This window comes from Diceros bicornis, chromosome 15 (genome assembly GCF_020826845.1).
Source record: "Diceros bicornis minor isolate mBicDic1 chromosome 15, mDicBic1.mat.cur, whole genome shotgun sequence".
In the NCBI taxonomy this organism is placed as follows: domain Eukaryota; kingdom Metazoa; phylum Chordata; class Mammalia; order Perissodactyla; family Rhinocerotidae; genus Diceros; species Diceros bicornis.
The window spans coordinates 41,719,213-41,791,301 of NC_080754.1; the positions used below are offsets into that span (position 1 = coordinate 41,719,213).

Sequence of the window (72,089 nt, forward strand, 5' to 3'; positions counted from 1 at the left end):
GTTTTAAAATCAATAAGTTAAATTCAGTGTCTGCTGTTCTCCTGTTAAGTGCCTAAGCTTTGATTGTTACATGCTTTCGATGTGTATTTTTCTCACACATCTGTGTTTCAGTAATATTAAGCATTTGAATTAATGTCCATATTCTTAAAGGTTTTATACATTCCCATACCCGGGCAGGGATTCCACACACTGTTTAATTTCAACACTATCAAATAAAAGCAGTTTAATGTACTATTTGTGCATCAAAGACTGTTTTACTTGGTCAACAGAGGTCTGTTCCTCAGTACACACCAGTCCTCCCCCAAGAATACAAAGGCACAGACACGTTACAGTGAAGAGAGCTTTACAACACACGGAAGGCTAATGGCTTCTGAAACAGGTGATTATCAGAGCCCTGTAGAGCAAGATGAGGGTCTGGCTGGTAATAAATAACCTCGCAATATGAATTATTCTATTTCCACGGCTTTAAGAAAACATGTGTTTCATTTGTTGATCAGAAAAGTCTGGAAAACGCTGTCCTTTAGGAAATAACAATGAGCTACTAAAACTAATCAGTGAGTCAGCACGGAGTTACTGAGTACCTACTAAGGGCCAAAGGCGCAAAAGTGCATCCCGAAATGCTAACCTTGTCACAAATTGTGTGTGTGTGTGTGTGTGTGAGATTTCCTTTTGGGTGACAATAAACAGAAACCCTGTATGCCATGCTCTAGAGTGCTAGATTTTTTTTTCTTTTTTTGTGAGGAAGATCTGCCCTGAGCTAACATCTGCCAATCCTCCTCTTTTCCCGAGGAAGACTGGCCCTGGGCTAACATCCATGCCCATCTGCCTCCACTTTATATGGGACGCTGCCACAGCATGGCCTGACAAGCGGTGCGTCAGTGTGCACCCAGGATCTGAACCGGGGAACCCCGGGCCGCCGCAGCGGAGTGCGAGCACTCAACCGCTTGCACCACCGGGCAGCCCTCTAGAGTGCTAGATTTTTAATTACTAAATTTGCTCATGGATTATTGTTATTTTTGAGGTTAAGGAACAAACCGACGACCTGTAAAACAAGATTGAAGTAGAAACTCGCTGGGAGTCACTATTGCAGAGGGCATAGAGGTAAGACGTGTAGATATTTGAGAAAAATAAAAAATGAAAGATTTTAACAAGATACCAGATCAAGCAGATATTAGATCTGTCCAATTCTTTCATAATCTGTATTTCTCTCATTTTCTTAAAACAAATTGGGTGCTTTCCAAAAGAACACCTAAGAGAAGATAGCCTCTAGCAGAAGTCTCTCATTCTCTGAGTTTGTTTCATGTTGTTAATTATCAAACCTGAGGTATGGCAACAGCAAACCAACAGCTCCTCTGCTAGCTAGACGATGATGAGGACAGAGAGCTCCCCAAGACGCAGGCCATTGGGAACTAGTGAAGTGAGGACAGCTTAGAGGTGTCGGGGCTGAGAGGGGCTGCTAGCTGAACAGGACCCACTCACCATGAAATGTTAATGTGTCAATGAAGGGAAAAAGCCTGAATGAACCACAGAGAAACTGAAGATGACTCAGCTGGTTGGAGATGGAATTTGGGCTCTTTGCCAAAGTAAGGTGTTCAAGGACACACCCCCCACACCTGTGGTGGGGGGCAAAAAGGCTGCCCCCCTGATTTTAGAAAGAGAAAATATTTTGAAGAAAGAATATAAATGGTCTTTTCTTCAGAAATAAACTGTTGTCTTTTTCTTCTTTCCTTCCTTCTATCCAACAAACATTTTCTGCCTTCCTATTTTTTGCCAGGTGCTGGGTTAGGAATGGAGAAGGAAGAGAGGGAGAATGGGCTATAAAGATAAATGAGACACGACGCCTCTTTCAAAGCTCCTATCCTAGAGGAAGGACAGATTTAGGCAACTGTAACGAAGGACAGTGAGAGAAGTGCAAAAGAAGGGAAGACGTAAGCTGTAGTGGTGGCGCAGAGGAAGCGGGCAATTAGCTGGCGGCAACAGTGGCTCAAGGAAGGTTTTCATAGAAGAGGTGGCAATTATGCCGATCTTGAAGAATAATGTTCAGAGAAGGATGGAGGGGAACTTCTGTGGGAGGGAACTTTCTCTTACTCTCTACTATCATCTCTAACTTCCTCTTTTTCAAATCAAGGTTATTTCAGGAAAAGCAAGTAGACAAGACAACCATGACTTGTGTGTATGTGAGGATGGTGACTGTGTGTGTGTTTGTGTGTGTGTGTGTGAGGGGTGTGAGGAGAAAGATTGGGTGGTATGGAGATTTCTCTAGAGTTTATAATACTTTCTCCTCATATATCAAGCTGTTGCCTCCTCCAGGTTAGTATATATTTTTTAAACACATTCTTCTTTTTCACTATTTAAATGATATTTGGGTCCTATTGGGTTGGAAAATGTGATCTTCCAATAGCTTTTATTTTTTGTGTTTGATGGCTTTGTCATTTTGCCAATGATAAACACCTTATTCTAACTTACGGCTTGATGATTCCTGTGGATTGTACTATATTTATCCATGCATCCAATTATTCCTTTAATAATGTATCCTTTCCTTTTCTCATTAAATAAACATTTAAGTACTTACTACTTGACAAATATCCTGCTAGGCATAGTTTATTATTTCCTTGCTTCTAGCTTGGAAATCACACCATTTTTAACATGAAATGTGGAAATTATTTGAAACACATTGACTACAAGATCAGACTTATGCATATAGTTGTATCTTATTCAGTGCTGACCATCAAAATCAATCTTGTTCTTGACTGATGTATTGGTTAGTGGGACCATTTATACTCATCTATTTAGTTCTTAAGATGTTTTCAAAGCAAGACTAGAAGGCAATAGCCTAGTTAAGGTACTTAAACAGGTTTATCTATAAATGGAGAAGAATTTCAGACTGACATGGGTCAAAAGCTTCCTACATACAAAACCAGTCTAGTTTACTAGATATGCAAAATCTAAGTCTCCATGTCTCTCCAGAGGCTAAGAAAGGACAAGTAACTATCATACATGAACATTAACATGAAATTCACTCAGCGGACTCTTTCTTAAGTACTCTGCTAGGCACTAGGGATACAAAAATGATTAAAACATGAGCCTTGCCCTTAAGGAAACTTACTCCCCCAAGAAGTAGATGAGTCAGATAAGTAAATCAATTATTATAATATAGCTGTGATAAGGTATAAAAGTGCAGCATGCTATGAGAGCACAAAGGAGGAGTATCTAAATTAGATTGGGATAGTGGGGTAAGAGGAGAAGATGCGAGAACCAAGTTTTTAGTAACAAGGATTTAATTAGCTGAAGAAAGGGGCCAAGAGAAGGTGATGCATAAAATAGCATGATGAACTTGGAAATGTCTTTTTGCAAACTTGCAAAGTATTGGTTCCAAATTAAAAGAAGGCTGAGGTGGGGTGGTTAAAGTGTCCTTACAAGACCAGGTTTCTCTGAGGTTTTCAGTTCTTTGACTCATTTTCTTTTCTGTAACTGCTTTTCTTTCACCCAAAGTTTCTGGACAGAGCCATATAGAAAGTCTAGTCCATGGACATTTCAGAATTTGAAAGCTGCTGGCCTAGAGCGTACTGATGGGGTATGTCAAATGGGCGTTCATGCTAATGACCGAGGTGAGAGCACAGAGAAACAGTAATGGATGAGATCACAGTCCACTTGTGTGTGCCTCATAAAGTTGTTTACATCTATGGAAATGATTTCTTCCTCTACGCCAATGTTTTCTTTTGTCTGAACTCAGCCTTGAATAGGCAGCTTGTCACAAAGACCTCAAAATGTTTTCTACATGAACAACTTCAAGAATGGGATCAAGACAATTATCAGGAAGACTGATCTGAGGATTAGCTCTAGTGGATCACATGGTAAAGGTGTTTATTAGAAATGTCCACTTCTTCCTACTCATCCTTCTGGAATCCACTTAAATTACTTTTTTTTTTCTAAGAAGCTTTTCCCCACCTTCTATGGTAGGTCATAGTCGTCTGTTATGTGCTTTCTTAGTACCCTGTAATTTTCCTTTGCAGCACTTAATACGACTCCAATTAATTATCGAATTATATAGTTAACGGTTTCACATCAGCCTCTTTAAGTAGAATGTTAGCTTCATGAGGGCAGAAACTGAATTTTATACTCCTATATCCACAATGCCTAGCAGCATTCGTGGTACATAATAGGTGCTCAATAAATATTTTTTGAATGATTCATTTACTCTTTATCCCAATTTCAGTGCAACCCAAATTGAAATGTAGCAGAGCTACTAAGTAAAACTAGATTTGTAGATCCTAGAGCTAATGGGAACTCCTAGAAGTCTCTTGAAACTGACACTGGCTTCTAGGAAAGTTCAAATAATGGGACCAGGTTATCTCTTGTTACTGCTTTTACCTGGCCTCTCTCTATGGCATTTTGGCTCAAAACTAATCCCGCATCTTCCCATTCATCTGTGTCAGGGCATCTTTATTGTTGCAATTTGTTTTCCTCAGGCAAGAGCTTCCTTCATTACTGAGTGCCAAATGTGCTGGTCACTGTGCCAAGCACTAGGGATAAAAACATGAAAAGGCATGGACCTGAGCTCAGTAGGCTGCCATGTGCATGGCAAGATTGGAGCAGCCTTCACCAGGCTCCGGGGAATCGCTGTCTGTAATTATACCACAAGAGCATGCCCTTTTAGCTTCAAGGATTTGATCCCCGTTAAAACGCATATCACCTTGGAAATTGTAACCCTTTTTAGCTGTTATCAACCACTTTTACCTTCATATGAATGAAGGTTCTGAGATCAGATTTTGGCCCAGAGGGTAAAGGGACAGGAAATAAGGCTGTTGGGAGCATGAGGGGAAGAAGGACAAGGAGTGCCAATAAGGTGAGGAAGGGGTACAAATGAAATAGCTAAAGCAAAAGCACCTAGCACGTAGTAGACACAAGGTAATGCTCGATGAGTAAATCAAAGGTAAACTGCTTTCTTCAAATTGGTTGACGGCTGGTCTTACCTTAGGTTGTTTCTTTAGGCAGCTAGCAATTTCTGGTTGAGAAAAAGTTTACAAAATAAGAAACAGATGGCTCCAGCTGTTTGGGATTGATGCCAAATCCCAATTACACTATCACACTCTAGGATTTCAGAGGGAGAACATATAAAATGTATCTTTCCTTTTTCTTTTCTACCACCATGAATTCAAGAGGATTTCCATTTTCAGAACGGTTATAAGAAGGAGTCATACCCTGTTTTCAAAGGTTCCATGTAAGCTTGAGCTTAGATGTATGCTGGGTTCTCTTAGCTATTCCAAACATTTTTTTTTTTAATCAAAGAAACTCTGATAGACTTAAATTGGTCATGAGAACTAGTGATGATGTTTCAAAAGAGGACAAATACCATACTGGTGTCTGAATACTAAGATTCTTTTCTATGTCTGTGAGTATAATGCTTGCTTACACATACTAGCAAAGAACACAATTAGCATACTAATTTGATTCTCTACCTAAAGAATGGAAGATTCTTTTGACACAGACAGCTGTCCATGAATGGCTGGGGTGACCCTTGGTCAGTTTTCCATCTGTCTTAGAGTAAGAAGTCCAGACTTAGGCACACATTAGCTGTATGACCTCAGGCAGCTTTCTTATGTTGCTGTTTCTCAGTATCTTCATCTGTAAAATGGAGGCACATCTAATACCTGCCTCCCAGGTTGTCGTGAGGATTAACTTACCATCTTGCTCACAATAGACATTCCATATTATTTTTTTAACTGTGGTCTGAATCTGTCTATTCTGGGGAAGTTTGTAGTAAGCCTAGGACTCTACTTCTACCTGCCGCCAAAGACAGAGAAGTAGAGGAAAGTTTTACTGAATTAATTTTGAGAGAATTCTGCAGCCACAGAGAAGCCACCACTTCCCTTTTGCCCTTGGCTCACAGAGTTATAAGAATACAAGGACAGATGCACAGAGAGGGGTAGGGAGTGACTGCTGTCTGGGAATGTCTTACACCCATCTCCAGTGTTATTGGCAGCTCTCAGAATAGCAAGTTGACAAATCCAAATAACACCAGTTATAACTGTATGACCAGAATTTCTTAATATCTCCCTATACTGATCTCCCTTTCCTGCCCTTTTCCCTTCCTTAAACCAGTGGTTCTCAACATTGGAATCACCTGTGGAGCTTTAAAAACTACTGGTGCCGGGGTCCCATTCTCAGAGATTCAGATTTGACTTGTCTGGGGTATAGTTTCTGTATCAGACTTTTTAAAAGCTCTCCAGAGAATCATTGCATTTTGAACACTGAAAATTTAAAAAATAATTTTGTTTTCAATGTAAATTCCAAGTTAACATATGCCAATAATACAATTAATAAAAAGACAGAAATTTAATCATGATACATAAAATTAATTTCATGTTGTTAACAATATTTTGGTATCTTAAGCTTATTTAAATCCTAGTTTAACATAAACACACTTTGTCCTGCCCTGCCCCATAAATTGAGGCTGTTGAACAACCTGGTGTGAGGGCACCAGGGTGGAAGGAGCAGAGCAATATGATGTGGTCCTATCATTTGCTGAAAGATTCCTCAGAGCCAGTGTTGGTTCAGAGTGCCCTCTCGGGTCTCGAGTTAGCTCCAGGGATCGAAGGATCTCTTATCATTTAACAGCTCCGCCAGTTTGGCTGCCAATTTCGTTAAATGGATATATTTTCAACCCCAATGTCATGAGACTCTGATGTGTTATGATTAGCTGTGATTGAGATGTGTTACAAGAAATATGAAATAATAATAAAGTTCTGGGGTTTGCAGACAACATATTTAAGAATTAATACTAGCAAACTCAAGGTTATCCTTGTACAGCATTGCTTTCACTCACTTGCACTACCAGTACACTGTCTTGAATGGGAGAACATGGTAGAGTTACAATTACTATGGGGGATTGTCATTTGACATGAGTGTCCCTGTGGAACAAAGGTTTAGGTTTTGCAAAAATCAACCTCCCGAGTCAAAGAAGTTCCTCACTGGGCCTCAAGTTTGCAGCAGTGCATACTAATGGGGGGTGGAGGAGAAAGGCGGACAAAGGGGCCTCTCTGTGTTCCAGTGCCCAGTCTCTTTTTTGGGGACAGAGAAGACCTTGTTTTCTTACATTGGAGAAGGAAGCTTATGTTTACAAGGTCACACCTTAAGCCATCTCTGAACTGAAAATGGAAAAAAACATCTTAAGTAATTCTACCCATCTTTTCTCATCACAAAAATATCAGTTTATAAACATATTAAGCACAAATACAATATGTTTAGGAATAAGAGGGATAAAAGTATTACATATTTGGGGGTTCTCTTGATATTTGGAGTAATTGTGATCTGACCAGTAACTTTAATGTCTTTTGCTGAAGATGAAGGAATAGGGTACTTCATTTAGGCTTTTTATTTGCTGACTGAACTTGCTAGTTGCATAAAAAGAGAAATTACCAGTTAGACAATTTAGACCAACACTTTGATTTTTTTTCCTTTTCAAAGTTCCAGAGCAGAAGGGAAAATGAAGTTTGAAAAAGGGAGAAGGGCTGGAAAGAAATATGGTAAATACTCAGTAAATGGTTGTTGGTAGTTGTCAAGATGGTGATGATAATGTTAATAAATCTCTTCTGAAAATTTTTTCAAAGCAGTGAAGTGCAGAAAGGAACATAATACTTTGCTTTTTAAGAGTACTGAGATATTTTGAATATTATTTATGATTTTTTGTGCTTAGAGTAATTTTTTTCTAGTAAGAAATTTTGAATGCAAAACAAAAGAAGAGAGATTTATGAAGAGCTTAGTATACTCAAATTGAAACCTGGACCTTGTTTTTAATTGTACTACTAATTTTCCTTGTTTATAACAAATTACTTAATTGTTCTATACTTTAGTGCCTCGATTTTCATTTCAATATTTCAACTTATTAGTGAGTAATATACACAGAGTCTTTTGAGTTAAAGGGACAAAGTGTCAAATTTAAGATCCAATTTTGTAATTTTATAGTACAATGGATCAAATTGGGCAAATATCCTTAAAATATATTTTGAGGATTAGATTCCTCATGGTCAAAGGTAAGTGAAGTGAAGGGCCACTTTCAGCTTCAAGTTAAAGTGTGATGGATTCCTATTACTATCTTATTACCGATAATACTATTAGTAACAAAGAGTTTCAGAAAATTCATGGATGAGAGCCAAGAATGAGTTGCTTACCAAGAGAAAATCAGGCATGTTTTAGGGGTACTTCGCTAACCTTTCAAGGCAGACAACTATCCTCACTTCTCACAATACATTCCACAGGGCTGCTTCCTGAGACTGAATTCTGCAAGGGGTAGTCGGACATATGGCATTTGTTGTACTACTCATGTTGAAACTTCATATTTTCCTTCCCCCCGCCCTTGCTCTTTATTTTACACTGCTGTTTGTTTCACATTGCTTTTTATTTTACACTGACCCTAGCCTTTTGGAGATAGCAAATGAAATCTCCGTTTTTCATTCTGAAGATCATTTCTGGCTCTGTGGTCTTAGATCCATCACTTTTTTACTGAGCTTTTCTGTCACTAGAGACAGCTTTGCATTTTAATAAAGTTTCCAATTCTCTAGGGCCCTCTCCCCTGAAACAGCTCCAGCTCCCCAGGGCCACTGAAGAGTTGAGCAGAGAGAGTAGAAGCTTTTGTGGACAGTGATGCCAATGGCAGATAACTCCAGCTGTCATTACAAGATCATCCAGATAAGGGGGACAATCAAGTAGGGCTTACGGTCCACTTGAGTTTTTCTGTTTGTAAAACCAGCCATTTTTCAATTTAAATAATTTAAGGATTCCAGCTTCTCTATACTCTAAGGCTCATTTAGCCTCTTATTAGCTAACTGTTTCTCCAGTTCAAGAGGTGGAAGGGAAGAGTGCAGATTTTTTGTTATTGTTAATTCACAGCAGTGGGTAGTGGTGTGTAAATAAAAAATAAGCCAAACAAATCTGATGAGAAGAGAGAATAGAAATCCCTACAAGTCATCATAATTAATTTTAAAAAGTTAATTAAAAGGAATAAAAAGGGACAAGTGCTGCATGGCCTAGCTAGCTTATTATCAACAGGCAAATGACAGAGAGGAGGATGAATTAGAAAACTGACTCCTAGCTAACTAGAAGAAGAAAATAGACTAACACAGCTCTTAATTTTAACTCGAAAATCCCAGATTCTTTTCTAAGTCCTTTCGTCATAGTATTCTGACAATGATCTTATCTCACATTGTTCCCATTGAAAGAAAGGCTAGGAGGAGCAGGAGGAAATAGGAAAATGAGGTTGCAATATCCCAGGGGATTCAGCTCACAACTGATTTATAGAGAATCACCTGTGACACATCAATGACAGTAAACGCAGCTAACAGACCTAGTTGGAACAAGGTCTTCCTTTATCTCTTAGTTGAGAGCCTCTTTTTGTTCTTTTAACTTTTGCAACCTTTCCTTTTTTCCAAATCTCGGTGACCCACGGCGAGTCACCTACAATATTTATTTTCAAGTGGTATATACAGGAGTTATCCTTCAAGTCACTCACTTCCATATCCATACAAGAAAACGGGACATTAGGGAACTGTCCAATAGAACATGAGGCTTTTCTTGAACCTTTCAAGAACATCTTTTGGCAGGACCACATCTTATATTTTTGTGTAGGTGTTCTAGGGATGGGACAGTTCTGCAGAACCACGCACTGTCTATGCCCATGGGCCTGACTTTTCCCTTGCTTAGGAGACAACTTCTGCTCACATGAAGACACAGATTCTCCAGCATAAAGGGCAGAGCCTGAGAGAGAAGGTTGGATAGCTAATTAGAGAAAATATTTCCTGACAGAGGTAGGACCCGTGGTTACCATCTAGAGTTGAATCTGATTGAGAGATACTCTTGGATTATTAGGAAGACAATGATGACATGCGGATTGTTGACCAAACAAGGTCTTCAGCTGACACTTGAAAGAAACTGTCTTATATAGAAGGTAACAGCAATACCTAAGGGGTTACAAAAGGAGGAGAGACCAGGAAACATTGTCTTTTCTTTCTTCCTTTCTTCCTCCCTCCCCACCCTTCCTTTCTTCCTACCTTCCTTCCTTTCTCCTTTGCTTTCTTTTCTTCCCTTCCTATCTCCCTTTTTCTAAACAATAGCAGCCCATCTTTGGATTACTAGAGAAGTATCATAGATCAAATTGCTGATGCATAAGTAGATCTCAGGAAAATATGGAATATCTCTTTTCAAAGAGCAGCTTGTAAACTTCTGGACTGGTGTTCTGCTTTTTATTTCTTTCCCTCTTCTCTCATTTTAGAATTAGCGAAAACAAAACAAACATAGACAGATAAGCTATGACTGCCAGAAACAGCTAACATTGCTTGTTCTCCCTGTATTTCTTCTTTCTTTTTTAGATGCTAGGACTGTAAGCTCTGTAACGTCAGGGGCCCTGATTGGTTTAGTCATTATCGTATTCCCAGCATTTAGCACTGTGCCTAAATATTTGTTAAATGATTGAATTAATGGGATGTCCATTAATATCATATCCACAAGATGAGGAAAAAGGATTGGTAAACACAGAGCCAGTTAGCATAAATAACATAAACCTCACCTTACAGATCTTTTTAATTTTTATTTTTTTTAATCTGCAAAGGTTCTATTAGAGGAGAATTTCCCAGAATGTGTTCAACAAAACATTATCCCTGAAGAACAAAAATAGATTTTTTTTTTTTTTTTTTTTTTGCCAAAAAGGTAGGGAAAGTCTACGGAAAAATATTTGGGGATACTCTACATTACACAAAGTTCAAAAAGATCTTTACAATATGATTTCTCAGAGATTTTCAAATACACATTTTCACTGTGAATTTCCTAGGGAGGGGTATATCACGCTACATTTCTGAAAATTATTTGACAATGTCACTCTTTTACCTGGCACAGCTTATGGGAATAATATTCCACACAACATGTTTTGGGAAAAGTAGCATCTTAATCTATTTCCTTTAATTCTCTCTCTTTTGGCTTTGGGTCCTAGTTAATTTTTCTGCTGTGAAAGATGCCTCTAAGCACAACAATGTGAATATAGTTAACACTACCCAACTTTACACTTAAAAATATTTAAAGATAGTAAATTTTATGTTATGTATTTTTTAATACTATAAAAATACTCTCCAAACATTATTTTACTAAGTAATAGATGAATCAATATTTTACCTAAGAGCTACAATAAGGCACCAAATTTAATGGTATTATCAAATAAAGGGCTTGATTTTGGTCCACAACATGGTACTCAATTGCATTTACCACTTGGATACAGTATCTTCAGTAAGTATTTTGATTTTGAATATAGGGCTATGGATATCTTAGTGTATGCTTTTAGTAATATTGCTCAGGATGACTACACATAAAGACCCATGACCATGTAGGGAGAGTTTCTTGTAGTTTAGGAAAGTGAGCTTTCAGGACTAAGAGACAAGAGATTGGTTTACAAAATTGACCTTGTCACTGATTCAGTGTGCCACCTTAAGTAAACTCTAGTTTCCTTATCTATAACATGGGCTCTGTCACTAATTTTTTACTTTTTTCCCTCCAGCAGAGGATTCTCATCTTAACCCAGAACTCGAATAGACACAGCAGATAAAAGCAGAGATGCTGTGGTCTCAATGAGGTAACAGATGACTTGGCCTCCCTTCTCCCATGGCCCCGAGTATCCCCAAAGAACCTAAGAGCTCAAGGGAATACAGTTTGAAAACCATCAGGTTAGATAATCTTTAGGATTCTTTCCAAGTCTAACTCCTGCCACTAGGAGTAAGACGGAGGTAGAAAAGAATTTTACTCGCTGTTTCTGTGAGCAAAGCCTGTGAACCTCTGTAATATCATACAGACCCATACAGCATTTGGCTATTACAGAATATAGAACACTGCCATACTACATGTGGCAAGCATCTTTTGAATTTCAACATATATTTTAGATTAAAAAATAAAATAAGAAAATATTACCAGAATGTATTCTTCTCCCAGTCACTTTATGCATACATTTCAAGATAAAGATGGTAAATTAAAAATTGAATGCAAATATTGTCACTGAAAAGTTGTCCATTTATATGGTTTCTAAGACCCTCTTAGTTTTTAATGGGCAAGGTTTTGCTAAAAACAAAAAGTGTTAATTACATAAATATGCGTATTCTTTTCAAAGCATTACACTATATTATGGTTAAAAAACAATGGAGAAATGAATGCAAAACTATTTCAACAGAAATACTGCTGCTTGAACAGCCTTTAAAATTATGACTTGTTTATTTGGAAAATGCATTACTCATGACAGGGTTACAAAAGCAATATTAACCTTCTTGAAATTTAATAGCAAAGTCAGACATGTAAAAATCAGTACCAGATGTGGTAACATAACTACTTTTGTCAAGATTGTGCATAGGATAAAACAGATATCTAAAGCTACATTAAGATGTGGGTAAATAAAAGAGTCTTTTAGAACATTCACAACACACATGCATCACAACTAAAATCGTGATGCAGATTGTTTTAAAAATAGCATTCTTGGAAAAGAAAACCTTGTGCTTTCTTTTGCTTCTGTCATTTTGGGCACTGCTGCTTTTGCAATTTTTTCCAGGCTGTTAGACATTAAATTTGCTCTTAAATACATTATCTATCTATCTATCTATCTATCTATCTATCTATCTTTTGGGGGCAAGCATTTGTTACAATGACATGCTACCAAACACCTTTGTTGTATCTAATGTGTGACTAATGAGTGATTGTAATCTATAATCAAAGAGGATGTTTGCTTCTGCAAAAAAATATAATTTATCCAAAAATAGCTTTTGATAATAAGCCAAGAACTCCAAAGTAGTAGTTAAAAATGCATGATGAAATATAGACTATTAAATTGCACTTACTATCAAATGCAAGTTTGACTTACAAAATAATTTTTTCTGAAATTTATTTTGTTGCTATAGTTTTATCACATAACCCATTACTTACCTAGTCATGTAATGTTAAGGTGTTTAAAGGAGATTCACATTTTAAATTATTTCATTGTTTTTATAACCCTAAAATATTTCATTCAAGTTTCTCATGGAGTTTTTACTTATTTTAGAGAATGCTAGCTTGAGACATATTAAAAAAATAAAGGTCAAAAGTCATAAAGGATAATAGCTGATGGTTTTGATAATGCTAATTATATATTACTGAGAATAAAGGTAGAAAAGGAAATATGAATACTAAAGAAAGATAAACATCCCAATGCTGGATTAAAAAAAAATAATGAAAAAACTCTTAAAATGTCTTTGTACTTCACTGTCATAATTCGAAGACACAATGAAGCCTGAATTAAAAATGTCAGTTTCTGTGAGTGTTGATAACTTGGTTCTTTGTTGGGCAAGTCAAAATGTGTCTGTTTGATAGGCAAAAATGACAGACTAAAAATGGGAGAAGTTGGATCTAAAAAAAGAAACACACACACACACACGCACACACACATACACACACACACGACTTTAGAAAAAGGTCCATAATGTACTTGAAGGAGAAGACCTGTAGGGTAGGAGGCAATATCTTTAGGAAGTCACCGAGCAGCACTAAAAGGCAATGTTCATGGCCAATCAAAACGATTTCTGTGACTGCTGGGGCTCTTGCATCTCCGTCTTTACACTAGACTGGAAACCCTTTGTACTAATTACCAGACTGTACCAGATTTTCTGGTTCAGTTCAATCCTATAATTGACTGACAGTGATGGGCAAGGAGGGGAAAAATTCAAGTTCACCACTGCAAGCAGAGGGTCAGAAATGGTTTCACAGAGAGCTAGTCACAGCCTGGCACTAAAAGGAGGGTTAAGCAAGCATCATCAGCACTTTCTTCTAATTCTCAAGTTAAAAAGGAAGTTAGAAACTAAAAAACAGTCCATGGCTGCTCTCATCTTACAGACCAATTCTTAGCATGCAACCATTTTACATAAAATGAATGGAGAATAGCTTCAAGTGTAAATGGTAATTTTAGATGTCATTGATTTTTATTTTGGTGTTGGGAAGTAGATATAGGTTGTCTCCAAAACTCAAATAGGGTCATTTTGCTAAAGTTAATCAATCTTTTGTTTTATTTACAGAAACTAGGAAAAATAATGCTGCTATTTCATTCCTAGGACTAAAAAATAATTTAAGTGCAAGGCATATTTAGAAGACCTATGATAGGTTACATAATCAAAGTTAAGCATTTGAAATCCCTTACCATCATAATTTCACATCTTTTGCTGGTTTATAACTCAGTGATTTGGATTTACTGTGAATTCTTAGTAATAAAATGGTTGTCCATAAATCCATACTTTTTAAAATAAAAGTCTGAATAATAATTTACATGAACTTACAGTTAATGCATTAAAAAAAGAACACATTGAGCACTGGATTAAAGACTTAGTTGGCTGACCATCATTTGTTATTTACTTAGAACTGTTCTCCACCCACTTTATTTCTAACCAAAAGAGCAACCCTAGCATTAGCTACACCAAACATTAAAAACGAAGGTGCCAGAACCAGGGTGAGAATGAGAACTCAGGCCATTTGGTAGGCAAGTGAGAATTATGTACTATCACGTTGAGGTCAATTGACTTGAAATGCAATCACAGGTTAAGCCCCTTTTCTTTCCAGGCTAAAGAGTAAGCAACACCTGTGCCAGCAGCAGCTCACATTGCAGTTGACATAGCAGCCAGTTCAATTTTAGTTACAAGTCAATTACTTACTGGAATAGAAAGGGAACATTTCATTCACTCCATGGATGGCCACTTTTCCGGAGAAACCTGTCAGGCTTTCTTTCTCCAAAAGAAGAAAAGAGAAGAAAAAGTGAAAGTTAAAAATAAGTGATATGCTGCAAAGTTCTAGAGCTGGGCCAGCACGCTACAGCAGAGAAGTTGTGCAAATAGCTTACCTTCCAAATACGGAACAGAGCTGTCTTGTGAATGAGGCCTATCCCAGCTGATACGTCCCGGGACTTTCCTCATCAGAGAATGAAAACAGGTGAAATGATAATAGGTGATCTACACCTGAGAAGAGGGACCAGCTGACTGTATGAAAGGAGAGAGCAAATGAGTAAACTCTCTTCCCCCAGCTACAGTCAGCCCTTGTGCAAGGGGAGTTTCAAATGCACTGGCTACAGACTTTTGTGCAAAGCTGTGGTTCTTTTTTTTTTTCTTTTTTTTTCTTCTTTCTTTCTTTTCTTTTCTTTCTTTTTTTTTCTTAGTGAAGCTAGATTAGTTCATACAAAACTCAACAATACAGCACTGAAACCCATTGTTGATATTCAACATTTTTCACATAGCGGAACAGAATAGACAATACGGTATCTAGGAAACCATGGGCTGGATTACAAACTGATGATATCTCATCCTTCTGGGGGCCTGTAATCCTTTTTATTACCTACCACAGTAAAAAAAAAAATCACTGTGTGTGGGGGGAACTCAATAAATCCATAACATTGCTATTCTTAGGAAAATAGGATAAATTAAAATGAAATCTTGCTTATAATACTAACTCCCAAAGTGCCATTTGCCTTTTATGCAAGTTAATGATTTTTAAACTTATCTTAACCTTTACGTGAGCTTCCATAGGTTTTAAAAATTAAATTATTTGTAGATGTTTGGTTAATAACATTATTTAAAATTAACTTGGACTTTCAATTTCTTATAATAAATACTTGGAAAGTCATTTATTTCAAAGTGCTCAATATTGAGACTAAGGCATGAGGACAAAGTAATTTTTATTACATTGTTCTAAAATACGTGTTGGGTTATTAATAATCTATATTTATTTCCTCCATTAAGAACACACTGAAATTCAAGGTTTTGGGGGCTTACTTACCTGATATCTAGTTTAATAAATTTTTTTAAACTTTTTTAACACCAAGTCTTTTTAATTTTTCATTTTTTAAATGCATCTCCTTATTATGCATAACTGCAAAGCCATTCTTTACAAGGACATTATGCCTATTAACCTTTTCAAAAATCTGGTCCAATCCCTTTTTAAAATGCAATCCAGTTCCCATACTTTTCTTGAGCCTCCAAATGGTCTAGGTAGCCACAGAAGTGATTGTTCCTACCAGTTTCTTTTCATCACTTCTGCAATTGACCAATTGACAACTGATTGATGGTTATCTTTTCACTTCAACAATGAAAGAAATTACCATCACTATAGCTATGTACAGTAAATGCCTCCAGAGTAAATTACATGATTCTAAAATTCTCCTTAGCTCACTTAGTAAAACATCAACACAAAAAAGTTTCTTTTTGCGCCTCCTTTCCTGTACTGCAGATTTGGCCTTTTCTGTCAGCTGCAAAAAAAGAACTTGACAGCTTCTTTAAAAACAGGAGTATAAAGGAACTTGAATAAAGGATGGCACTGGGCCTGTCTCAAGCAAGTGGCCATTCTTTGCACTTAGAAAAAAATTAGGCATGTGAGCACAGATAAGCCCTATAAGAATACTCTAAAGACTATTCCTAGTGACCTTGAGATTCTCTATCCTTCCTTAACCATTCCTGAACGTTAGAGCTACAACATAGATTCTGAACGCCGAGTTGCCAACTTATTTTGAGTAGGTGTTGTTTCTCATTGAAAAGAAAACATCCTTAAATTTTTAAACTCCCTTACTGCACTGCAAAGACTCCTCTGCTCTTTCTAAAAGTGCTCAAGCACTATTATGCTAGTGTCACATTCATCCATTATGATATGTTGATGGACAAGAGCTTTAAATTCTACCCCCAAATCTAAACTTACTATAAATGTGTATTTTATTCTCCCATGAAAGCCCTGAATCTTGTCAAGGAAGGGTATTCAAACATTTTTTCTATTCCTGTGCAATTAAAGTCATTTTTTCTGATGGAGTAAATATGCTGCTATGAAGATTGGACTGATTTACTCTCTTATTTGCAACACCCCCCTCCTTTTAAGATCACATTTTTAAAGTGGAAAACACACCCAAACAGACAGGAAACAAAATTTCTCACTATTTTCCTTGATGTCTTAGGTCCATAAAATTTGTTCTGCTGAATATCTCAAGATAAACTGAACTACAGTTTTGTCTAGAATGGCCGGGCACTGTTTGGAACTTTTTCCACTCTATCAATATTAGGAAGTGATATAGCAGTAAAGGAAAATGGATTTCATTTTTGTTCACTGCTGACTCGATCTAGGACATGTGCTAGTTTTCTGATATTTCTGGCCTCAGTTATTTAACCAGACAATAAGATTTTATTAAATGCTGACTTTATGTCCTTGATAGTGGTAGGGTCTATAATGTATGAGAAATATGTGATGAGATCCTGCTCAGCAAAAATGGATAATTTATTTGGGGAAATAAGATATCTAGTAGGAAATAGCTGCTGAATGAAACATAATGTACATATTATACAGATTCATATGTTATGATAGCATTATATATTGTCACATGATACTTGGCATATAGATGGCATTAAGTAAATTTTGTTAACTTAAAAAATGATTCATCATCTTCCATGTTACCTTTGCTATATTTGTCAGCGGTATTATTATTCAAATATCCCAGATGATATTCATAAAATGTCACTTTTATATCTTTACAGTTGCTCTCCAAACACAAGCTAGCCTAGACCTACAACAGGGCACACCTGCATTAATGAAATTGCTTTCAAGATGACCTGATCTGCCATCTTTACCCACAACATCACTGCTGGAATAACATCTCTCCAACTCTGCTTTTACCATGTTACATATACCTTGGTTTTAGACCCTATAATGCCCCTTTTTTTTTGCTTATTGCATAAAGTCCTTGGAACTTCCAAGTCCAGGGAACTTCCTTGCTTAGTTCCCAGGGCTCTGCAAAATCCAGTTGCAAGATAGCACCTCTCTGACCTTATTTCCCATCAACCAGCTTACTACTTATTAATAGCATATCTTACTATTACACACATGCCTAGATGCACACCAAGCTGTTCCACCTTTTATCCTCATCTTCTGCATTCAAGGTCCAAACAAACCATAGTCTACTATGAAACTTTCCCTGCAGCAGCAGCTCATGTCGATCTTTCTATTCCCTAATGTCTTTTTCATTTATTATCGACTTGATGCACATTTGGCCCAGTTCAAATGTCATCCTCTTTATGAAGATTTCCTTATCAATTCAGATTCAATGAATGTCTTCTTCCACTATGCTCCATAGCTCTCGGCACACATCTTTATTATAATAGATATTATCTTGGATTGTATTTGCATATCATTTTCCCCAGGGAGAATTTAAGCCCCATGAGGAAAGGAAATGTATCGTATACATATTTTTATGTACAGTTATTGGCATACAGATGCTCAATAAATGGTTATTCAGTAAAGACATAGTCCTGCTCCTAAGGAACTCTCAATTCAGGGAGGAGTTTATATTAGTTGTGAGATTAAAATGATGGTTGAGGGGCTGGCCCCGGGGCGTAGCGGTTAAGTGCGCGCGTTCTGCTGCTGGCAGCCTGGGTTTGGATCCCGGGCGTGCAGGGACACACTGCTTGTTGGGCCATGCTGTGGCAGCGTCCCATATAAAGTGCAGGAAGATGGGCACGGATGTTAGCTCAGGGCCAGTCTCCCTCAGCAAAAAGAGGAGGATTGGCATGGATGTTAGCTCAGGGCTGATCTTCCTCACACGCACACACTAAATAAATAAATAAATATTTTAAAAAATGATGGTTGAATAGCTAAATAAAAAGGATTGGCAGTTGGAAAGATCAGCAGTTCCTCTAAAACAAAAATCGATTTTTTAAAGTAAGTATTTAAATGTTTATGTAATGAAGACCATCTCAAACCCAATTGCTTGGAACATGGAAATTTCCCAGAGAAACATAGTTGCATTTTTAGACCAGTCCACAAAATGCCTATTTAGACCAGTCCACAAAATGTCCATAATTTAGCTGAGTTGGGTAACACAGCCATTTATTGAACATTTGCTAGTTTGGAACACTGTAATAAGTACTTTACATAAATTTTCAATTAGTTATCAAGATTACCTTATGAAGTAAGTATTATCATTACCATGGTACAGATAGAAAACTTACTCATAGAGAGGTTAACTGAATTGCTCAAGGTTACTTGCTCAGCAAATGGCAGAGCTAGGATTAGAACCCAGTTCTGTCTGGCTCGAAGACTCCTACACTTTACATTGCTCAAAACTGACTGCAAATTGTATTATTACTCAATTAATGATTCTGAGCAGTCTGTATACGCTAAATACTGGGAGGAAAAGAAAAAGAAAGAGAGTTTTCTATCCATTTCTTCATAACACACCCAGTATGGGATATCATTGTGTAAAAATTATTCTTTTCTTCTTTCATACATATCCTACTGACCCAGAGGCCTTCCTCAATCTTTCAGGTTTCCAGTGTACTAATTTTTTTAACATTCTCTGTGGACCCATAGTTAGATCTTCAAAGTTCTTCATACTCCTCTCCCTGCTCATTCAAAATAGCCATGACTTTAAAACATGTGGGAGTGTAAGACCAACCTAGTTAAAGTGACTCTTGCTAACATATGAGTGACGGATAGATATTGGAGTCTTCTTTCATATAAGCACTTTGAGAAAAATGCTCATTAACCGAAGTGAATATGTAAGGATTAAAATTTCAGGCCTTGAAGCTATGTAAGTAAAGCACATCTTTTCCATAGAAATCTCCACATATGAACAGAAGGGATTTGAGACACATGTGATGGTGGTGTGCGTGAGATGTAAGAGATTGTGCGGGCAGGCCAGTAGTGCCTGAGAATTAGCTTCTTTAATGATTTTTAATTTGGGGGGAAGAGTCATGAGCCCTTTTGAGAGTATGTTGAAGGCCATGGGCTACCTCCTCAGTTATAAACGATCTTTTTGCATTTTGCTTCATGAAATTTATGGACCTTTGAGGAAACCATGAGGTTGAAGGTTAAAAATTTCAGCCCAAAGCTGCTGCTTTATTGGGAGGTGGAAGGGTTTGTGGGGGTTCCTTCTCTCTACCTCTAGGCAGATAAATCAACCATGATTTCATGTTAGAATGAACTAGGGAGCCCACCATCAGATACTCTGATTTAAAAGTCCGTAGTGAGTCCCGAGTGGCAGTACTCTAAAGAAAAGCTATTCTAGTGACTCTGGGATGTGATTCTGATGTGCAGCTAAATTTAAGAACCGTTGTTCTAAGCCAGTGGTTCTCAAAGTATTGCTCTGGACCAGCAGCATTGGCATCACTTGGAAACTTATTAGAAATACAAATTCTTGGACCCACTCCAGACTTACCAAATCAGAAAACCCTGGAGATGGAGTCAAGAAATCGTTTTAACAAGCCCGCCGGGTAAACTCTGATGCACGCTAACGTTTGAGAACTGCTGTTCTTCTAAGCTGTTGAACTTCTAAGTGCAGAACTTCTAAGCTGTTGGCAATCTTCAGACCTTCGCGTAGTGACTCTGCGCCAGTGGCCTCATGCCTAGTTGACTCTCCAGGCCAGTAGTGGCCACTTGTGAATGATGGGCTGCTTTAATTCATGCATAGCTTGAGAGGGATGAGAGTAAGAGGTAATCATTCTGTCAGGACAGGAGATATAGACTTGAGAGACATTGTAATAGAAATGGCAGTTTAAACTAGCAGAGTAGATGAATTATCTGAAAGTATGTAGCATATACAGTGAGAAAATTACCCCAAGGGCAGCAACTCAGAGAACACCCACAGTTTGAGTTAAGAAGAGGAAGAAACATTGGCAAAGGAGAGAGACAATTGGCAGAGAGATAGGAAGAGAATCTGGACAATGCAGCGGCTTAGAAACTCGAAGATAGACTGATTAATCAGCAATTTCAAATGATGCCTGAAACTGATTGGGTTGATCTTAGAAAAGGACAAAGGAGTTGGCTAGAAGGAAGTCACTGATAACCTTTGATTGAGGAATTTAATATTGGGGTGGAGGAAAAGACAGACTGCAGAGATTCAGAAGAGAGTGGGAGAAGAGAAATGAGATGCAGTGGGTATAAACAATATCTTTCAAGACTTTGGGAAAGAAGGAAGGACGTTGGTGATTGGGAGCAGCAGCTCAAGGAAGCCAGTGTAAAGACAGCTCAAGTATACATATTTTAAAAATGAAAGGAAGAAGCCTTCAGGGGACTGTAATTGTTAAAGAAGGAAGGGAAGAGGAGCTATCATGAGAACCATGTCAGGTGTATAAAAGAAGAAAAAGGACTCAGAGTTGCCTTTAGGAGTGGAAAAAGAAAGGAAAGATGGAAAGATTCATATGGGAGAATGGTTTGTGAAAATAAAGATGATGGGGTATGAAATAGGTCATGCCTGATGGCATCAAACTTCTTTGTGAAGTAGGAGTAAAATCATTTCCTAAGGCTTTAATTTTTTTTCTTTTTTAGATGAGGGATGGCAGAAGGTAGAGGTGCAAAGGGATTTAGAAGAGGAAAAAGCTAGAATGAGAAAAAATGCATTTCTCTATGACTTGGCACTGGCAACCGCTTCTGACTTCCAAGTCTCTATTTTGCATACTTCTACAATGTTAACTCTCTCTTGCTTGACTTCGTTTTCCTGATTTTTCAGTGGCTCTTTTTCTACATGCTCCATAGCAGGTCATGTTTGCCCTGAACCCTCTTCTCTTTTCAGTCTTCCCTTTTTCCTTGGACATTGCTCCCATGGGTTTATCAATTTGGTTACCGAATTGAAAGCCAGCCCTAATCCTTCTCTTGAGTTCTAAATCTGTATTTAGCTGTCCACTAGACATTTAGTACCTCAGCTTTGCTATGTTTAATATCAAATTCTTTATCTGCTTCACTGTGACCCAGTGCAAACATGCTCCTCCGACTTCAGCAGCTTCCCCAATAATTACTGTGGTCTCCAAAGCAAGAAGTCATCAATGACCGCTTCTTTTTCATCAATTCTCATAACTCGTAATTGTTTAATTTTTATTAATTGTACTTCTCAAATATTGCATCTTTTCTAATTCATATTCCAAAGGTTAATCCTCCATTGTCTCTCATGATAACCTTCTAGCACATCTCTTGGGTTCTAATATGTCCCCTCTTTAACCCATCCTCCATTTCACAGAGATGTCATTCTAAAATGCAGGTCTGTCCATGTCTCTCACATTTAATGACCATCTATTTCCTGTAGCTATGGTTTTCATACTGTGTTCCGGAATCCAGGGTTCCCTAGAGAGGTTTCAAAGACTATAAAATCAAATTATAAAGATGACAATGAAAATGCATTTATATCATTGATCAAAGTCTATTATTGAGTCATACGTGATAGAGATGCACATGCCAGTGGAGAAAAGTGTACTAAGAAATAGACCATTAGAGAAAGACAGTTGATACCCTTGTCTTATAACACATCCAGAGAAAATCCAAAAATATGCATCCATGATGCTTGAAAAATAAGTGTGAAGGCTGATACCTCAAGAAAACTTCCCATACCAACTAGGCCAAAGTATAAATATTACCAATTCCTCTATTTGGCATTCCTTTGCATGCAATAAGACAGATGTATTACTAATAAAATACATACATAACAGGAGAAAGTATTTAGATCAACTTTGAAACATCAAATCTGGTGGGAAGAATGTGGAAAGATATATTTGTACTGCTGGCATAAAAGCAATGGTAGGAAAAATAGCAGGAGTAGTGATTTTTTATAAAAGCTATTACTGAAAATGTTTGAGGAGTTATCTAATTTGCATAGAGAAGCATTAGCCCTTAAGAAAATGTTTTCTTTTCAAAGCAGTTTTACTTTACTCTATGCAGATCACCAATTTTATTAAAGCATAGTCTTTAAATAAAAGACTGCTCAGAGGGGCCGGCCAGGTGGTGGCATAGTGGTTAAGTTCACACGCTCCCCTTCAGCAGCCCGGGGTTCGTAGGTTTGGATCCCGGGGTGGAGAGACGCACCACTTGTCAAGCCATGCTGTGGCAGTGCCCCATATAAAGTAGAGGAAGATGTGCACAGGTGTTAGCCCAGGGCCAATCTTCCTCAGCAAAAAGAGGAGGATTGGCAATGGCTGTTAGCTCAGGGCTAATCTTCCTCACACAAAAAAAAAGAAAAAAAGACTGCTCAGAGTCACTTTTTATGCATTTATACTTTTAAACATTTATTAACTGCCTACTAGGTGCACTGGATAATAGAGTGTGATTTTCATAATTCACTTTTTTGTAACTGAAATTTGCTGGTCTTCTCCCAAACGGTGTTGATGTGAATATTCACATCAACTCCCAAATGAACAATAATCCACACTTAGCTAAATCTTTCTCAACTGTATAATAATTGTTTCATATCTTTCTGATAACTATTCATCAGCTGAAAAGCCCAATTTGGTAATGTTTACAATGACAGATGAAGCGCTAGTGATGAAATGGAAACAAAGTTAAGACTCAATGTATACAAAAAAAAATAAATGGGAATCCTTAAAAAGTTAAATATTTGGCCCTATTATAGCTTATCAGTCTCAATATCTATTATAACATCTCCCTGCCCCCATCCCATCTTCTAGTTGTATACTTTAAATTGTATACTTCTCCATGCTTAAGGTCATACCTATGTGACCATGCTCAGGCTGTGTGTGTATGTGTGTGTGTGTTTTCCAAGAAGTGATTAAAAGTTTGAGTTGTAGAATTGGACCTAGGTTTGATTAACAACTCTGCCACTTACTAACTTTATAACTCCAAGATTAAACTCGTGGTGAGTTAGTTTTCTCATATATAGAAGAGAATAATAATAATAGTAGCTTCTTCATTTAGTTCTTAGGGGAAATAAATAAGAGAATGTATCTGAAACACTTAGCCTGACATACAATAAACTCTAAATTTCAATTAGTTATTGTTATTGCTGTTGTTATGTTGTTATTCTTTACCTACTCCTGTTCAGGAGTCAGTTCAAATAACCACCTCCTTCCTTGAAGTGGCCATAGCTGGGCTGGAATTTGGATTAGACCTTGAAGGGGAGACATGGTCCAGATTTTGTCACACAGCACCTGTACCACCAAGGGAGAGAGAGCACATGCAGAAGACAACAGGTCCTGCTACATGCGTTCTGTATGGCTTTAGGCAGGTTACCTAATCCCTTTTAATCTGATCTCATTATCTGTAAAACAAGGTTAATAATTACACATTTTTGCCGGGTTGTTTTCAGAAAAGAAATAACGTAGCCTATGGGTAAGCTCCTAACCCAGTGCCTGGCACTTAGTAGGAGCACCAGTTTCCTCTCCTACTGTCAGCCAGACCATCTGCTTCTCCTTTTCCCTTCCTTGCTCTGCCTGAACCCTAGTTGAGGCCCCTTCCTTAGGCTGTGCCCACGCTTACATCTCCATACAAAGCTGCCAGGGACTAGCTGTAACTGAATTGCTTTCTCCTCATCAGAGTGGACACCTCTACTGAAAACAAAATCTGTGTCTCAGTAGAATAGAAAAGAAACAGGCAACATCATCATCATCATCATCATTTTCCGAAGCATCTGTTTAAAAGGTCCTGTAGACTTCCCGCAAAGGCATCTTCTTTTTACTCTTGTTATTGTTTTCATTATTTTCGCCCTTGAGCAAGCATATTAGACAATTAAAACAAGTCGGATTCAAGCTTTTTCAGTGTTTTGATTAAGATTTTATGTTCAGTAGTCAGTGGTATGTAATTTTGGAAGTATGATGCCAATTTTAATTAATTTTCATTGGTTTTCTAATTAAAACAATTAAGAAGTGGGACTTACTTGGAAAAATAATTGGAGGATCTCTTGAACATTATCCTTGAGGTTTCACACAAGCACAAAATGGTGTAAATTTGCTTTAAAAATAGCTAGAAGCTCGAAAGAAGTAATTATAATATCAAACCAAAGTTGTGTCTGTATTTATCTTTCTTAAAAATAGGAGATAAAATTTTCCTTGAGGTTCTGGAAGCTGCTTCTGCCTGCCTCTGTGTTCATGGCAGTAGTAATAATTAGGAATAACACCAGACTGTTTTTTCAATAACAGCACGATATGTAAACTTTAAACTTTGGAGATAAATGTCGACAAGACAAAGTACTGAGAGATGAGAAAATGAGGAAAGAAACACTGAGAAAGCTGAGGGAGTGGTAGGAGAAATAGCTAATGTGAATTAAACCACTCTACTGTCAACAGGACACAGTCCTTGAAATAAATGGGTTTCCAACTTCTTTGAAGTCACAGACCTTTAGAGTCAAAACATATTTCCCAGAAACTTAGCATAAGACATAATCCTTGATAATAGTAGGATATTATAGGAGTGAAAATGAACAGAAGAAGGAACAAGATACAGGATACTCAAGCAATTTGGCATAGTGGTTAAATGCAAGAACTCTGGGGTCATACTGTCTAGGTTTTAATCCTTGCTCCACCTCTAAAATAGGGATAATAAAACCTATCCCAAAGGGCTGTTGTAAGGATTAAATGAGTTAATGACTTAGAACAATGCACTATCCAAAATAAAGGTTAGTTATTTTTATAATTATCCTCACTCACATTTGAAATATGAAAAAATTAGTAATTTCCCCAAGATACTCCAAAGCAATCTCCACGGTTGTAGTTTACCCAAATGACGTTGTATACAATCTTGCAGAGGCCCAGAGTTTTGGGGAACAAGGATTTAAAACCTCAGCATATTTATCAGGAGTCTTAAAAATGTTGATACCCTTAGATTCCATTATTTCACTTTAAGAAATCTAGCCTAAGGAAATGCTAAAAGTGCAAACAATGATATACAAAGATATTGACCATAACATTTTTTATAAATAAAAATTTGGAAAATCTAAATGTCTCAAAATAAGGGAATAAATAATAAATTATTTAAATAGATGATGGTATATTTATAAGAGGGAATATATACAACCATTAAAAATATGGGCCTCTGGTTATCTTTCATAATGAATGATAATTACATGCAAAAATGCTGATGGTATAGTGGTAAGTGAAATCGGCAAAATATATAACTGTATTTATAGTACAATCTTGACTATTTAAAGATATGTCTAGAACATACCTTTGAAAAATGCACTAATAAATTAACATTACTTCAGAGGGTTAGAAAAGGAGTCAGCAAAGTTTTTCTGTAAAGGGCCATGTAGTAAACATTTTAGATTTTATAGGCCATATAATTTCTGTCACAACTACTCTACTCTGTTGTTGTGGAGTGGAAAGCAGCCATAGATAATAGTAAACAAATGGGTGTGGCTGTGTTCCAACAAAACTTGATTTGCAAAAAACAGGTCATCGGCCTGCTGGTCATAATTTGCCAATCTCTGGGTTAGATTTATAGATGTATTTATTTCCTTTTTTACATTTTTCTGTATTTTCTAAATTTTTTACAGTGAGATGGGCACAAATTACTTTCATAACCTAAAAATTAAAACAATAAGTTTTAAGCTATAGAAAGTAAAATACTTTTTGCTGTAAAGAATAGGAAACCCATAGATAGTTAGCAAAAGGCTAGAGTAGACCTCTCTAATTCAAAAATGTATATCAGATCACATCAAAAATGACATGATCAAAAATAAAAGCCTCCAAGGGTTCCGTACCACACTTGGAATAAAGTCCAAAATATTTTACCTAGCCTGCAAGGCCTAAAACATCTGGCCTCTGGCTATATCTCAGAATTCATTTCCTACCACTGTCTCCCTTGATCACCTGCTCCAGCCATGCTTGCATTGGCCTGGGGCTCTGGGTTGAGCATTTAATTACTTTCATAAACAGATAGTAGCACCATTAGCTTCTTTATCTTCCCATACAATCCAAGGGTCCTGGAAATAACTAAGAAATTTACTCAATCCTCTAAATTCTTAAAAAAAAATCTAGGTATTTGTATTTTGTACAGAAAGTATCCTAGTATTTGATTCAGTTTTCTGTATTTTTCATGCAGATATTTGTATTAAAAAAATATAGCCCATGGCAACAGAAAACAAATCCAGACTATTACAGATAGAAGATTCTTTTTTTTTTTAAAGTATCCTTTCTTTATTATTATTATTTTTTTATTGAGGTAACATTGGTTTTATAACAATACAGAATTTCAGGTGTACATCATTATATTTTGATTTCTGTGTAGACAACATCATGTTCACTACCCAAAGACTAATTACCATCCATCACCACGCACTTGTGCCCTATCACCTCTTTCCCCCTCCTCCCTCTCCCCTTCTCCTCTGGTAACCACCAATCTAATCTTTGTATCTGTGTGTTTGTTTGTTGTTATTGTTGCTGTTGTTTTCATCTTCTACTTATGAGTGAGATTATATGGTATTTGATTTTCTCCGTCTGACTTATTTCGCTTATCATCATACCCTCAAGGTCCATCCATGTTGTTGAAAATGGAAAGATTTCATTTTTTTTTTTATAGCTGAGTAGTATTCCATTGTGTATATATACCACATCTTCTTTACCCGTTCATCCCTTGATGGGCACTTAGGTTGTTTCCAAGTCTTGGCTATTGTGAATAATCCTGCAGAACATAGAGGACCTGAAACCAGAAAACTTCTAGAAGAAGACATAGGCAGTATGCTCTTTGGCATCAGTCTTAGCAGCATCTTTTTGAATACCATGTCTCACTAGACAAGGGAAACAGAGGAAAAAATAAACAAATGGGACTGCATCAAACTAAAAAGCTTCTGCACAGCAAAGGAAACCATGAATAAAATGAAAAGACAACCTAACAATTGGGAGAAGATATTTGCAAACCATATATCTGATAAGAGATTAATATCCAAAATATATAAAGAACTCATACAACTCAGAACTAAAGTAACAAACAACCCAGTTAAAAACTAGGCAACGGATCTGAACAGACATTTTTTCAAAGACAATATACAGATGGCCAACAGACACATGCAAAGATGTTCAACATCACTAATTATTAGAGAAATGCAAAACAAAACAATGAGATGTCACCTTGTGCCCATCAGAATGGCTATAATTAACAAGACAAGAATTAACAAGTGTTGGAGAGGACGTGGAGAAAAGGGAACTCTCATACACTGCTAGTGGGAATGTAAACTGGTGCAGACATTATGGAAACCAGTATGGAGAGTCCTCAAAAAATTAAGAATAGAACTACCATATGATCCAACTATTCCATTTCTGGGTATTTATACAAAGAACACGAATGTGTAAAGAAGATTCTTGATAGAGCAACAGCCCGAACAGGTATAAGGAACCAACAAAAACACCAAATAACCTCTGATTTTACTTCTGAATTTAGAAAAGCTAAAATTTTATAAAAAGCCATAGATAATTTATTTTCCTTTTCCTCTCCCTTTTGTGTATCCATGTTACCTACTCTTGATCTTGGGCACATCAGTACACAATGTATTTATCAATATATTTATCAAACTTTTTTAATTTTTGCCAAGCAGTTATAAAAGGAATGTTTTTATGGTTTTAATTTGTGTTTCTTTTATTATTTAAGACAGAGTTCAAGCACTTTGTTATATGTTTAAAAGCCATTTGTTTCCTAGTCTGTGACCTGTATTCATGACCTTTGGTTTTCTATCATCCTTTAGTTGTCTGTTTTTCAGTATGCTGTAGGACTTTTAATATATTATGGAAATTAGCTTTTGTCTGTCATATGTGCTGCAAATAACTTTTCTATTTTGTCTTTTGATTTTATTTATGTATTATTTACTTATCTGGCTATGCAGAAATTTAAAAATTTTTTATGGTCAACTTGATAGGTCTTTGTTGAAGTCTTCTGAAATTTACGTCATGCTTTGAAAGACCTACCCTACTCCAAGATTGTAAAACAAAATTAATTTGTTCCCCTTACATCTTTGTTCCATCTGGGATTTATTTTAGAGTACGGAATGATGGAGGGAAAAGTGCATACCGCGTTGCTCTGCTAATTTAGCAAGACTTTCTGATTGCAGAATGATAGAACTTGGTTTCTTTAAGCCATCAGGTACTTAACACTCAAAATACTGCAAAACCATCCAACAAAATACCTCCTGTATCAAACAATGTGAACATGTGGCAACACATTTTCTGTCATTTAGATCAGTATTTCCTGAACTTCAGTCATTTGAACACTACCTCTATAATTTTTGACATTTTCATAGAAACTCTTATAATACTGTTTACTTAATACTTTTATTTTAATTGCCTCTTTTTCTTTTTTTTTTGTGAGGAAGATCAGCCCTGAGCTAACATCCACGCCAATCCTTCTATTTTGCTGAGGAAGACTGGCCGGCAGGTAACATCCGTGCTGATCTTCCTCCACTTTATGTGGGACACTGCCACAGCATGGCCTGACAAGTGGTACATTGGTGTGCACCCGGGATCTGAACCTGGGCAGCCAGCAGCGGAGCGCGTGCACTTAACCGCTATGCCATGGGGCCGGCCCTTTAACTGCCTCTTTTTATTTAAGTAATTTTAATTAAAAAGGAAACTTTACATCATAATTTAATACTCTAATTAAATTTCTGAAAGCATACAAAAATAAATATTAAAATAAAATTTCACCTATATACCACTAATATCTCATTTATCACCTTGGAAAACAGTGATCTAGTCAGAGCTACATATATAGAAGTTTGGAGCTCTCTAAAACAAAATTTGGGATGACTGACAGAAATGTTGAGTTTTCATATTTAAAGTGTTGATGATACTCCTTTTTTTCTTTTCCTGTGTCGTTGCTTCATAGAGTCTACTGAAATTTAATTTACTCACTTCTGTTACATTATTTGGTGTTTTAATACATGACAACAAAACCTGAATTTTAACTCGTCTGGTAAACACTATACACGTACATACACACTTTTTAACTAAAACAGAAATAAATAGAAAAGCTCATCCTGCCTCTATGGATGAAACATGCTCTACAACTCTAAAGAAACACATTCTACTGTTCAAAACAAGTTTTGCTCTTTGCAGATTAAAACACCTGCCACTATATAAAAAATAATGAAATAGTATGGCCCAAGAGGACTTGTAAAGAGCTTTGCCCAGTTTTTGTAAGTAGATAGCTTCAACATTAATTCCAGGTAGTACACAATACAAATCCAGGTAGTACAGCTCTTTTTTTTTTTTTTTTTTTTTTGTAGAGGAAGATTAGCCCTGAGCTAACATCCATTGCCAATCCTCCTCTTTTTGCTGAGGAAGATTAGCCCTGGGCTAACATCTGTGCCCATCTTCCTCTACTTTATATGTGGGACGCCTGCCACAGCATGGCTTGATAAGCACTGTGTAGGTCTGAGCCGGGGATCTGAACCTGAGAACCCTGGGCCACCTAAGCGGAGTGTGCAAACTTAACCACTGTGCCACTGGACCGGTCCCAGTACAGTTCTTTTGAGAATAATAATAATCCTACTTGGGTGTAACTGCATCCCTAGACATATAGGATAAAGCGTCTAGTGAAGATAGATTCTTTTGACTGCATATTTACATTGAATATTACTCTTCATATCTAAAAGTAGATGACGATTTTATAACCTCATATTTAGACAACAGGATGTAAGTAATTAGTGAGATAATCTGAAGCAATGTACTATATAGACTCCTGGAGAAGAAGGCAGCTGAAGAAGAAACATGGGAGAGGATGTTAGTTTCCATTCAAACTATATGTGCAGCCACTAGGTGAAAAGGCAACACAGCTGGGTTGGTCTATGATATTTAAAGTTAAAAAAACTGGTCTTTGTTTAAGAGGCAACTAGTGATATAAAATCTCTCGGACATCTACTAGTTTGTATTTAAGATATAATGCTATTTCTTGTTACTGCTCATCAATAATGAAAACAACGATAGCTAGTATTTAGCAAGTGCTATGTTTACTATGTACCAGGTGTTTTAGAAATACCATCTCATTTAATCCTCATGATATTATTTCCCCCATATTAGAGATGAGGGAGGGGAGTCTCTGAGAAGTAATCTTGCCCAAGTCACGCAATTAGAAAGCAGAAGAGCTGCAACTAAAACTCAGGCCCTTACAAGATCAAGCTTTTCCCAGGAAATCACGATGCTTCCCTGATCAGTCCAGCTCCTTCCACCTCCTGAGACTAATCCTTCTTCTTCTGTCTTGGAGGGGGAACCCAAGCAGAATAAGGCACCTGCCACCTCACACGCAGCCTGTCCCTGGGCGAAAGGGAGAAGAGCAGTTCAGGGAGGCGAGTCTGGCTTCCACTTAAGAAGGATGATGATGATAAGTGGAGCAATTGTTCAAAACACTGCAGGAGCCATGTAAAAGCAATATTTCAAAACAAAAAGTTTTAGACTTTTCCAATAAGTAGTCTGTCATTCAGGCCACAAGTATTTATTCAGCATCTGTGGGGGTGCAGAGCTCTGTATTAGCTTTCTGCACCCCTTCACCCCCCCCCATTTGGTTCAAATAATTCATGTAGTTTGGGCTGAAAAGAAACAAACAACATTTGCAGGACTCCATTTCATAAATCTCCCTACAGGGCATTGACTGGCAGCTCACTGCATCTCTTCTAGCACATTTCACATCCCTGGGGTGTGCAAAACACTTGACTAATGTAAAATACGAGAATATAAAATGAAATGTTTATGGAGATTTTTCTACAGCTGCTACCTAGGAACCCTTTCTCTGTAGAAATGTTGCCAAGATTCCCCAAAATTAAACAGAAATATCTTTCTAATTCGAGCCAGCAAATAAAGAAATTTTGTTAGCATTTCCCATAAGATCATGATGTCACATTCTAAAGGTGATTCTCAGATAATTTGGGGAAATATGTTATTAGGTACTATAAAAGTGTAGTCAGTCAAAAGTAGTTGCCTAAAATAAAAATAATATTGTTTCATATACAGAGGATAGCTTGAGAGACAGATCTAAGTTCTAGATTCTGATCTATCACTTCTTAGCTGACTAATCCTATTAAATGAAGAAGTCTCTGAGAAACAACGTCCTCATCTGCAAAACTGGGATACTATCTGTCTCAGGGAGCAGTGATGGGGATTAACTGAAATAGTAACCACGTATAAAGCACCGAGCAGGCTTTCTGGCACTTAGAAGGTATTCAGTTCCTTTCCCCTTCTGTAACTCAAATAGTTCAAAAATACTGATTACTTACCATTTACTTGATTTCTAATTGACAAATAAAAGCTACAGGGAAAAATATAATCTCAAAGAGATCAAGATAAGCTGGTCAGATGCGTAGCAAAGTACTTTGCATTATAGGTGCTTTTGGTCTAGGGTTGAAGTTTCTTTGCAGAACACATTAGGAGGCCATGTAATCTACTCTGCAGAAAATAAAGGACATTTCAATAGTGGCTCCATTTTATAATTTTTATGAGTATTATTACCAAAGTTACCTTTGGGTATATATTAATTCTCATTTCATTGTTTATAATTTATTTTTTCTATTCATAGAGGTACTCTAAATGTCTTGAGAATTTATTTTTTAAAAGCTACTGTAAGGGCCGGCCCCGTGGCTTAGCGGCTGGATGCGTGCCTTCTGCTGCTGGCGGCCCTGGGTTCGGATCCCGGGTGCGCACCGACGCACTGCACTGCTTCTCTGGCCATGCTGAAGCCGCGTCCCGCATGCAGCAACTAGAGGGATGTGCAACTATGACGTACAACTATCTACTGGGGCTTTGGGGAAAAAAAAAGAGTAGAATAAAATTATCCTTTTAAAAAAAAAAAGCTACTGTAAGATAAGGTATGATGTATAACTTAATCATGGGATAATAATAATGGAACAATAATTATAAATAATAATAATGTTAGCTAAAATATAGCAGCTATCATAGCCACGTATCTGATGTGTGCATTTTAGCTGTTTTACCTCATTTAATCCACCCAGCAATCCAAAGAGAAGGGCATTATTATTATCCTGTTTTACAGATGAGGAAACAGAGGCATAGCAAGATTAAGTGGTGCGCCAGAGATCTAGAGGAGATGGGTAGAGTGGGAGACACAAAGGGGACGAAAAGGAAGAGAAAGCAACTGTGGCTCGTTATAAAGTTTTAGCCTTTCTAAACTCAAAAATAAAATCTGAGCCTATCTGTGTTTTCGTTGGTTCCTTGAACTTGTTTGGGCTGCTGCTCTGTCAAGAATCTTCTATTGTAATAGGCTGGATTTGTTTTCTGCTGCCACAGGCTGTATTTTTCTAAAAATAATTATCTGGATGAAAACTACATAAAACTGAATCAAATACTGGGAGGGTTTTTTATACTCAATACAAATGCCCACATTTTTAAAGAAGTATTCCGAAGATTGAATAATTTTTTAAAAGTTACTTCCAAGAACCTTGGATCCATAGGCAGAGTCCCTATATGACAAGCTAGCGGTTCCACTCTCTGTTACGTCATATGTTGTTCTGGGGTTGTGGGCTATAAAGGGCAATAAGACATCATCCTGGTTGGAACGAATGAAGTACTTGTATTGGCAATATCAGCTATTTGATTTCCTAAATATTCTGCTGGATAATATGGCTGTATCTGCACTATTTGGAAAATGACCCACTCACAGGTTCCAAATATTCCTTAACAGCAACTGCCAGTCAGTGTCAAATCTGGCTTGAACATACTATAATTTCAATTAAGTGGCACACCATTTAAATATGCACATAAATAAATAGCATAGAAAAATTATGGAAGGAGAGCAGAATGATCTAACAATAATGTATGTCAAACTTACGGTAAACACCTATCATGACAAATTTCCCTAACATTCTTCCCTCTAGTGAAAATATATACAGTAATATTTCTATTAAGCATGCTTTTAACAATAAACTTTGATGTCAGAAGCCTGGTTATGAGGGGAAGGAAGAAGAGAGATAGCTTTTGGGGGATTCTTGTCTCACCACACTTTAATGGGGCACTGAACTCAAGTGTTAAGCATATATTGCTGTGGACTTCTGTCTTCCAGGCTTCATGGGGAGATTCTTTCCGCTCTTATGAGGCTCTTAAGAGGTCAAAGGGCAGAGGGCATTTTTGCCACTCTCAGGCCACTCAAGCCAGAGACTAAGGCTTTCAGTGAGGCTTCTGTGCTGGTTTGCTGTGGAAAAGTTTGTATATGAGATGGTGTCCTTCTCTTCTACCACAGTGGTTGCCATGAACCCAGATCTGAGGACATGAGATCTGGTCCAATCTCCCTCCCACTTAAGTATCCCCAAGTCCAAGTCAAATGTGTGACTATGAACATATGACAATATCTTCATGCCTCAGTTTCCTCATCTGTAAATTTAAGATGACAATAGAACGTACCTTACAAGGTGGTTGTGAGGATTACTGTTACCTGCCATTAGATGATTGTATGGCGGGACAGATCTGGGTTCAAATATTGTCTTTTCTATGTACTACCCTTGTGACTGTGGGCAAAACATTGAATCTCTCTGACCCACAGTTTCTGTACATTGAAAATGGAAAAAGTTCACCTACCTTTTAGGGTGGATGGGGGGATAAGAAATAATGTATGAAAATTACCTAGACCACAGTAAGTATTCATAAATGTTAGTCATCTAAAATTAAGCCCTCATTTGTGTGTCCACTATGTTTAAGGCCCTGTGATACCTGCCATCGGGAACACGTGGATTTACAGTGTGGGTGGTGAACGTCTTGAATTATTAAGAAGGAAGTTAATATACCACTGTATTAGCCACTGTTTTCTCATATGCTTATCTTGTGGTACAAATATATAATACCTCTAAAGCGGTGTGAGGTTAAAGTGCTTAATTAATAGTCTCTAAGCCTTTATTAGTTTCACCAGTTATCAAATGGCTTATTCTGACACTGAGCTCATCTGTTACATATGGACATAAAAAGTATTTTCTTCCAAATCATTTTGCATCTGGTTGATATGAAAATTATATTTTGGGCTTTCCACTAGTAGGTACAGTACCTGTAAATCACAAACAGGTTTTCTATTTGTAATCATGTTTTTTAAAACATGAAGTCTCTTATTTTATACATACAAAACAAAAATCTATATATTGTTTTGTAGACATAAATGTTACATATATAATATATTATATATTTTATATTGTTATATATGTTATATTATATATGTGTTATATATAATATATAATGTGTTATATATATACATATATAAAACAAAGAATAATAAAACAAGAACCTATGTACCCTCCACTCTACTTAAGAAGTAGAAGTATCCCTCCTTAATCCTCTTTTTCCTTAGAAAAGAGTAATCCCTCTTTTGAGTTTTGTGTTTCCCATTCTTTTTCTTTTTATCCTAGTGTTGTTACATTTGTATGTATGTCTACATATACCTCACTAACTTGGAAATTATTTGATGAAAGGGAAAATGTTTTATCTATATCTGTATTCCTTTCCAGGTTCTAGAAGACATCAAACATAACCAAAAGAACAAATCCTTTACATATTCTGGCTATATCAACTTAAGAAAGTCACTTAGCCTCTCTGAGACTCAGTTTCTCATCTATGAAATGGGAGTAAACAATCTACTTTGTGAGGACTATTTTAAGCCTCAGTGAATTCATGTTTTCAAAATATTCTTCATAGTGCCTGTTTATTGCAGCTCTTCATCAAATGTTAGGTCCATTCTTTCTCACTGCTTTGAACTATGCCAGAAGACTTCAAAGATCCCCATCACACAACTTTATCAAATTGAAGTGTCCAGTTGCTGCTACTGTCTTCATGGTACCTAGCTATTTTGGGGTGGGCAGGATGAATATTGACATGTCTTTCCTTTTTTTTTGGTGAGGAAAACTAACATCCACTGCCAATCTTCCTCTTTTTGCTTGAGGAAGATTGTCCCTGAGCTAACATCTGTGCCAATCTTCCTCTATTTTGTATGTGGGACGCTGCCACAGCATGGCTTGATGAGCGGTGTAGGTCCGTGCCCGGGATTTGGCCTGCGAACCTGGACCGCAGAAGCAAAGCACGCAAACTTAACTACTACACCACCGGGCCGGCCCCTGACATGTCTTTCTAAGGTGTCATTTCCATAGTATTCTCAGGAAAGGTCTTTATTGAATGGCATTGGTATTATAAGCTTTCTTGTACTGAGATAGGTTCTGGTCTCTCAATCTCTTAGTGGCCAAACTATTCTCATAATGTTTTTCATCCTTATATGATGCTCTCTATTGTTAAAATCATCATTGGATGAATGTCTTCTGCAAGTATCTTACATTTCCCCGGTGAAAAAGCACACCATAGAGACTTTTAACTGGAGATGCTTCCCATGTGGATGGCCAGAACTTAGAAATTATTTTTAGACATAGATCCTATATTATTGTGAAAATGGACCTGTCTTTATTCTCACATTGTCTTTCAGTGTCTAATGTTATCCTAAATATCCTTGATCCAAGATTATTTGATGTCCTGTCTCTGAGAAAGATAAATCATAACCCATATAATGTTAATGCACATATTAGCCTGGATATCCTGACCAGTTCTGGGAATTCTTTAGAATGATCATTAATGCTAACTTTGAAAAACCTTAATGTCAAGTAGCTAAGATTATTCCCATTTTGCAAAGAGAAAGTAGAGGTAAAGTGATTTGTTCTACCTAGTGGGGGGATATATATCAGAGGGCTATTAGTTATTCATAGTGCTACCTCTTGATTTTAGGTTATCTTTTAAAAAGAAGACTTAAATGCTTATGAAATTTTTGCACAGAAAAATAGATCCATTCCTATAAATCACTCCTTTGCTCATTTTTTGTTTTATAAAAGATAAATTCCTTTAAAAATAAACCACCAATATTTATTTTAAAAGATCTACTTATTCCTTACATAATTTTCAAAATACAATGAGGGAAAATGTTCGTTAGCTCATTTCAGAAAAAAAAACAAAGAATTATATTATCTTATTTGATCAGTCCACCACTGCTCTTAGGGGGAAGAAATGTAAGATTCAGCAGCCATCCAAACAACCAAAGCCTGGAAGAATCTTCATGAGTATAATCTAAGTTTTCTGAAATTCTGGCATGGTTTCAGACAATCCCAGTAGGCCATTCATGAAAGAATAGTATTGGACAGGCTCCTGCAGAAGCACTCAGCAAGACAAATGATGTCTGTGATTCATAGGCCTTGGAAGGAAAATAGTAAGGGTTTGCCCTCATCAGGAAGAGACCAAACTATATATATATTTCCACCTCCCTGACCATCCATCCATCTATTCATCCATCCATCCATTCATCCACTCATCCATCCATATTTGTCAGTCTGTCTCTCAATCTATCCAAAAATCACCAGCTTGTAATAGAGCGCTACAGGCCCTAAAGTGTTCAATGAAATAGACTAAACGAGAGTGAGTGCTCTCTACAAGGCTGCAGCACATATCATCAGTTCTTTTTCCATAAATGGCTTCTGGAATTTCAAAGTAATACATGAGTATCCAAAAAGAATTATATTAGATTCAACTTTACTAAACAGTCATAGGTTCATGAAGCTGGAAGGGAACTTGAGCAATCATCTAGCGGGAGGAAGAAAAGAACGCAGTCTTTACTCAAATAGAAAAAAAAATCACAGTTATATAGACTTGAGGTTTCTAAACGAACAGGAAACTGACATGCAGAAATAAACACAATTTACAAAGCACTGGAGAGTGCACTTTTAGCACAATTGACTAACACTTCCAGAAATGACAGAGATACCTTTGTCATAAGTAATAAAATTTACTCAGAATTGCTTACCATTTGATAATGTTGCCTCTGAACTTTCAGGTCAATAATACAAATTATATTAAGATTTCTTTTAGGTACAAAATTCTATCAAAATACCATGAAATTATATCATGCAAAAAAAAATCAAAAACAAATAGCACACTGGGGGAAAGAGTAACATTTAAATAAAATACCTTCAATTTTCCCTGAACTCAAGTAATAGCTTTCTATTTTATCATATTTTTACAGTTTCCTCGATAGAAAAGTGAGATCAGAAGCAAGACCTTTATTTTAGAACACACGGTCACTGGACAGTATTTTTCTCTTGAGATAAGGTTATCTCCTGACTTTTGAAAGATTATTTTGACCATCATTTTGCTGTTCTCATATAAATCTTACTCTCATCCTGAAATGAGACCAATTCCAGTATGGAGACCTCAGTTACAAAGTATCCATGACCAAAATCATTATACTGGGAAAATGAAGTTCAAACTAATGCCTTTGAATTATGACATGAAGAGAGTCATGGAAAGGCATAGCTCTGCAGGTTTCTATTATCTTAAAGCCTGATTTACCCAAGTGCTCCATTCATGGAAAACATTGTATGATCCAAAAGCTAAAGGCACAAGGTTGTTTTTAGTTGTTGTTGTTGCTTTTATTTTTATAGGAAGTACAGTCCAAGCAAGACAGATACAACTATGTCTGTTACAGATAAAAAGATAGATCAAAATATACTCTTTTTAGAGGAAAAAAGTATACCTTTAAAAAGTGAATGTGGCCAAATATTTTTCAATAATAATATTTGAATGAGTAAATGAAGGAATAAATCTGTCAACTACCTATCAAAAAGTGCACTGCACACTGATAGTGTGAAAAGCTCAGTGCTAGTTGTTGTGAGGGAGACAAAGATGCATACATTGCAAAACCATTGGGAATTAAAATCTAATGGATGCTTTCTGGACAAATGAAGAATATGTAGAATCTTTCCATTGCAAAATTCCAGAGTTCCCATAGCAGCTTTTTCCTTTTAGCTCTTCTCACGATATACACATTTTATTTGTGCATGTAGCATGAAGCAGCCATCTTAATTGGCAATTTTTCAAATCCTTAGTTCTTATTTGCTACATAATCCTTCCCTTCCTCATTAACTAGTTATGTTACACATTATTCTTCATATATTAAATTGTTATATATAATGGAAACTAAATGGAGCAGAAATTATATATGCATATATGTGTACATATGTATATATACATAAATATACATTTTATGTATATAACATCTGAGCTATTCTATCCTAATGCTTAATTATTATTCCAGCACTACTCTTTTTATTATTGTAGCTTAAGTATGTTTTAAAAAATGGTAGGGTTACCTTACCTCTAATACATTTTCTTTTCAAAAGTTTCTTTGTGAGCCAGCCCTGATGGCCTAGAGGTTAAAGTTCGGTGTTCCCACTGCTTCAGCAGCCCGAGTTCGTTTCCCGGTCATGAAACCACACCACCCGTCTGTCAGTTGCCATGCTGCGGCAGGGCAGAGCCCACACAGAAGAACTAGAAGGACTTACAACTAGGATATACAATCATGCACTGGGGCTTTGGGGAGCGGAAAAAAAAAGGAGGAAGATTGGCAACAGACGTTAGCTCAGGGCGAAACTTTCCCTGAAAAAGAAAAGGGAGGGCTGGTCTGGTGGCATAGTGGTTAAGTTCACGCACTCTGCCTCAGTGGCCCAGGGTTTGCAGGTTTGGATGCTGGGCGTGGACCTGTACACCACTCATCAGCCATGCTATGGCAGCATCCCACGTACAAAACAGAGGAAGATTGGCATAGATGTTAGCTCAGGGACAATCTTCCTCAAGCAAAAAGAGGAAGATTGGCAAGGGATTTTAGCTCAGGGACAATCTTCCTCACCAAATAAAAAAAAAAAAAAGATGAAAAAAAAATTTCTTTGCATTTTGCTTGCTTAGTCCTCCCTTGTATTTTAGGACCCACCTCTCAATTTGTTTAGGATACTTTATTGTGGTAACATTACATATATACATTATTTGGCAAAATCAGTGTTTTTATAGTGTTTAGTTTCTCTAATCATGAATACTCGATAGCTGTACATTTATTAGTATTTTAAGTTTTTAGTTTTCCTTTGTTTTTTTTTTGTTTTTAGCGAGGGAGATTGGCCCTGAGCTAACATCTGTGCCCATCTTCCTCTATTTTGTAGATGGGACGCTGCCACAGTATGGCTTGATGAGCAGTGTGAAGGTCCGCACCCAGAATTCGAACCTGTGAACCCCAGGGCGCTGTAGCAGAGCGCGCGAACTTAACTGCTATGCCACTGGGCCGGCCCCTGTTTTTAGTTTTCTTCATGTAAGTTATGTACTTTCCTTGTGAAGGTTTTTATAAAACTACTTAGAGATTTAAAAGTATATTTTTGTTTCTTTTGCAAATAGGATCCCTTTATAACTTCTATTTTCCATAATTTTCCAGGTATGCTATTGATTTTCTATAGTCAAGATATATTGAATTTTTATTTTTCTGGCCTTTCTAAGTTTACAGCACATCTACAAAAATGAAAACTGCGTCTCCCAATATTTATAATTCCTATTTCTGTTAAAAGTCTAATCAGGCGGTTGAGAAAGTGACAATACGATGGCAGGCTTATTGAGGTCCATATTTCAACAGAAACAGATATTTTCAATTCTTGTTACAGAAGTGAGTCCAAACTTCTCTGTGGATCTCAAGCCCGTAGAACTAGACTAAGCTGAGTTTCAAACTTACTTGCTTCTCCAAACCTGTCAGACTTGTTTTATTCCTCTAAATACATGATCTTTTGAGAAAACAAGGCAGACAACATTGTTTATTTTCCTCTTCACTATAAATATTGTTCAATCCATAGCAAGTCTCATAGCTAACATTTTACTCTTTCTTTTGCAAAAATTCACTGCTCAAAATTATTCTGTGCTTAGAGGATAAAACAATTTGTAACTTCTTTAGGGAAATTATTTTTCTGAATTTTTCATTGTTTTCATCTCTACTTTTGTGTTGATTTTCCAAAATCATAACATGTGGCAAATCATTTGAAAAAATCATTCTCCTAATGAACTAACTTTCATTCATTTTTTTCTGATGGTTTATATTTGATCATAACAAGTTTCCTTGGGTGCCTATTAAGAACTGAGTACTATGGTAAGGAGCTAGAGAAAATGCTGAAGAAATGCCCCTAGACTGTAAATACACAAGAGGGAGAAGTATGAAACCTGGAGTCACCCTGCTTTATTGAGGAGGTCCTTGAAGAATGAGTGGCATTTAAAGAGGAAGATAGAAGGGGTTTGGGGTGTTGGCATACCAGGAAAGAGGGAAACCTGAGAGCCCGGAAGTGGGCCCGAGTGAGCACTGCCTTCATAGAGAAATGGCAGGTGACATTTGAAAGCTCAAGGCGAACATACCCCCCTTCACCCTATCCCCACCTGTATCACTCCTATGATAAATATTTCAGTTTTATTTTTACTCAAAATAAAGTTATTTAAAATGTTATGATATGAAGTAAGAAAATGTGTTAAAAGTCCTCTATTGTCTCTTACTATTAGATTACAACCAGAAAAAGGAAGAAAACAATAAACTAGTGACATATTCAAAATCTAAAATGACTGTAAAATAAATGGTTCACAGATCACGAGGTGTTAAGTATTGACCCTTCTTGTTTAAGAACTTGTATGAACTGATTTGGACAATAGAGTAAAATAAACACGCAATTTGTTAGATACCGTGGATTTATAAAATCATAGGATTAAGTCTTTAACCCTTATTCATAAAGGATTAGTTCAGATAATTTTTAAACTTATTTTAAGGAGATGTTTTCAGAATTAAATAGTTTACAATGGCCCAGACTAAAAGAATTCACCTCAGGTTCAGTTTAGGGCCAACTTCTATCATTTATCCCTGAGAACTGACTTCTAAACAACATACATATTTCATTCTTGAATTAGTTATGGAAAAGATCTAATATGCACAATCTGTGTATCTTCAGTTGCCTCATAATATATTCATAATCTATTCAAATTAGGAAATACAAATGATACATCTCAATAGAGTCCTCACGTTGGGAGGTACAGAGAAATTAGTAAATTAATGTAGAGGTTGATTAGTGAAAGATACCCTATTGACCTGAATGACTTTACCTGCTGAGCAGTTTATACACAGTAATTAATTTATAGCCTGGGGAAATCTTATTACTTGTTTATTCTCTCTTCCTCTTAATATATTGTTCAAAACACCTTTCAAAACAGGGTAATGACTTGTAGGCATAGACATGGGACCACAGTAATCCAGACAAGTGATTAAAAAGAAATGAATTCAGGGGCCGGCCCGGTGGCGCAAGCGGTTAAGTGCGCGCGCTCCGCTGCGGCGGCCCGGGGTTCGCTGGTTCGGATCCCGGGCGCGCACCGACGCACTGCTTGGCAAGCCATGCTGTGGCGGCGTCCCATATAAAGTGGAGGAAGATGGGCACAGATGTTAGCCCAGGGCCGTCTTCCTCAGCAAAAAAGAGGAGGATTGGCGGATGTTAGCACAGGGCTGATTTCCTCACAAAAAAAAAAAAAAAAAAAAAAAAAAAAAAAGAAATGAATTCAGAGTTTTATAGAATGTGGAAAAGCCAAGATTTAACTTTTACAGTAGAAGGAGAACCAAGAATCAAAGGAATAAAAAAATTTTTTTACATGCAATTTTTCTATCCCATTTTAATTCCTCTTCCAGAATTACCTGTGGAATATTTGACAGGCAGAAGGAGAGTATAACCTTAAATCAATGATTCAGAAAGTGTGGTCTGCAAACCCCTGGGGTCCCTGAGACCCTTTCCGGAGGTCTAGGAAGTCAAAAATATTTTTATGATAATACTAAGCTATTACTTGCTTTTTTACTGTGTTGGCATTTTACACTGATTGTGCACAAACAATGGTGGTTCAACTGCTGGTGAGTCAAGGCAGTGGCACTGAACTCTACCAGCAGTTGTTATATTCTTCACTTCTACACACTTACATTAAAAAAAAAAAAAAGCCAGTTTCACTTAAGAATTTTTTGATTACGGGGCCGGCCACGTGGCTTAGCGGTTAAGTGAGCGCGCCGCTACCAGCGGCCAGGGTTTGGATCCCGGGCGCGCACCGACGCACTGCTTCTCCACCCATGCTGAGGCCGCGTCCCACATACAGCAACTAGAAGGATGTGCAACTATGACATACAACTATCTACTGGGGCTTTGGGGAAAAAAAGGAGGAAGATTGGCAATAGATGTTAGCTCAGAGCTGGTCTTCCTCAGCAAAAAGAGGAGAATTAGCATGGATGTTAGCTCAGGGCTGATCTTCCTCACAAAAAAAAAAAAAAGAATTTCCTTGATTAAACAGTAAGTTATTAATTATTAAATCCTGTCCCTTCAGTACATGTCTTTTTAATATTCTGTGTGACAAAATGGGAAATACACATAAAGCACTTCTGCTGTGTACTGAAGTAGGACGCTTGTCTCAAGGAAAGCACTAGTGTGGTTGTTTGAGTTGCAAGCTGACTTTCTGATGGGATCAGTGGTGATATTAATCAATATGGTTTGATTTTTAAATATTGCATAATGAAATGTGTCAACATTTAGAAGATCTGAAATGAACTGATATTTTCCAAAAGACTAACATGTTATTTCAAAACCATGCATGGGTAAAAGATCCACTCAAGGTGCCAAATAAACCAGTGGAGTTTAATACAACAGTGTACAAAAGTTCATTCTAGTGTTTCAAATTCCACATTGAAACTAACCTTTAAAAAACCACATTTGTCAAGTTTTGGTGTCCTATCAAAAAATAACATCCATAATTATCTGAAAAGGCTATTAAAATACTCCTCTCTTTTCCAACTATACATTTGTAAGAGGCCAGATTTTCTTGATATACTTCAAAATCACAACAGAATGGGCACAGAAGCAGATATGAGCATTCAGCTGTTTTCTATTAAGCCAGATATTACAGAATTTGAAAAAATGTAAAATAATGCCATTTTTTTCACAAAATAACTGGAGCTATTTTTCAAAACATATTAGTTATGTTCACATCTAATGTGTTCTTTATTGTTATTTTTAACTAAATTGCTAAATGTTTTAAAAGTTTCTCAGTTTCAATTTCTAATCTGATAAATATTGATAGATATAACTTTTTTAAACAAAAGGTCTTTGGGCTCTTCAATAATTTTAAAAAATGTAAAGGGTTTCTGAGGCCAATACAATTTGAGAACCACTAGTCTAAATGAATGCTTTAAATATTTAGAATTAGATTTTATTATTGCCTAAGAGTCGAAAGGTAAAGAAATAGTTATATCGTTCTTTTTTTTTAAGAATAAAAGAACTGCTATTCCTTTAAAGCTCATGTTCAAATGAGCACAATAAGTTTTGTGTAGATCATCTGGAATTCCAACTCCAGCACTAACAGACTATATAACCTTGATCGGGCTGCTTACTCTCTCCATGACCAAATTTCTCATCTGTGAAATGAGAATAATAATGACGATGATGATGATGATATTAATAATAATAGTACTTATCTCAATAGTGTTGTGAGGATTAAATCAGATAACCCATGTTAAGTACTTGAACACAATGCCCGTCACTAAGTATTTGTTGTGTTGTTGTTTTGAGGATAGCTTCCTTCTTGATTTCACAGTGACAAAATGTGGATAATACCTTGTATATCTTTTGAAGTTTTCAGATATCTATATAAACATACTGGACAACATAATCCAAATATTCTTCTACTATTGCTTCATGGAATTGTAGGAAAAAATATTTAAGGGGAAATATTTAAGGGGAAATTCGTATTGGCTTTTAGTAAGGTAGGCAAAAAATCATTTTTCCTGTCTTTGGGAAGGATTGTGTTTTCTGAACATTGGCAATGTTCAGTCTTATGATTTAGAATTATTTTTGTGGTGAGTCCTTTTTTTTTTTTTGGCTGAGGAAAATTAGCCCTGAGCTAACACCTGTGCCAATCTTTCTCTCTTTTATATGTGGGTTGCCACCACAACATGGCTGACAAGTGGTGTAGGTCCACGCCCAGGATCTGAACCCGCAAACCCGGGCCTCTGGAGCAGAGTGCACCAAACTTAACCACTAGGCCGTGGGGCCAGCCCCAATGAGTCTTTTTTAATAAATCAACCCAGCAGAAAGATTTGTATCTGCTGACACATGGATTTATGCTTCAGTGTAATTGAAGGAAAGAGGTTAATTTAAGACATTGAATAACCTGTCTTCTGACACAATTCAATCAATAGGATTCCACTAATCAAAGAGAAGGGAATTAGCTTGAATTGGGAGCTGACTGTGTTACTGGAGGTAATATGCAGTTCTGTGTAGTATCGTTAATCTTATAATTATTTCCACTTTGCAGGTGAGGAAACTGAGTCTCAGAGAACTGTAAGTAACTTTCCTAAGCTGGTGAGGGAAGAGAAACAAAGAATTAAGCTTTTTTTGACTGAGAGAAGAGGAGAGAGCAAATTTCAAATATACCACATAAGGAACAATACAGGAGTGGAAAGAAATGATGTTCATTTGTTCTCTATTAACAATAAAGCTAGAAAGAAAATAGTGGGTTTAACGTGCTATATGTAATAAATAATGGGAAGCATTGCTGCTCGATTATTAAAACACTATGGCTGCACCTATAAAATTCTAACACAACTGCCAGTTAGGCATATTCAGTGGAAAAAGTCAAACTGTTAATTTGATATAATGTAGATAAAATAGTCACTCAGTTGAGCAATAATTTCACTTTCCACTTTGGGTTTTCTTCATCACATATAGCTACAATCTAGAAAAATAAACGTACTAATGTAGATTCTAACACCATTTGGATTCTAAGAATTAGTTTAAATCTAACTTCAAGTATTTTCTTTTTACATATGTCAAAAGAAGAATTTATGAGAATGAATTAGGTAGAAGTGAAAGCTGAACCATGCAAGGTGCCATTTTTATAACCCTAGGATTGTTCAGCAGATGCAAGGTGCAGAAAGTTTATCATAAATCTCTGAATAACCACAAATCAGAACTCTGAGAAGCAGACAGAAAGCTAGAACCAATTCCCTTTCTACATTCAAAACATACTCATCAATGTAAACATGTAGCTTAAATAATTTAATAGCAAATGTTTAAAACAGTATTAGTAAGATATGCTACCATATTCCCCTCTTTTTCACATTTTTCTTGAAAAAAAAGAAACAAAAATCAAACCTTTTTAGCTGTAACTAAGTTGTAAAAGCCATAGCAGGGTAACTTCAGGTACGATTCTTCAGTGGTTACTTTCTGGCATTAAGAAAACCAGACAGCTTTTCTAAACACGTTTAAAAAATATCAACATACTCATTGACTCACTTTCCTCACAAGTCTCCAGTTTGCTGGAAAGGTACAGAATAAATATGATGAGCTCAGATTTTAAAACCTTAAACCCATTTTCTAACCATGCAAGCTATATGTTTTGTATCATTAAAAATAAATAATTAAAAAACAAAAAAAGTGTATATAAAAAAGGCATCTAAAGGAAAGCTTTTTGTATTTTGAATACCAAGATATACCAAATTTGGAGAGACATAGTCAGAAAAATAAGAGAAAATGAACCCAGAATTTCCCACATTTTAAGTGTGCTGTACATACCTTGGAAGAAGAAAGGGCTAACACAAATAACTTTAATACTCTAATCTGGGTCATAAGACTCAAGATTCTCTTGTGTCTCACACCAGGGACCCTGTTGCACCTTAGCAGAAGAGTCCATACAGTAGTACTTACATGTTTTGAGCTAGAAGATCACCAATTTTATACACTCTAAGTAAGCATAGTGTTTAAAAAGCCCGCGATTCATATAACCTACATTAGCCCATATAAGAATTTTGTGCTCTTCAAAATCCTGCTTCACAGTCAAGCTGATTTTCTATGTTGAAATTTATAACGTGAAAGTCTATGTCATATTTTTAAAGTGGTTTTATGACTTAACTAATAAATCATCTTTTTTCCTTTTGTGGAATTTTTAGTCTGAAAATTTCTTCTTGCGAAAATTTTAGTCCGACTGAAAATTCAACATTAGGTTTATTCTAAGTTTCCAGACCACAAATTTTGGCGTAACTATGAAATATGTTATAATACTTTGGTTCTGGCTTTATATTAAGCTTATTTAGCTGGCTTAAATGACTACATTAGTTGTTAACAATGAAACTTAATTCATATCAGGTGAGCTAGGAACTACATCTGGGACCCGTTACGACCTGATCCTGCATGGGTTTATTTCAACAAGGCAAGGAAAAGCTCTGATTCAGAAATGATTCTGAATTCAGTTGTTCTGTAGCATTTGGACATTGTCCATGTATCAGTTATTATAAATCTTCCTCCCACATCGTGCCCTCCCAATTTGAAATAAGCAAAATGTATTTTTATCAGTCTCTAAGTATTTGAATTTGCGTACGGCACTCGAAAGCATTTTGCTTTGCATTTGCAAACTTCGGTTTCTTTTTCTCCTTTTTCAAATAATGAGTCTTCTTGTGAAGAATTACATGGAGAACATTTTGTTGTTAATAGTTATTTAAATTATTTACTGGCTTTTTTCAGTTCCCTGGAAAACACCAAGGGTGCTCTCACAATTTGTCTGGCTTGTCTGGCTTTGGCACAACTGGATACAGAAAATCATGTTGGAATGTGAATCCAAAGCATCAAAATTTGTGAAAGCAGAGTGTTATCCCAAAAGTGTCAAGCAGCCAAATGGTACTAGTCTCAACAATGGTGCCAGAGTGTTTTTCAGAAAGGCAGTTGCTGTTTAAATCCCCGCTTTCTGTCCAGCATCGATAGTTGGTCTACTTGTCCCAGAGGAAGACCAAGAGCCAGCAGCACCTGAAGCTCTTATCTTCTACTTCCTTTGGAAAGTCACTTGACATTTCTGCTGCAATTTCTTTATTTTATTGTATTATTTCTTTATTAAATCAGTTATTGATCAGACATAGTTGGGTTAAGATTTATATTTTGTAAAATATTACATATGTTTTAGACAAATAATTATAGTACCTTTTATATTTACATATAAACACAAATCTAAAAGACCAAAGACTAGGTTTAGGTTGCATATTATTTATCATTCATTCATATATATATTTATTAAGTATATACAAGGCAGTTGCTAGGTTTTGTGAAGGAGTAGAAAGATAAAGATGAATCAGACACAAATCTAATCTCATTTTCCTCTATTAAACTTATTAAAATATAAAAAATATCATATTACATAGCTAAATAAGGGAAGGAGAGAGGAAGGATGCATGAAAGAGAGAAAATAGGAGTAACAACAAACGTGGCAAAATGTTAACAATTGGTGAATTTTGACTGATGACTATAAAGGAGTTCCTTGTACTATTCTTATAACTGTTCTGTATGTTAGATATTATTTTAAAATAAAAAGTTATTGAGTGTATGTTCTCAAAAAAAGAAGTAGCTGAATTATCTAAGGGACTGAGGGTTTGTGATGTCTAGAGTCCTCCTCATTTACGGGAATTGCATCTCAAGTCTCTTTTACCTCTACTGTCTCTGGAATCATTCTTTACACTGGGGAGGCATTCAATAAATGTATAAACATTGAGTGCTTATTTTTTTCTTTGGAATCCCAATTTTCAGGCAGAATTTCTTTAGATCAGCCCATAAAACTATTGTAAACTGCATATAGAGTACATGAGAGAAAATACGCAAGAGACAACTTTGTAAATGACTGTGTGTAAACCTCAACAACTAGAAGGCAATGGATTTGGACCATTTCTTCACCTCTCTTGCCATCTACTATTAATTTAAAACTCTGACTATCCTCACTCTCAAACTGTAAGAAAGTTGTAAGCTGGAGTTTTATCTTTCTCATCTTTACATGTCCAGCAGAGACCCTGGCGTGTAGTAAGTGTTCAATTCATATTTGTTGACTGTACGAATAAATAAATACAGATTCAAACATTTTTGTGCCAAACATCTTCAAACTGATTTCTCTTATTTTGTTTCTCACACCAAGTCTACACTGGTCTTCATGAGGCCGAGGTAGCCCAGAGTGTAAAACTGGATCCATATGATTCTTTATGACAGACTTTCTAATTAGAACTGTAATGTGCAAAGTATATTTAGGAAAAGGTGTACAAGGAGTTTGTTAAAGGGAAAGCAGATTTCAAAGCTGGAGAATATTAATGGTCAGCTAATATATTTATCACGTGGTTAAATGCTTGATACATTTTATTATGTCTCTTTAAAATCAAAGGCCCTATATTATGTATATATTTTTCAAATGACATTTGAATAAAAATGTAAAAGGCATCTAAAGAGATGAAGGGCACTTTTGGACTTGGAGAAACCTCTCAGGTTTGATAATCACATTTTGAGTCATCTAAATTCATACCTATTATCACGTAAGTAACACTGATGCTGCCGCTGGATCTTATACAAATATTCAGATTTTTGTTTTCCTCGTCATTCTGAAGGTTATCTCCTGGTCGCTCTGAAAATCAGGTGACAACCATTTCCCATGATGCTTTAAGGGCTGTCAAACTGTCCATCAAACTGTCACCTGACCAATCGTTCCCATGGTTCTCTTAGACTTCCAGTATGATAAATTGAAAGGCACTATTATCTGTCTGTTGTGAAGAGGAACTGTTTGGGCTTTGATAAGATATCACTGCTCCCAGGTGAGAGGCGGCTGACAGCACATCAAGGCAAAACAACACGTAGAAACACCGAACAGTGGAGCACAGGTTTACAAACATCTGTTGTCATTATTTATTACTTTTCTTTGGGTTTAAGTTTCTGACTCATCCTTAGATAATTCAAGAACAGATATTTTGCTTTCTAGCTTGCAAATAACAATTGCTGCTCTTTTCATCTTGGGAGAAGAATCTTAAAATTGAAAATCCATCTGCCTACCTTTTTGATTCATAGCACACAAGCTTTCTACCCTGTAACCAACAAGTTCTGTATTCCTGCTGATGCCATTATTTACTTTTTTAAAAAAAAATCTGAGAATAAATATATTTCACTGTAACAAATAATTGAATTTGGGGGGCTAAGTATTAATAAGATTAATTACTTATGTCTTAGAGGTCATTATTAATGTACCAATGAACAAAACATGAACTAGTTTAAGTGTGGGCATATATTAGCTAATTTATATTTTAGTATTGATGAGGTTAACAAGTTCAATATTTCATGAGAAATAAGGTTTGCGACTTATTATCAGCTTCACTTTTTAATTATTTTGAATTATGCTAATACAAATTTAAAAATTTAAATTTCTATACAAGAAACATGAATAGAGGAAAAGACATTCTCCTCTATGGGTCAACATTGTAGTCAAGATTGAGATAAAAAACGCTATTTGTAAAGGCAGGGGAGGGTTGTAAAATGAAGGCTTTCTGAAGAAATCTTTCTGGGAAGTGGGAATATTTTTTTAGAGCTACAGAAACAATTTTACATTTAGGATTTAATTCTTCGGACTTAAATATCCAAATAGGTGTCAGTAGAAACTTAGATATTAAAAGCTGGGTTCTTGAATCGTTACTACATGTATATATCATTTCTTTCTTCAGAAGTTACTAACTCTCCTTTTTGTGATTTGTCCTTTTTCTCTTCTTTCCCTGTTACTTTAATGATGTGCGATGACAGGTTTTCTGTGTGCTCTGTGCCCTTACATGCTATCATTATATGAACACCTGAACATACCCTTTAGAGATCACTCAGGGAAAATAATCTGTTGTTATTTATTGTGGTTTTTAGCAGAATAAAAGTACTGTAGTTGGTTGCTAACATCACCACCTTGTGTACAAATATTTTTTTGCATGCAGTTTCCTGAGTCATTAAGCAGTATTGTAATTTCATTACATAGTAATGTAGCACTTCGATTACAGACAACATTTAAATAATTTTGTAATTCAAAATCTGAAAAAATAAACTATGGTTTATTTTTAGTCCTTTGTAATTATTTAACCACCTAACACTCCTCTGCACTCATATAAGAAACAAAAATGCCCCAGAGCCCTCAAGAACTGAGAATTTGTCAAAATACTCTCTAAAACAATGGCCAAGGAATTCAGAGTAAAAAGGAAAAGAAAGCATTAAATTTCTTGAATATTTATAACAATACCAAGTCTATGCAGCCAGTGCCTAGAGTATCTGAGTGATGAATCTCTAACTCCAACAAATTTTTTCACTAAGGCACTTTTCTACCCAATAGGCTAATATTGGAAATTATTACTTACTTGAAAGTATCATTTTAGTCTCTATCTAAAGACAAGGAGAGGCTCTTGATGAGATTCTGAATATCAAACTTCTTTTTCTAGTGGCTTCTGGCACATCAGAGTCCCATAGCAAGTTTTATAATTTTCAATAATCCTTAGAGATCAATGAAGTTAAAGTTCACTGGACTCCATTACTTTTCCAAAAAGGCATTCCTTGTGGTCCAGCGAAGGAGGCAGTGCCTGGAGGGAAAAAGACCAAAATATTCAATAAATTCAGTGTAGGTCCCAAAGGAAACAAACAAACATGCTCCCTGTTACTCCCCTCCCTCTCTCACAATAAAATTCCAACTCATTTCTAAAAAAAACAATTTCACATTTGGATTTTTGTGTTACTTTCATAGTTTCTCAATCTTTCCCTCTTTTTTTCTCGCTGTCTCTGTAAGTGACTTATTTTAAAATTTATTACCTCACATAGTAGCTAAATAAGAACTGTTACAAATTGTTGAAAGTAGCACCCAATGCTTCCTTTACTTCTAGAATTTTCCTACATAAAGATAAAGTTTGATTATATGGTAAAAACTTAAAAATATTCCTAAGGATACAAGGCAAAGCATAGCAACCTAAATTTGGTGTGTGTGTGTGTCTCTGCCTGCCTGTCTATGAGAAACTTGGATATTTTCAAATGGAAGTTCACTTCACAAGCCTAATAGATCTTGTTATATTGATTCATGATTAGTTTAGTTCTAGTCTTGACCTTAATATGCCCGTCTAACAAGAGATTAAGAAAATCTTGAAAAAGTAGATAGCTTTGACCAAATGAGTCTGGGGTTATCTTTACAATGATAATTTCTGTGATAAATTTAGCAGCAAAATCACAAAGTAAAGCTAGATTTCAGTCCCTCATATTATAAAAACTTCTTGTCAAGTCTTGTCAAGCTTTGGTTTCTGACTAGTCACACAGGGGAGGGCGACTAAAAGGAGATGGACTTTCTCAAGATTATTTCTCATGACTTTTTTCTATACTCTAATAATATTAACAGTATATCCATAGAATAGCTCATGGTTTCCAAAGTACAAAAATTATTTCTTTTGTGTCAACAGTAATATTATGAGGTTAGCGGGGAAGGTATCCAATTTCACAGATGAGCAAATTGAGGATCAGAGGCACGACAGGGAAATGTTCACTATCATATAGAGCAGAGCCAGTAAAGAACTCAGGTTTTCTGATTCTTAGTTCAATATTATGTCCTCCACTCTCACACTGCTCCCGTCTGTGGGGACAAGCATAGCACTTTACTAATGTAGATATTAGGACTTAAGGCCATTTTGGTAGATATTTCCCCCACGTTTGGTGGAAGTCTATCCACACAGGACACTATGCTGGAAATCACCCTGGTGCCATGCTGTCAAACACAGAAGTAAGTTCACTACTTACTCTTTATGTTCTTAACTTAGAATCAAACACAGAGTTATTATGGGAGGCTGTTTTATTTAGCTTTGACAACAAACAAATGTGTACACATTTATATGCAAGGCAAATATGTAGAACTTATCTAATGATTTTTAAAAAGCATAAAATGAAAAGTTTTTGAAAATATATACATAAAAGGAATAAAAATCCATAGATACTTACAGATATTATTTTAGAAGGCATCAGGCTTCTATCCTAGTGTTATTTACTTAATATTAAACAATTGTTTCAAGTGTTTGATGTTTAAAGGAGGCCAAACACTTAACGATATTTAAAGGGAGAAAATGAACTTGCAAAAGCTTCAAAATGTTTGGTGGATGTTTTCCCTTTATGTTGTACCTACTTACGTCAAACAACGTCACTGGACTGAATAAAACTCTAATAGAAAACTGAGATTTACTAAACTGTTCACTTTTTTGTTTGGTTACTTGTATATGCAAAAAACTGCAAGGAACATGAAAAACAACGTTGCCACATTTTAACAATGATGATTTTTTGTGGCTACAAAAATAGAATAGTATATATATATTTTAAAATCCAATTTTAATGTTTTAATTTACACAGAAGTATGAACAAATACTACTTGACGGAAATCACTTAATTTCTTTTACTTTTTCCAAAAGATTCAGAGAACGAAACAGCTTTCTGTAGGACAAAATGCAACTAAATGGCAGATATTCGAACTCACTTCTATGCCTGAGACATTAAGAAAATGTCACTTGAATAAACATGAAATTGAACAAACCTATCACTACCTAGAAAAGAAAGAAGTAAACAGTGGAATTTGATCTAAGCTAACTTTATTTCCCAAACTCAAAATTCTAACAATAAAGTTCTTTACACGAGCAACTTTGCAACCTGAAAGAAGAAGCTGCCTGATTTCTTTCCACGCAGCAAGCAAAGAAATGAAGGGAGAAAACCATTCTTCTCCGTTGGCCTCCTGTGTAAAATTTCTTTTCTTATCATCCCATCTAGTCATATCTTTCTGCAGTTTGAATTACCCTCTTTTCCTCAGACTGGTAAGGCAGTGAAAGGATGTTTGTTCTGCTAATTAACTTTATTACCCTGATAACTCCCTGCAGCCTTTGACGAAAACAATTACCGTTACTCCTTTTTTCCCCCACTGGCAAAAAAAAAACAAAAAAAAAAGGAAAAGGGGGAAAAAAAAAAAGACTATTAATTAGAAACGAGGCCCAGGTCCCTGCCATGTTATCCTGCCACGTTCCCAGGCCCTCGAGCAGGATAGCATTACATTGTCAGTAGTAATTTAGCTCTCATCTGTCTCTGCTAATTATTGTCACATTCATCAAATTCATCAACAAAAGTGCTCTCAGAAGGATTGCATATTTGCAGTTAATACAGCATAAACTGGTATTACCCATCACCACATTTGTGATGATGAGAGGGACACAACTTATTCATCCCTAATTAGAGCAAGCTGGGTAATTAATTATGCATTCCGCCTTATTACTTCTGAGTTCCCAGATATTGTTTGTCTAAAAAGGGGGAGAAAGCAGGAGAGAGAAGCCTGAAAATGCAAAAAAAAAAAAAAAGGGTGATGTGTTTTGTCACATGCGCTATGCCATAATTCCCACCTGACAAACTAGCTGAATCAGTGGAAAATTGCGAGTTGTCAGCAGCAGAATAAACTGCTGTAATAGCTGATTAATGATCAGCACCTGTGACAGGTGCTGTACGGGACTGTAAACTTGGTTTGATTAACAGTCACTGGACGAATAAATATTAGTGACAGTCAGTGGAGAGCAAGTTTGCTTGTTTTCTTCCCTGTTAACAAATCGCTCGCATTAAAGTTATTGATATTTCTGTCTGAGACACTCTATTTTTTTGTAGTTATCTGGCAACATTGGCAGTGAGTTATAATAGATTGTGTTTGTTTCTGTCCTGTTATTTTACTTCAGAACTAAAGTTGTATTTTGACAAGATGACCTGTAGGGGTTTCAATCTACCAGGTGTGGAAGAAAAGACTGAAAAATAACAGGATTCACACTTGGTTTAATTTATGCTCACCTGCAAGTAATCTTTGTGTGTGTGTGTGTGTACATATACACATATATATGTACATACATATATTCATTATATCCATTTACATGTATGTACAGTAATGATTAAGGAATGTTCATGCTAAAAAAACACAGACATGACCTTAGGATTTGTGATGTTCGCTTATTTTTTAAAAATTTTTAATTCATTTTTTTTTCAGAGTTGGTATTTTCCCTGAAAACATTGGCAGTGTGACTTCTCCCAACCCTGCTTCTCAATCCCAAACTGAAGGCACCATCTTCCTGAGGCAGCTGTTCAAAACTGCTGCCAGCTTGGCTGCTGCTACCGAATTGACCAGTTACAAATAGATCGGTCAGGAGGTGATAAACCTGTTGGAGCTGACTGATTATTAACCAAGAATCAAGTTTTGTGCATAGGCAAGCAAAGTGTGAATGATGAAAGGAACCTAGTTTATCTTTTCTTTAAGTCATAGTAAAGGAAGCCATTTGACTTCACCGTGGTAGTTTTGGATTGTGTACAGAATCGTTAGCATTGTGGGTTTTGGAATCCTACAGACCTGCTTTCAAACTTTGGTCCTGCTAACTAGCTGTGTGTGAGTTCTGGTAAGTGACTCAATCTGTCTGATTTTTCAGTTTCTCAACTGTAAATTGGGAGCATTTATAACCTACATTATAATGTTACTGTGAGGATTAAATGGGATAATGTATGTAAAGCACCCTAGCACAGTGCCTAGCATAGAAAGTGCTCAATAATTAACAATTTAATTATTAATACAACTGTTGTGAATAGTCAAATTACCTTCAGCTTCTGTTTCACATGATGAAATGTTTTAAAAACAATGAATTATCTTTTTTCTTCCACACACTCCAAAATAATAACAAAATTTAAAAAAAAGAATAACAAATTTATGCTCACTCATCCCTGAGGGAAAGCTGAGAAAAGAGTAGTGATGTCCCTGGGTAGTAGATGTCCCCAGGGTGCTGCTCTGATTTATTCAGATGTTTCTCAGAGGTACAAAAATTGGAATGGATGGGGTGGAGCAGAGGCTAGAAGAGGGCAGCCTGTTTCCTCCCAAATCTCCATAAGAATGTCTTCAGAAAATTCCGGTGTGATGGTAGAGACAGATATGAGTAATGTTTATTAGCACAATCCCATATTCTGTTGGAATGGAGATCGTGAAAAACCAAGCATGAAAAATAAAAATAACATCAAAGCAAGTTCATTTTGATAATTTAGCATATATCTATTTTGATATTAACTGTCTAACAGAGAATGCAAGTGACGAAAGTACAGAGAGAGGCAGTACAGTGCAATCATAGTTTTTGAAGCAGTGTTGAGAAGTAATAAAACTGCCATATTTCTAGGACATTAGGGACTATGTGCCTGTTGGATCATATTTAATCAATATCTAAAGCCAATTTATTTAGATAAAAAACAAAGATAAAGGAGGCATACAGCTTCATTTGTATCTATACTGATTCTAAGAACATTCTGAAAGTAGTTTTCATGAAGAATCATAATGAATTTTTTTCTTTTAATAGTGTTTCTAATTCATTTTTAAGTTTAAAATAAGTGTCTTACAAAACTTTCAGAAAAAAATAGCAATGTTTAATAATAAAATATATCATCCTTGTTTGATAATCACCAAAGCAGTGGTTCTCAACCACCACACACTGGAATAACCTCTAAAACAGAGATGTCAGGACCCACCACCAGATTTTCTGATTCTGTTGGTCGTGGGGAGCCCCTTGGGCTTTGACATGTTTAAAAATTCCCCAGGTGATTCTGACATATATCCAAGTTTTAGAACTGGAGATAAATACATAAAGTTAGAAATTTATATAATAAGATTTAAGGTAAAAAGTAAAAATTCCTTCAGATTACAGAACTGTTATTGTGAAATGGATGTCTATAAACTTATGTGCATCACATATGGGAGCTTTAGTGTTATCTGAAGTTGCTACTTAAAGAATCATGATTGCAAAACTTTTTTTCTTAGTTAATTCAATCAAAGAGAAAGATATCTAATAATTCAAACAGTAAGGAATATTCTGAATTCACCAACTCCCTTCATATCACTAATTTGAATTGCAGGGTCAGTTGCCTTATCTCATTGGGAAAATAAACTCATTGGAGGTGGCCAGACCATTTCTGTGGTTGACAGAGGAACTAGATGGTGGCAGGGCTGACTGGTGACTGTGGCCTGCTTCCTAGTAGATATCCCACTGCACAAATGGTGACAGATAATCAAGAGATCAGAATGTTCCTGCCATTTGGCACATACAAACATGGGTTAAAAATCAGGTAATAGGTACTCTACAGCTGCTTCTGTCTGCACTTTGTTACATGAACTGTGATCATTCTTGTTGTAGGAGGGTTCATTGGTCTATCACTTCCTCACTGCTTCTCACGGTCAGACAACCCAGGCAACCACGTGAAATAAATTAGAAATTGCCTGTTTGACTAAAACACTGATATTCCAGATTATGATACACTACCATTAGGGAGACAGCTACTCTCTGTTTACTTCTACATCTATGTTCTAGAAGTCCTGTCATCCTATAAAGTCTTAATTTAAAATTTTAATTATTAAAAAACTGAATTATATTTTATCAAGGTTGCTCAAAACAAAAAAAGTAATCCATCTCTGGAAATTTAAAGAGGAAAAGTTTTACTTGGCACATGGGATTTTGGGGTGGGTCAATAGGAATGCCTTACTTCATTAACTTGATCCTAATGAATTTTCCATGGTCTAGAACAAAGGTGGACTAACTATGGCCAGTAGGATAATCTGGGCTGCCACTTATTTTGTAAGGCCTTGCAAGCTAAGAATGGTTTTTGCATTTTTAAGTGGTTGAAAAAAATTAAAAAAATATTTTGTGACATGAAAATTATATGAAATTCAAATTTTAGTGTCCAAACATAAAGTGTTTTTGGAACATAGCTATGCTTATTTGTTTCCATATTGTCTATGGCTACTTTTGCGCTAAAATGGCCAAGTTTAGTAATTGCAACAAAGACCATATATCACACAAAACCTAAAATATTTATTGTTTAGTCCTTTCCAGAAAAAGTTTGCTTGTTCCTGCTCTAGAGTAGTGTTTTTCAAATTTTAATTTGCATACAAATCTGGGATCTTGTTAAAATACAGATCTGATTCAGTAGGTGTAGAGTAGGGTCTGAGATTTGATTTTGCACTTCTAACAGGCTACCTGGTGGTGCTGATGCTGCTAGTATGAGGATGACACTTTGAGAAGCAAGGATCTAGACCATGACCCTCACCACACAGGCTCACAAGACTGATGTCAGTCTGATAAAGAGCAGACCTTTCAGGAATGGACTCATATTAACTAAGCTCACAAGATTGATGTAGAAACCTAGAAACCTAACTTATTAATCTACTAGTGAGAAATATGATAGAGATTGATCCAGAGTCTTCTGTTCCTGAGATGCCAAATTAGAGCAGAAGGATAAGAATGGACAGGAAACAGTAGGAGATAGTTGTCTGGGGCAGTCAGCAAAGCCCCAGATGTCAAAACACCAGAAAATACAGAAAATAAAAAGGCATGATTAATACAAATGCCTTGGTCCAAGGATGGTTATGGGATGCACACTGCCCATACACACCTCTTTGATTATTTTTTTTTCTGTGTTTTTGTAGTTGACCAACTTTCCTTCGAATTGACATATTCTTCCTTCAGATCTGCTCATTCTTTTAGGTTATGGAAAGTCCTTCTGGTCTGGGGATCTTTCAGCCTCTTTTAATTGATTTTGTGTGTTGATTATCAAGTCCAACATGGCTCCAATCTACCATGTATTGATTACCTAGTTTAACTCAGAAACAATCTTACTTTGGTCACTAACAGGTTGGAGAGGGGCTCTTCTCTATAGTGCCCAATACAGACAACACTATATTTAATATATACAATAACTTCAACTTAATATAACTATTTGAATACTTGTAACACCCTACTTCAGACCACAGAGCCCTCAATCTTTTCCAGAGGGTCACAAATTGCTGATGGTGACATTCAAGTGGTGGATGTGAATGGGGACCATTTTTACTGACTCTAAGGTCAGTAAGAGGGTGGAGGTGACATTGTGGTCATCTATAAGCTTCTGGATATATCTCCTTTCTCCACAGGGATGTCTACAAGCCATTGGGAGACAGAAAAGTTGTGGCAGATGCCCTTTGCACAATCTATAGGCTGATTCTGAGTGATCTTTCTGGGAGTCCTGCCCTAGCCACTCTAGCCAAAGAGAATTGCTTGTAATTGCAGTAACTTCATCCCACCCCTTATTTACACCACACAGTAATTCCCTAGTTTTGGTTCACTATTTATTATTATCTTATGAAATTATGCCATGGTATTTTAAAGGATTTCTCTGCAAATTTTATTTTAAGTATGTCATAATGTTAAAATCACGAGGAGTAGCATTGAGAGAGAACCGGATCTGTGTCCTTGTACTAATTATGGCGGTGACCATGACCGAGTCACTTCTTCTCTTTGGCCATCAGTTTTCTCATCAAATATATAGAAGAAGGATTTGGGATTACATAATTCCCATAGGCCCTTCCAGCTTTAAAATGCTAAGTTCAACTGAAATGTTTCTGTAAGGTATACATAAAAATGGGGTTCATTTCTTTATTGCCCCATTCCTGAAATATGCCATATGTTACTTTGGACTTCCATTTAGCTTTTATTTCTTTTTCCTCATGTTTTTGTTACTTGTTTAAAAATCTGTTTCAATTTTCTTTGCCAAAAAGGAAAAAAAGTTATAAACCTTTTGGGGTAGATATCTTATTTGACTTTGTATCTCTAGCATTTTGTAGAAAGGGACTATCTGATAGATGTTGGTTGAATTACATTAGTGTGGCAGGGCCCTTGAAGCAAATAACTTGGGTTAGTAGAATCTTAAAAGATTGAGAAGTTGCAGCCCCGCCCAATAAGTCAGGACTTTGACAAGCTAGTTGATTGGATATGTGGCAATTCCTGGTGTCATATTGCTGTAACTACATTTATAAAATTATAAAATAATTTTGTTTCTCTGGAAAACATTGAAAGAGTAACTTGACTTTAAATTTCTTAACATTCCATTATATTTCTGATGATTAAAATAACTTCTGATCTATAATTATCTTCTACCTAAATCTTGCAAGGATCAAGGAAATTTTTGCATTGAGATTGGAATTTTCACATTATTCATGGCTTGTAGAAAGGAAGACAGTCCATCTAGAATAATGTCAACACCATACCTATATAGGTCTTGCAGGATTTAAGAAAAATCTTAAGAAGCATATTTTCTTCTCTTAAGGCATTTCCATTTATGTGCAATGTTTTTGATCAGAAAACTAAACTGTAGCAGTGGGGGGAGCCGAATATAGAATTGGTGCCAACAGATGCAAAAATGCCATGGAAATCTTTGGCCCAGAAATAATAGCTTACCAAAATACACACACACCGTTGTTGGACTCTTGAACAGATACACAGCCGTCTGTATAGACAACAGTGCTGTTGGCCAAGAGTCCCGGAGACAGGCCAACCTCCCATCCAGATGCCACTGCCAGTGAGGAACCATTTGGCATCTAGTTCTCTGGCTGCCATCCTTCTTTCTCACTCTCTGGCATGAATTTTTACAGAGGCTGCTCAAGTAAATTAAGACTCTGAAGAGTTCTGTATTAATATGCTGCAACAACACAGTGCCACAGGAGCCCTTTATGCTATCTGAATGCTTTTATCCCTTTTTTTTTTTTTTTAAGCATCAAAGAAACCTGACTTCTATGTATTTGCCTACAGATAAATGCAAGTGCTTTGGAAGTTAAGAATGATATATTTTGATTTCTGTATGGAGCCAACTTTCCGCAACCCAGAAATACCTTGAGACTTTCTTTCAAGCACAAGCAATTTGAAACAAACAAACCAAAAAAGAAAAAAGGAACAGAAAGAGAGAGAGAGGGAGGGAGGGAGGGAGGGAGAGAGGGAGAGAGGGAGAGAGAGAGGGAGAGAGGGGGAGAGAGAGAGAGAGAAAGAAAGAAAAAGAAAAGGAAGAAAGAGAGAAAAGGAAGAAATAAAAGAAGAAAAAGAAATAAAATATACTGATCTTTTTAGGAGAGTGAAAGAAATTGTTCACATCTCTTCAACCCTAGTGAAGTGCATACTGAAAAATCTCCTACTGGTCAAAAGAAAGCAATAAGCACACTTTTTTTTTTTCCCAGTGAAAATCCCATAGGTATCAATATACTTCCATGATAGTTTGCATGTAGCACCAACTTCCCAGGAAAAGAAATCAACATGAGCAGTGTCTCCTCATCTTCTAATCTCATCAAATTCCAATTTCTGCTTAAGTGAGGTTGTACCTGGCGCCAGCTCCACTCCGTACTTCCCAGCCCCTCCTACCAGGAGAGGCTTCCTTACCCACTGCCTCCTTATCCTCCCCCCCGTCGCATCAGTGGGGCTGGGCAGTCAGACAGAACCTGCTGGAAGAGCTGGCTTCTTTTCAGTAGCTACTTTGCACGAGCAAAGTTTTGGGATTCATCTGATCAAAGGGGAGAATTATCAGAAGATGGCATAATATGTGATGAGTTTGATGACTTTAGAAATATACCATAGTTCAAATCACATATTTTAGTTTGCACAAAAAATAGTACTTTTAATTTAAATTTCTGTAGTGTCAAAATAAAACATTCAAGCTGCTATTGCATGCCACAAGAGAAAAGGAGAAGCGAAGAGGTCAGGCTCACATGGCTTATCTTGGCTCTGCTAGCTAATTTTCTATAAACGTAACATTTGAACTGGGGGGAATATTTTTTGTGTGTACTCCATATTTTTTGTCCAATTTGCCACAAAAATACAATGAACTCTTGAGGTTGATTTGTTAGAGTTTCAGGCACAAAGTAAGTGATCTTAACCATACAGGATGCAATATTTTCCCTGTGTAGCTTCAGCGGGGCTGCCATATTAACTTTACCTGAAGCAACATTAATTGCTCTCAGATCTCTAAGTATCATTGAGATTGATAAATCATCCTCAGAGAGACATGAACAAATGAATCAAATGCTCATCATCGCATTCAGGAGAGATAAACATTTTTATAACAAGGAATAATCCATCAGGCAGCCTACTTATGTAATGCTATGTTGCATAAAGATTTCTTGATGAGCCATACAACCCTATCCAGGTATAAATTGTGTGACTAATGCATTGAAGAGATAGCTTAATCATAGAAAAGCGTGTGGCCAAGGTACACTGTAGAAAACATAATATTTCATTCCTTTTTTGACCAAAAAACCCTATTCGGTCATTAGAGTCAAGTGTAACTACTTGTTTCCCTACTGTATGTTAATAATAACAAAATCTTCCATTTTTCCATTGTGTAAATGTGATGAAATTGTTACTGACTACATTGAACTGATGTTTAGGTAACTAAAGCTCTTCAATAGCATGTAAAATAGTTTGCTGTATAGAAAAGTAATAGCTATACAAATATTGCAATGGCAATATTAGTTGTCTAATATCTCCCTAGGAATTTTCTAATTCACCAACCTAAATGGAGCCTGCTCTATTTACTCTGTATTCCCTTCTTTAATGATTTCACCTAACCCTACATTTTAGAAGAAAACCAATTGGTATTTTCTCTACACAATTCTCCACTTTCTGTCTCAAAGAAAGAGAACATTATCTTTTTTTGGAACAGTAACTGCTAAGAAGAGCATCTTTTCTCTTTGTGAGTTGAGGAAAGTTGTTAAATTAATGGAAAGACAGATGTTCCTTTTCCACTGATTGGGGTGAGAGGAGCGGCTCTAGTCAATGCTCCCTTCTCCTCTGCCCTTTCCTTATCTGCCTCTGGGCACCAGCTCTCCCTTTATCCTTCCGTGGACCATCTGTGGGCCTGCCAACAGCTAGAGAGACATCAGCAGATCCCAGCAATGGCCACAACACTGCGTCATCCTTTGTCCCTGAAAGAAAACTTCAAATTTTGTGCCATGATTGAAAATAATCTTCTTTCTCACACACATGTGCTACCTGAAAGCCTTGCAATAAATTTTGTGTTCTCAGTGGACCCTCAGCAATTACTTGTGTATGAATGTTTATGCTTTTGTCTGAATACTTATGATGGCATTTTCAAAGTATGTCCTACAAACATTCATTTTAACAATGGTTAACAACGATTTTAGCTAAATTTGTTGACTACATAATATGTGCTTTACGTGCCTTTTCTCATCCAATGCTCACAAATCTTTGAGGTGGTATTGGTATCATTTCCATTTTATGGACAAGGGAAGCGAGGATTAGGAAGTGAAGTGACATGGCTGAGCAGTGGAGCTGGGACTGGAACGACGCAGTGTGACTCCAGGGCTCACACTCCTAAACAGTACGGCATACCTGTTAGGTCTAAAAGGACTTGGGGATCAATGAATTTGGAAATGCAGAGTTAAACCAAATTTTAAAAACTTTCTTGCAGGATTCCTCAGAGTTTTTAATAAGCCAGTGGACATTGTCTCTCTGAGGTGGAATACAATATGCGATACGTCCCAAGCTTACTGAAACCCCTTCATCTCGCAGGCGCTTGAGCCGGAACATCTAATTTCAGAGGCTGGTTCTGTCACTCACGGTGGTCGTAGCTCTGGGCAAGTGATTTAACGTCTTATCACGCTACTTAATCACCAAAAGAAAATTTAATTATATTCACTAAATTGTACCTACCAAGACAGGAAAACGGCAAATGTGTTTTTAAGTTTTCAGAATAAGAGTTGAAACAAGATTTTTCATTAATATTCTGTGAATGAGAAATATTTAACTAACCAGAATATCCTTTCTCTTTAAAGAGTTTTATTAATCAGTGTTTGACTTTCTCCCAAGACTTTCTTGATTTAAAGTTGTTATACCTTTTAAAGTTTTTCAGGTATTTACATTAAAAATGAGATAATATTAATTATAATAATGTTCTCATTAATGAACGCTTTTTATAGTACCGATTTCCCTGGATGCTTGTATTAGTTACTCTAGTTGCCTTTTCATAATGTTAAATATGGGTATTTTAGCTGACATATATATAAAAGACTAGGGCAGAGTTCCCGAAACTGTTTTGGTATTTTTTTTCACAGTGCCCTTAGGCCAAAGAAAATACTTCATAGTTTCACTTATTAAGTAGTAAGGTCCAAAGTACTTAATAAGTATTTATGTCTTAATAACTTAGTAGCCTTTGAAAAAATAATACATATAAACTGAAAGAACAAATATTTTTAATCTAATCTTAAATAGTCACAATTAGTTATTAATGGGATGTGTGTACCTGTTGGCTGCTGTAAAATGTCTCAATCTTTGAAATCAGATTGGTTCCCACCACCCTTATTTTCTGTTCCACATTTTAGTATGGTACTTGCTTTTTATCAAAGCAACCACAGAAAACTCAGCTTTGCAAATATATGAAATCATCAAAAGGAATGTAGAACAATCTAATGTTGAAACTATGAACCACTTGGAGCTGGTAGTTTGCAATGTCTGTGTTTTCCTCAAAAATACAAAATATTCTATGGCATCTCCTGTGAGTTCACTATGGCACTCTGGGCCACCTGTGCACACATTTTGGGAATCATGGGATTAGGGAGTTATATATGATATCCTATTTTTCAGCATAAAGTATTTGAACTGTATTATTTTGTGTGTGTGTGTGTCTGTGTGTGAGAGAGAGAGAGAGAGTGAGAGAAGGAAAGAGAGAAGGAGAAACAGAGAAACTCTGTTATTTAATCTGACCTTTTCCATCTTCCAAAGGAGGTGGTCTAATTCATATGAAGAGAGCAAAACATCTCTATACTATTCTTTTCCTCATGGTGGAGAGAGAAGAAGGAAGATTGAGAGCTAGCACGAGGATGAGTCTGTTGATAAGCAATGGGATACTAGAACCTAGTTTAGAATAGACTTAGAACAGGACTGCTCTGCAAAATAAAGTGAACAGTGAAGTGAAAGAGAGAGTGGGATATGAAACACGGCGGGAGACCAGACCTCTAATCAGCACAAAACGGCTGAGGAGATTTTTCTAAAATAGTGAAATTTGATATGTTACTAGATTATGAACCCAAACCAGCTATTCAAATCTTCACTGGAGTCTTCTCTACACACCTGCCTTCTGTGAGTGGTTTTTTTTTGGTGGAAATCAGAGAGGGCTGACGCCTACCCTTGGATCAGCCCAGAAGAGAGAGCAGGAAGTGGTAATGCACAAGTGACATTGAGAATTCCACGAAGACAGGCTTTCAAAGCCAGAAGTGACCATAACAACCCAGTCACCAGGAATTCCTAGAGTACTTGAGGAAGAGAGGGGTAAGGAGCTTGACAAGAGATGCTGGGAAGCAAATGTAAGGCTTAGTAGATCATGAGGGCTGAGCAAAGGGCCACAGCTTAGGGGTGGTGGGAAGAAGTCATTACATAGAAACCGAAGTTCTGCAGATAATATGAATCTAGTGGGAAGAGCTTAGATTAGAGACTAAAGTGTTTTGGGTGAGTCAAGAGACCCAGTCCCAATTGGAGGGCCAAGGCAGGTGTATAGTCTGGATCCATACACAGAAGTGGCATAAATCCTGATCTAAGAAAGCCAAACTACCCAAGCTAGCAGCAAAGATTGTATATCAGATACTTGCCAGAATCAGGGGTGATTCTCTCCTTTGCCCAAGCCTAATTTTGTTCCTATTAGATAAGCAAGGACACAGAAATTTCAGTACTGCAAGAGACCCTGAGATCCAGCAAAGAGTTATTTTATGTCCCAGTTATTCTCTACTCAAGACATTATGATATCCAATACTCTTTCAGGATTAAAAAAACTCAGAAAACTAGGAATAGAAGGGAACTTCCTCAACATGATAAAGGGCATTAATGAAAAAACTCATGTCTAATATATTCAATGGTGAAAGACTGAAGGCTTTCCCCCTAAGATCAGGAACAAGATAAGAATACCCTGTTATTCAACATTGTACTGGAAGTTCTAGACAGAACAATTAGACAAGAAAAAAGAAATTCAAGGCATCAAAATTGGAAAGAAAGAAGTAAAACTATCTCTAGTCAGAGATGACATGATCCTATGTATAGAAAATCCCAAAGAATAATCAAGAAAACTACTAGGGCTAATAAACAAATTTGGCAAAGTTGCAGAATACAAGATCAACTCACAAAAATCAGTTATGTTTCACACAACATAAATGAACAATATGAAAAGGAAATTAAGAAGGCAATACCATTTACAATAGCATCTAAAAGAATAAAAGACCTACGAGTAAATTTCACCAAAGTGGTGAAAGACTTGTAAACTGAAAACTACAAAACATTGCTGAAAGAAATTGAAGATCTAAATAAACGAAAAGACATCCTGTGTTGATGGACAGAAAGACTTAATGTTGTTAAGATGCTGATACTATTCAAAGCTATTTACAGATTCAATGCAATTCCTATAAAAATTCTGATTGTGTTTTTTTTTTTTTTGAAGAAATGGGAAAGTCAATCCTCAAATTCATATGGAAATGCTAGGGAGCCAGCATAGCCAAAACAATCTTGAAAAAGAAGAACAAAGTTGAAGGACTCACACTTGCCAATTTCAAAATTTACTATAAAGCAAGTAATCAAAACAATGTGGTACTGGAATAATGATAGACACATAGGCCAATAGAATAGAATTGAGAGTCTAGAAATAAATCCAAACATCTATGGCCAATTGATTTTTGACAAGGTGCCGAGTTTGTTAAACAGAGAAAGAACAGTCTTTTCAACAGATGGTGCTGGGACAACCAGATTTCCAGATGCAAAAGAATGAAGTTGGACTCCTACTTCATACTATATACAAAAAATCAACTCAAAATGGATCAATGACCTAAATATAAAAACTAAAACCACAAAACTCTTAGAAAAAAACACAGGGATAAATCTTTATGACCTTGGATTTAGCAATGAATTCTTAAATATGACACAAAACACATGAGCAACAAAGGAAAAAATAGATAAATTTGACTTCATCAAATTTAAAAACTTTTGTGAATCAAAGGCCATTAGTGAGAAAGTTATAAAGCAACCTACAGAATGGGAGAAAATATTTTTAAGTCACATGTTGATAAGAGTTTAATATCCAGAATATATAAAGAACTCCTACAACTCAACGATAAAAGAGAAACAACTCAATTAAAAAACAGGCAAGGGGCCAGCCCAGTGGCATAGTGGTTAAGTTCATGCACTCCGCTTTGGCGGCCTGGGTTTGCGGGTTTGGGTCCCGTGCGTGGACCAACGCGCCGCTTGTCAACCCATGCTGTGGTGGTGTCCCATATAAAGTAGAGGAAGGTGGGCATGGCTGTTAGCTCAGAGCCAATCTTCCTTGGCAAAAAAGAGAGGAGGATTGGCAACAGATGTTAGCTCAGGGCTAATCTTCCTCAAAAAAAAAAAAAAAACTCACAACAGGCAAAGGACTTAAATAGACATTTCTCCAAAGAAGACATACAAATGACCAATAAGCACATGAGAAGATGTCCAATATCGCTAGCCATTAGAGAAGTACAAATAAAACCACAAAGAGCTACCCCTTCACACCGACTAGGATGGCTACAATAAAAAAAAAAAAAACAGAAAATAACAAGCGTTAGTGAGGATATGGAGAAATTTGAACCCTCATACATGGCTGGTGAGAATGTAAAGTGGTGTGGTGGATGTGCAAGTCAGTTTGGAAATTCCTCAAAAAGCTAAACATAGAATTACCATATGACCCAGCAATTCAACTCCTAGGTATCTAGGTATATACCCCAAAGAACTGAAAACAAGGATTCAAACAGATACTTGTACACATTGCAGAATTATTCACAATAGCCAAAATGTTGAAACAACCCAAGAGTACATCAACAGATGAATGGATAAACAAAATGTGATTTATACATATACATACATATGTGTATATATATATATATAATATATATAAAAATATATATGCAATGGAATATTATTCAGCCATAAAAAGGAATAAAGTTCTGATACATGCTAAAACATGGATGAACCTTGAAAACATTATGCTAAGTGAAATAAACTAGATACAAAAGGACAAATATTGTATGATTCCACTTATATAAAATATCTAGAATAGGCAAATTCATAGAAACAGAAAGTAGAATAGAGATTACTAGGGGCTGGGGAAAATGGAGAGTTATTGCCTAAGTGGTACAGAGTTTCTATTTGAGGTGATGAAAAAGTTTTGGAGATAGATAGTTGTGATGGTTGAACAACATTGTGAATGTAATTAATGCCAATAAATTCTACTTTAAAAAAATTGTTAAAATTGCACACTTTGTGTTATATGTATTTTACCTCAATAAAAAGTACACAAAATATTTGGGCAATATTATTTGGGGAAGCTGAGGGAGCAGATAAGTATCAGAAAAATTATTGTATTTTAGGGTCTGGGAATTCTTAACATGGGAAAATCTGAATAAATCATTCAGTCAAAAAACCCCATTAGTAGACACCATTCAGATATCAACCATTAGTTTCAGGCACCTGCTTTCTTCTTTATCATGTCTAACCATATCTACATTCTCCAGATTGTAAGCAATCTGGGCATTAACTTCAAAGACCTGGGAGGCACTCTGGACATTTTTGATTGCAGTGAGGGCATCCATTACTTCACTGGTGGGACTTATTGGACAGGTCCAACTTTAGTTGCAACATTAAACAGAAAATCAGAAAACTTTAGGACAAAGATTTCCCACAGGACAGTTGCAAGCATTGTCCTTCCCATAAATTTAATAATGTGAAAATTTTCTTTCTGAGCAAAGTGAACATGAAAATTGGTCATGACTTCCTTGAGAATATTAACCCTCCACACTTATAGTTTTCCTTATTTTTTTTCCCGAGTGTCTACAAAAGAGAGTTTGATCAAGGGTTCCTTAGAACAGATTGTGATGTAGGAAGTCTGGTTATCTGGGACCTGGGTGTTAGAATGAAGGGTCTTTGGGGCCAAGAAGACAGGATGTAGGCGATGGCAGTGCATGAGCTCTGTAGCATAGAGCTGGAGAAATGGGGTCAGACCCAGCTACTGGGTGACCGAGCAGCAGGTCACTGGCTGGGGAGGTAGGGTGATAATTAGCAAAGCTAATGTTGATACTATGTCAATCTCTTGTTACCTGTCTGAAATGCGTCTTAAAGAATGAAATGGATTTAAATAAGTGAATAATAAATAATTCACGCTTCCTGCTTGGAGTTGAACATAAACGCAGCTGAACCCACAGGTTGAGGGAAGGAAACAGCCTGGGTTAAAGGAAAATGGTTCAGGAAGAACCCTAAGTGCTCTTATCTATGTGAAAATATATAGTCAGCGATGAAGCACTAACCAAATCTTGGTGCTCTGATTATTCATGGATGCAGATTTAAGAGATATTCCTCATAGAAGGTTCTAGTCATTTTGGGAGCCCTGCTGGCAAAACAAAGATGAAAGTAACCTCATTTATCACTAGATTACTGCAACACGGTGAGAATTAGGGTCCTTAGACGACAACACAAAGGTTAGAATGGTCATGTTTTTAAGCTAGATAATCTCCTTGGTTTTAATCACAAATTTTAGACTTTTAAAAAATGGGTTTATCATCTGTAGTCTTGGGGAAAAAACCTACCTATGAAATAAAGATGTCCTATATAGCATAACTCAAAATAGATTTGGAGTTGTCCAAGTAAAGAAGGATATTTACTTGGTGCAACTGCTTACTTGCCTTAGGAGCCAAGAGCTAGTATGGAGAGTTTGCCATATGCTAGGGAATGTTCTAGGTACTTTAAATGTATCAAGTTACTTAATGCTCACAACAACTTTCTCTTAGCTAGGTATACTATTATGCCCACCCTAGAGATGAAGAAACTGAAGCAGAGAGGTCAAGTAACTTGACCAAGAGCCCACAGCAAGTCACAGAGTTTAAATGCCAGCAGTCTGGTCCCAGAGTCCACACTCCTAACCACTGCATTATCCTCCCTTCACAACCAAAGAGAAAGGCCTCTGTTGGTGGAGAGAAGTGGTGCCAAATCAGTGCTTCCAAAGGTGATCCAAAAGATATTGGCCCCTCAATACATTTCATGGCAAAATAAGGGTCCACTGGGGAAATTCTGAACAATATATTTCCTCCCTCCAACTCCACTGCAGATCCACAGTAAGTACTAGTATTAAAGGCTCTGATACATTTTTTCATAAATAAATCTTTTTATAATTTGCTTCACTGAGCACAGAATCTTCAATTGTATAATATCTTATTACTGTATCTCAGAATTGGTACTATATAAACTATACGTTGGGAAATAATGCACTAAAATATAAAAATGCTGCTGTAATAACTGGCCATGTTACAAAAATAACTGTTGCTAACGGTTTCTTTGACTAATGAAAACTTGAAAGCTTATTTCTGAGAACTATGTGCAGTTAGCAAGGCAAACCCATTACAGATTTAGTGAAATGGGCCTTAAAGTTAAAACCTTACACTGTGCCTTGATCAGGGAAATATCCAAATTAGATTTTTCTTTTTCCATGTTATAGATATTTCTTTTCTACTTTTTTTAAATTTTATTTTGCTTTCCCCATATTCTTCTGGTCTGATGATGGTCTACATTGGCTTTAGTCACTTTCTTATTTTGGGACATTTTACTATTTACAGAGTGTGTTTGGACTCTGCTGATGGAATCTCTCAAAATGCACTTAAGGGATCAAGTCTTTATCAATTGATTTTCATGAAGGTTTGTTCTTTCTAATACAGAAAATATGAGAAATGACTTGTCTTTAATTATAAAAGTGCCTTAAGTCTGTGTTGTGGGCAAGCTGTCACAATGGAGGAGGACAGTGTTAGAGTCTTCCTTTTTGGCTAAAAGTCATGTCTAAATTGGTTGTTGAATTGAAAATGGATTTCCCCAAATGGCCAGAAACATAAGCACTGTGAAACATTCCATCCCTCTGTCCTGCTCGCCCCCCCCACCCGCCCCTCCCCCCAATATCCCTCTGTCCAATTTCTCAGGATTCTGGTCTTTTTAAACCACTTTATTCTGCATTTACAGTTTTTACATTGCTTTCCATATGACTAATATTACTGTTAGGTAACACACGATAGTTTGTTTTTTATTATGTGATAATATTCTCCCTCCACTAATGTTCTGATAGCTTTACGAATACCAAAATCAATATTTCTTTATAGAAGTGAATTTAAGAGACACAATTTCCATGAGTGACCATAAAATGATGACAGATTCCACAAGCCACAGGAATAAATCAGTCTCATTCTTTCATAGTCATAACATAAGTATATTTTTTGTTTTGAAATGGTGGAAGTTTTCAGGACCATGCATGCCTCCATATTTCTTTAAACTACTATGTTCTCTTGTATGGGCAGAGTTCTTGTTTGAAGTGAGGGCTAACCATAGATGTCTTGCCCTGCCATAGCCCAAACTGGAATTTCCTGTAAATCAGTCATATGCTACGTGTCTGTGTGTATATATATATGTGTGTGTATGTGTTTATAAAATGAAATAATTTTAAAGGTAAATCAGTGAGAAATATTACCCATAAATCCACCATCATAAAACAACTACTATTAATACTTTGATGACTCTCCTTTCAATATTTTTTTTACCATGCCCTTGTCAGCATTGGCCAGAGCATTAAACTTTATGTTGCTGTTGTTAATTTCACATGTAAAAACTTCTTTCTCTTAAATTTCCATTTCTTTAATTATTTTTGAGCCTGAACATTTCTCATAACCATGTTACTGGCTTTGTTTCTTCATTTTTCATATCCTTTCTCCATTTATATATTTTTTTGCATGTTCCTTTATAACATTTTGTTTTCTTATGCATTAAAGACAGGCTGTGTTTGAATCTTGGTTCCACTGTTCACTAACTAACTGTGTGTCTTGGGCAGCTTTTTAAGCTTTCTGCATCTCTGGCTTCTCATCTATAAAGTGAGGTTAATAACATCTACCTTCCAGTGTTCTTATAAACATAAAATGAGTTAATATATATAAGGTACAGTGCCTGACTGTGGCAGACACAACATTATGGGTTCACTATCCATTTTATTTTCCATGGCATAGAGCTAAACTATATTTCCCAGCTCCCTGAGAATCTAGGTAAGGTCATATGACTAATTCTCACCAATAGAATGCAAAGAGAGGTGATAGGCCACTTGTAGGCTGGCGCAGGTAAGACTCCTCTCTCTTCCACCCACACTGCTAAAAGTGAGAGACTCTGAGATGGCAAAGTTGCAGAATGGAAGGAAGGCGTTTCCTTGAATCATCACTTAGAGGAAAGCCACAAAGAAGAGCCACTTGAGCTATATCACTCTCTACTGATATCTATCAGATATTTTTTATTAAGAACCAGGATTTGGGGGTTTACAGATTGTAGCAGCTAGAGTTATTTACCTTGCATTATATTTGCACATGGTAAACACTTAAGGAATAGAAGGCATTACCATTATTATTATTATTCACAATCAAAAGGAAAGGCCAATGTCAGCTTTAGACTTGAATCATACTTAATATTCATTGGCCAGATGGACTAAAACAATTTCCTTCTGAGTCTGAAATCTTCTCTCCTTACCCCACTTAAAATAATTGCATATCCTCAGGAGGCTGTTTTCACAAGAAGTGTGAAGAAGTACAGTGAGTATTTTATAATTTATTATAATCAGTTTCATTTATTTAAGGTCTCCATCTAACCTGAACTCCTTAAAGCCACTGGCTCTTATTCATCTGAATGATTGCTATTATGAAAAGGAAGTTAATACAGTATGTTGGTGGAAGGTACTGATTAGTAAAGTTTGATCTATAGTTGTAGATCTGTTTGGGCATAATTTTGAGTATTGA

The 72,089-nt window shown here is 36.4% G+C and overlaps 1 long non-coding RNA gene across 1 annotated transcript; it reads right to left on the reverse strand.

Moving 5' to 3' along the window:
* Window positions 1–14,488: 14,488 nt before the first annotated feature.
* LOC131414937 (uncharacterized) lies at window positions 14,489–50,979 on the reverse strand. The gene is made up of 3 exons (XR_009222265.1): window positions 50,767–50,979; window positions 14,882–15,017; window positions 14,489–14,765 (listed from the first exon to the last, which is right to left on the reverse strand). It is a non-coding gene; the product is annotated as an uncharacterized LOC131414937 (long non-coding RNA).
* Between the last annotated feature and the right edge of the window lie 21,110 nt (window positions 50,980–72,089).